General features: G+C 38.8%; 4 protein-coding genes across 10 annotated transcripts in view; 2 read left to right on the forward strand and 2 right to left on the reverse strand.

The window, feature by feature from the left end:
* Window positions 1-3229: 3229 nt before the first annotated feature.
* On the reverse strand, window positions 3230-45703 carry plekhm3 (pleckstrin homology domain containing, family M, member 3). Of its 6 annotated transcripts, XR_010915131.1 has the most exons (9): window positions 45650-45703; window positions 42187-43223; window positions 33840-34940; window positions 25069-25214; window positions 24218-24411; window positions 19715-19778; window positions 10058-10215; window positions 7299-7592; window positions 3230-6258 (listed from the first exon to the last, which is right to left on the reverse strand). XR_010915131.1 is itself a non-coding variant. In XM_067515025.1 (8 exons), the coding sequence occupies exons 2-8, from the start codon at window positions 42707-42709 to the stop codon at window positions 7430-7432; spliced, it is 2349 nt and encodes a 782-aa protein (XP_067371126.1). In that variant the 5' UTR covers window positions 42710-43217; window positions 45650-45703; the 3' UTR covers window positions 3230-7429. The 6 variants fall into 6 exon arrangements, 5 of the variants coding, with proteins under 5 accessions (XP_067371126.1, XP_067371121.1, XP_067371124.1 ...); XM_067515025.1 differs by having other exon boundaries at window positions 3230-7592; window positions 42187-43217; XM_067515020.1 differs by having other exon boundaries at window positions 3230-7592.
* An 8008-nt stretch (window positions 45704-53711) lies between these two features.
* LOC137133616 (ubiquitin carboxyl-terminal hydrolase 37-like) lies at window positions 53712-59905 on the forward strand. 2 transcript variants are annotated; one of them, XM_067517410.1, is made up of 13 exons: window positions 53712-53939; window positions 55826-55922; window positions 55997-56073; window positions 56500-56556; window positions 56701-56832; window positions 56958-57081; window positions 57184-57335; window positions 57731-57830; window positions 57928-58004; window positions 58178-58286; window positions 58388-58448; window positions 58598-58755; window positions 58875-59905. In XM_067517410.1, the coding sequence occupies exons 4-13, from the start codon at window positions 56507-56509 to the stop codon at window positions 58878-58880; spliced, it is 969 nt and encodes a 322-aa protein (XP_067373511.1). In that variant the 5' UTR covers window positions 53712-53939; window positions 55826-55922; window positions 55997-56073; window positions 56500-56506; the 3' UTR covers window positions 58881-59905. The 2 variants fall into 2 exon arrangements, with proteins under 2 accessions (XP_067373511.1, XP_067373512.1); XM_067517411.1 differs by having other exon boundaries at window positions 56000-56073.
* Window positions 59906-60096: 191 nt separating this feature from the next.
* Window positions 60097-63429, forward strand: dnajc15 (DnaJ (Hsp40) homolog, subfamily C, member 15). Its single transcript, XM_067516103.1, has 6 exons — window positions 60097-60253; window positions 61398-61449; window positions 61558-61631; window positions 62543-62619; window positions 62700-62770; window positions 62953-63429. The coding sequence occupies exons 1-6, from the start codon at window positions 60149-60151 to the stop codon at window positions 63021-63023; spliced, it is 450 nt and encodes a 149-aa protein (XP_067372204.1). The 5' UTR covers window positions 60097-60148; the 3' UTR covers window positions 63024-63429.
* A 364-nt stretch (window positions 63430-63793) lies between these two features.
* The window catches only part of sestd1 (SEC14 and spectrin domains 1), a 15632-nt gene continuing 8015 nt past the window's right edge, over window positions 63794-71410 (reverse strand). Inside the window, exons 9-19 of the mRNA XM_067516102.1 lie at window positions 71163-71237; window positions 70520-70677; window positions 68306-68428; window positions 67641-67835; window positions 67255-67369; window positions 66979-67144; window positions 66706-66787; window positions 66503-66625; window positions 66142-66333; window positions 65772-65875; window positions 63794-65335 (exon numbers count right to left, since the gene is read on the reverse strand). Of these exons, the coding sequence (XP_067372203.1) occupies window positions 65056-65335; window positions 65772-65875; window positions 66142-66333; window positions 66503-66625; window positions 66706-66787; window positions 66979-67144; window positions 67255-67369; window positions 67641-67835; window positions 68306-68428; window positions 70520-70677; window positions 71163-71237 (1613 nt within the window). The 3' untranslated portion in view covers window positions 63794-65055. The remainder of the gene's footprint in view (window positions 65336-65771; window positions 65876-66141; window positions 66334-66502; window positions 66626-66705; window positions 66788-66978; window positions 67145-67254; window positions 67370-67640; window positions 67836-68305; window positions 68429-70519; window positions 70678-71162; window positions 71238-71410) is intronic.

Consider the following 71410-nt stretch of genomic DNA (forward strand, 5'->3'; position numbering starts at 1 on the left):
TAGCATCTTTTTAAAGTTAGAATCTAAATAAAATAATTTCTTTTAAATTTCTGAATCCTTCATCGTCAACAATTGTGATTAGCAATTGTTCTTTGTTTCAGTGTTTACTCGTTTTAATCTCAGGGAGAACCACTGCTACACAAAACACTTTGGAATTAAAGGAGTTCTAAACTCTGCCATGACCCCCTCATATTGGACGCAGAAATAAAGAAAACTTATTTTAACCGTGCGGAAGAAATTGCACCTGTTGCTGTTGTCATCAGTTGTAGTCACAACTTGTCATCTGATATATTAACAATATAAAATGAGTGATTAGTTTATCGTTTGAGGACTTGATGTACATGTGGCTGCTGCTCATTGCATTAATCCATCACTTTGGCAACAAGTGCAACTTCTGAGCTATGTAAGTACAGTATTTAATAACCTATGAACTTTCAGGCTAATGATCAACAAAAGGCAGTAACGGAGGTTTCTGTGAAGTTTCTATTCATGTCTTGATGTTTTTTATACAGAAACTTTGTCAAGAACGTGACCTTACAGCTGCCGTCCTTCATGAGGACGCAAGATCCAAAGCTTCCTATACCTCACTTCAAACCTGCAAAAGGTCAGTGTTAAATTTGGCGTCTCACTTGTATTTGTTTGTTTTGTTTTTGTTTTTTTTGGATGGAAACGTACGGTATTAATTTCAATCAAATTTTATTAGATTTTTTTAATTACACGTAATTTTCTTTTTGATTCCTATGTTTTGTGATGAAATAAACACTCAGGCTTTGATGTAAGTGTGAGATCGGCAGTAGTGTGTTTCCCAACTCCAGACGCTATTGGTAACTATACCCCAACCCGAAATGTAATGATTTACCTAATGGACACGTTCCTTTGTCTCCCAGTGGAAGTGGAGACCCCCACAGTGATGCTGTGTAAACATGTTTATGCTCCTACAACATGAGTAATTTAAGCCCACACACACGTCTCTGTCTGTTGATAACACAATGACACGTTTAATTGTGACAGGTTTAATCTCTCACTAATCATTTGCTGTTATCAATTATATTTTAGTTCATTGTTTTGAGCTTTATTTTAAAAATAAAGGTGGAGCTTTATTAACACCAGTGATAAGTAAAACTAAGTGCTATTTAAATACAGTCAGTTTTTCCATGAGAATAAATTGGCACCATTATGTCTATTGATTTTAAAAGCCCGTTAGTCATTTTTATGTTCCCATATACTGTGAAAATGTACAGGGGGAAAGAAAATAATATTTTGATTTTTTTGAAATATTTCTGCTACAGTGTTGATATAATATGTTGTAGCTCATTTGAATACTCCAAACTGTAAATGGTAGTAATGTGTATGTACAGAGTTTACATTGGCAGCGAGTCGTGGGTCATTGTGTTTCTACTTTTAACTACAAAAACATTTTAGCCTGTTTTTCTGCGGGTGTCCCTGTTTGGACTGTGCTGAAGCCGCGTGACAAAGTCGTTTAAACCTTAATTGACAGAAAAACACATTTTTAAAAAGGATTTGAGGACAAAAACGGTGGATCGACCCTTTAATGCTGACAAAGGCACACGGACTATTTGCTCGACTGAAACCTGGTGAAAGCTTCAACGTGGCCAAAAGAGCCTGAACAACCAGGTCACTGGGAACACAGGGGCCCTGCCAGCTTTTGTGTAGGCTGTGTGTGTGAGTGTGTGTGTGTGTGAAAGCCATACACTCTCCTCTCATGTTAGTGGCCCGCTCCTTCCCTACTCTGTGACCGTTGTCCACCTCCCCCACCTCCTCCCCTCTTTTTCGTCCCTCCATCCTCTTTTAGTCTTTAAACTGTCATTTGTTTTCATTTTCATTGGCATTTCTGTTCTTTCGTTGTTCGGGCTCTAAATGAGTCTTGACTGTCCCGCGGGCCACTGGAGAAGCACAAAGGGCTTCGTTCTACTCGCTACAGTTGATCCATTGTGGGCGTCCCACAATGCACTAATTGGGGATGACAATTAAGCGCGGTCGACACTCAGCTTCAATTTGCCTGCTGCTCGACATACATCACAGGCAAATGGTTCAGCCTTGGAGTCCCCTGCTCTCTCAGACAATATGCATATTCACTCAGGCAGGTTAACACGCATCTTTACTCCCATGAAGCTATGTCTCTTTTTTTGAGGCTGAGCCCACAACCAGCTGCAAACTGACACCTTATCATGTGTCATCTCAGCAAACTGTGAGCTCATTTGGAAGGACATTCTTGACCTCAGAACCAGTAGCTGACACAACAATCTCATCTAAGGGTCCATTAAGTGGAGCATTTGAGTGTAGCACACGATCTTTCTCAGCAGATTGAGTTTATGCAGTTGTCATGAAGCTCTGAGTGTTTCTAAGTGTCTGTGTTGGTTGAACAACACTATCTGAATGTTGTCCAAAAAATACAAGGTCTAAAATTCCATTGTAATTGGCGAAACCTAATCTCCTGAGAGAGTTTATGTGATATGGTCACTCAGATTCCTGTAAGTGAAATTACCAGGACGAATATTCGTTCTGAAGCACCGAAGCCACTGTGACTGTTATATATTATTAGAACTGGGTTAACGGTGGTAGGATTAAACCAAAACTGTGAAATTTGAACCCAGTGATTCTGTTTGATCAACAGTCGGATGATCACCGAAGTGAAACATGAAGGTTTCACTCTTTAAAATGTAGTTTCCTAAAATTAAGGACATAATGTTACAAATTCATAGGATGTTTTCTAACGTCCTGTTTTTCTGCTGTCACAGGACAAAGAATGGATTTGACCAGAACTGCTGTGGTGTTGATCGTTGGCACGGATGTCTGTGTGAAACAAGACGTGTTCAGCAAGGAGTTAACATCGAGCAAGTTTTAAGACTTCTGAGGTAACGGATTTGTCTTCTGTTTGCACAGCAATGGTGGATAGAGTTTGCATTGTTATATACGCACTCACGTTTCAGTTTTTATGAACATCTTTGACCACGTTATGGCTTGAAATTAAAAGGTCATGACTAGGGAAACTCAATCTGCTGACAAAGGTAATGTTGTCTTTTTTTTTGTCACAGAGAATGGAAATAAATGAATAACATAGAAGATTCAAATGACTATAAAAACCTTTCGGGTTTGTCCTGTAGCATAATCGCTTTGTCTAGCATCAGTCAATCTGCTCAATACATAATGATAAAATCAAACCCCAGAGTAATATTAAACAATATAAACATTTCAGACAAGATTCAGGTGTGTTCACTATTAACAAGTTTGTCTTTATTGGCATCAGTAGCTAGCAGACAATTTGAAACGATACCAGACAAGAGGAAGGGCTGGTTCAATCAAAAAACAAAAAGAAAATCAGCTCCCTGTACTTGCATAACAGTTTGGCTGTGATGAAAAGAAACGGTGATCAAAAATATTTTAAAAAGTGCAAAAGAGAAAGTTTCAGTCCAGTTACTTAGCTTAAATAATGTACAACATAGGTTTCTTCAAATACATGAATTAAAACATACTGCAATGGTCATAATGTGCCTGCAACATAAAGGACATGTGTGAACACAGTTCAGTCATTCTGACAACACTGACATAAATCTTCAGTCACTAAATGGCTATAAGATTTCAACTTATAGGGTAAGAGTTTCTCAAAAGTGGGTGTTGTTACTGCAGTTACATAAAACAAAAACATTAATGATAAAAGTTTAAAGTTATTAGATGCAAACATCTACAAGTCGGCTACATGGAGCCAAACTGCTTAATTTTTGTTTTGTTGTTTTCCTTTGTGCACAAACTAATACTTCCAAGTTCTCAGAAAAGAATTTCTACACTTTTACAACAGGTACTGCTGTTCCTACACTGTTTGGAGTAGACGGGTCAGTTTGGTGTGTGACTTCCTTTGATTCTAATAAAGAAGCCTGATAAAATAAAGAAGCCAATAGGTTGTAAAGATTATCGCTACTGATGAAACAAACATCCCTTTAAACACGATGGCAGCACTGCTCCCTCAGCCAGACACTAACAGTAATCATTTGGAGCATTGTATTACCAGATGCAGTCTAATCCATCAGTATTATACAGAGATATTTCCATCATTTATCCTGACCTCACTGATCTAAACACAAACGGATAACAGATACACGTGTCATTATACTGCAATACAACTCAACAACAGCACAAACTACAGCTTTAAAAAATGATCAAATGAGGAATTCAACACCTCTAAAAATGAAAATGGGGCCTTAACGCAGGAAGATTTATTAGTTTAGCGTGGCATACCTAATACAGTGTGTTTCCACGTGGTATCTGTTTTAGGAAAGTCTTATCGGCGTGTACAAGTACAGATTCCTGACACTTACTGGGCTCCTCAGTACACAAATAAACAGCAGGGAGAACGTTCAAAATGCGTTATAAATACTTTTAACCAACGGCTTTACATCCTCTATTTATGTAGCAGGCACAATCAGTCAACAATAAATTCAGTGCTTTGAAGCCGTCATGGCTCCAGGTTTGTCCTTCAAAATAAAATAAAATACAAAATAATTTTAATGTTGAATCAGTACAAACTTCCATTCATATTTAACTACAAAGGGTTATTTAGTTTCAGTCTACAGTATCCTATACATCATAAACACGAAAACTGTCAGTCTGATCTCTACTTTTCACAAAAATACATATTCCCGAATAAACCCGTGATCAGGATTTGTCAGTCAGCAGCTTAATCACACATAAATTCCCTTTAAATTAGTTTTTATGCTCAAAAACAAAATGAGGCTCAGAGTCGACAAAACAATGATTTAACACTGAAGCTAAAATGAGATCAGTATGTCAGGGGAAAAAAACACGTCAGAGGAAGAAGTAGCAGGTACATTTCCATCCAAAATATTACAAATGATATGGTATTGAACTTTAGAGCTTCAATCTGTTACTTTCACATGATGACCAACAATACCAACAAGAAGTTTGTTGTTGATGTTTCGTACACAAGCAGCTCCTGTTTTCTCTGTGGAAATTTGAGAATTTAAGGACATTAATAAAATCAAGAAGTGGAGCTTTCCAATATAATTGCTCACCATTTACTTTGTTTTCTGAAAGTCTTGCATTTTTACCTGTTAAAAACTATACATGTGCTTATCGACGCTACGTGACAACAAAGTCAACATTTGTCTCGTATTAGTAATTACAAAGTTGAATATTTAGCCTCAGGCAGAATATGCAAATATAAATACTGATAAAAATTTAAACCATTAGCTTTTACAGTCTAAATATCCCTTTAAAGCAACTGTACCAATCATTAGTTTTGGAAACCATGTTCCATTTTGAAGCTATATAACAGCTGCACCTGCCGCAGCATTTTTCCACTGTAACTTTTTTCAGACTTACTGTAAAATTGTTACTAAAACTGGATGGAAATGCAACTGTTGCAACAGCAAAAAAAAAAAAGAGTTTCCAAATAAATACACATGAACGCCGGTGGGTTATAAAGGCCATCTAGATTGCATAGAGATACTAAAAGCTAAAGCTGCTATCATGTTTGATAGATCCCATATGGATAAAGCATTGCAAGTAGAAGAACCACAGAGGAAGAGAGGCAGGAAAAGGCAACGATGAAAGAACAGGTAACAGTATATTATTGCTCATTATTTTACAGTTAGACTGATAAGATAATGTGCTCAGACTGATGGTCTGTTTTAAAGTCTCTTTACATTCCCATAAATTAAGAAAGTGAGTGAAATTACTAAGTAAAAACATGTTCATATCTGCACATTACTCGAATAACAAATGAGATTATGCGATGTTGTTGTTGTTGTTTTTTTACTTGAATCACAGCTGTGATTTAGACTTTTTTATTATTTGGTAAAATATCCCATTCAATCACATACTCCCACTTGAAGAATATGGCTGTAAAATATTTGTATTTTGCTTCTTCACACATACAAAGAAACTGGAAGTGGTCAGTCAGATTTCAGTGCCACAGTTAGGAAGAAAAAGGTTTAAATGCTATTAGACTTAAAACTATGACATAATACACAGCTGTTGGATTCCTGTCGAGTCCGATATGGTTATGAATAAATTCAGAGACTAATCACAGACTATAGGGGGCTGCTGTAGCTCAGTCGGTAAGGCATTCGTTCGATCTCCGGTCTCGGCTATATGTTGAAGTGTCCCTGTGCAAGACACTGAACCCCCAACAGCCCAATCCCATCCCCAGCTGTGCAGTGCCGGTCCAAGCCCCGTAGAAATATGGGAGGGTTGCGTCAGGAAGGGCATCCAGTGTAAAAACTGCCAAATCAAAATGCAGAAAATAATCCGCTGTGGTCACCCTGAACTCACGAGATAAGCAGACTAAAAATTTAAAATAAAAATAAATCCCAGACTATAAACTGTCTGGGACAATGATCCTGCAGTTTTTTTGTTTTAGGGTAAAGTTGTACTAAGGAAATTAATAATTTATAACTTATTTGTAACTTCTCTATAAACTTTACAGTTACAATTTAAGACTTCTAATTATTTTTGTCTTACCAAAAACCCAGAATCCGTAGGTAATAAATTTATGATGCTGTAAGAAAAAAGCTGATTCCCACAGTTTAACACCGGATTTCCTACAGCATACTAATATCTATGAATCTCTTCTCAGCCGCACAACAGCAAATTTATGTTTGAATCGTAGCAGACATACAGAAGGAGCATGAACTAGTCGATCCTGCTGCAGAAGTGGTTTGATAAATTGTACTGATTATTTTTCCCATTTAGGAAACTGGTTAATATTGGATTATTGAATATTTGAGGTTGTGAAATGCTAAACTGCAAATCTTTTTAGAGCCATCTTCAAGTGTTTGAACGTGACAGTTTTGCATGTAGAACTGCAACTAATAAGTATATTATAATATCATTAAAATCTGTTTACAGACCCAAAAGATAAATAAATAAATCTCACATTTTCGTGAGCCGGGGTGACATTTTCAACGTGCAAAAAAAGTATCAAGTGTTTAAATTTGAATTGGATATTTTTTTTTCAATAAATTGTTCTTTCATTTTATGTCCACAATTGGATCCTTTCCTCCATAAACTCGAGCCTGACCGTTGGAGAAGGTGGAAGACATTGGTCGGAACAAACAATTCTCCAATTCTCAGATTACATTTTTGCAGTTCACATGTTAAATCCTGAAATAAAACATAGGGTGATGGACGGGGTGTTGGGGTGAAGTAGCTCAGTTTATAAAGCCTGGTGCGCCAGTTGGTTTTCTCCCTGCTTTTTACAGTGACACAAAGAGGGCTCAGCACGGGTGTGTGTGTTAACAGGTAAACACACAAACACAAACCTGAAGGAGCATCAGACACCTAGAGCTCGTTCTCTGGTCAGCTGTGACACACAAATCAGAAAAGCAGACACTTTTGTCCAGCATCATGGCCTGGCAGCACCTCATTGTTACTGTGTGTGTGTGTCTGTATCTCAGGTGTCCTGAAAGGGCACATGAAAGCACCCGGGGCTGTCGTCATCAGGTGACCAGAAGGAGGACGGCCTCTTGTGGTGGAGTTCTCGGCGAACACAGCGAGGACACGGCTGGGCTTTCTGTCGACACTCGGCGTGGAAAACGGCACCACAGCCATCACACCTGCAAACACACAACGTGACAAAGTGGGTCAGTGACTAAATTCCTCTCCGAGAAGTAAGGCTGCAACACCCGATTGAAAAACTGATTGTTAAAGTAGTTGCGACTAATTTAAGACGACATGAAAACATTTAATAATGGCAGTGGCGGAGGAAAAACAGGGAAACAGGACGTCTGATCTCTAGTAGTAGAGTGTCACACTCTGAGTAGAGAAGATTTAGAGTTGGTTTTGGCATCTGTGTGGTGATTGTGGATAATGTGATCAATTTGCTTTAAAATAATTTCACACTTGAACTTAAAATTGAAACTGAAGGTCAACAGTAGAGCTGTGAACTGTTTTCTAGTTGTGTGTACACTTTTTCTGCTTTAAGAGGGATTATTACTGTCAGTCTCATGTGTTCAATTTCAGTTCTGCCTCCAAATAAAGTTTTTTTTTTTTTTTAAAAGCATGTCTGATTCCCTGCATGTCTTAATCTCATCTTTGCTACATAGCAGTCTTCCAAACAATTTACCTGGTGAGAACATTGCCATTATTACTGATAAAGTGCAAATATATTACAGCACATTACAGAATTGATGGCCACATAGTTTGTAGTAGGCTATTTTCATTAATCCAGTTATTGCTCATTTCCTGTAGCATCAGTGTCCGAGTAACTAAGTCAACAATATTCAGCTCAGCACCATCAAGTACAGTAGATACCAGCTGTTAACGGTTAACACCGAAGTCTTCCTTCACACATCATAAAAACAACAGGGAAGGTGTGTACGTGTGGGAGCGATAGTACAGACCATAAGTCAGTCTTTTAGGAATCAGTCCCGATCAGCTGTTATCTCGCTGCAGTATGTCAGTCTGAGTTTCAGTCTGAGGGGAGGCTCTGGACTGTGTCAACTGTCCATGTTGTGAAAAACCCTTAGCACAACACACACGCAGTTGTTCCTGCCAACCCGTCTTACTAACGAGCAGCGGGGAGGACGTATACATTTGGACTTCTATATTTGTGAAGCCACTGTATTCCCCACAGTTCAGTGTAAAGTATCAGTATACACAGTATTATAAATACCGGCAGATACTATCATTCTCATATATATGATCATTCTCAAAGTTTTCCCTACACTTCAATGAAAATTGAGATGAATGGAATTCAAATAAGCTCGTTTTGCAAATTTAGGCTGCTGTTTATGTAAAGAGAATTCATTTCGGGAAGGATATTTTCCTAGGCTAGAAGCCAGAAGACAGAACTGAGGCAGATGTATCTCAAAACCCGAATCAAACATAACAGAACTATCTGCACAGTTACAATAGAGGGGAGTGAAACAGAATGCATGTTTTTATAGATTTATAGATCGTTCACTGTGTCTTAAATTAAAATGGGTCCTTATAAATGTAAAGGAGCAGAAATTCAAGTCCCCTGTACAAAAGCAAACTTCATCTGAGGCCCTGGAGTGAAGATAAATCACATTAGTAGCTCCGACTTTGACATTAGACAACATTTCTGATGTAGCATAATTTTATGTCCTCACCCATGTGAGTTTCCCTCCGACTCTGTATTGCTGAGTTATTACTGAGGGGAAAGTGGACATTCAGAAAAAATGTCTCTCAGGAGAAATGCAAAAAGTCCATAATGTAGCTTTTATGCAGTTTCTTTGCTGTTAACCAGACTCTCAAAAAACAAGTACAGAGTTCTTGACACAACTCACTGACTTCTGAAGAAACTCTCCACAAGCTTCTGGGCAAAGCAGGTTTTCACAAGGTAGACCAAACGTGAAGCGCACGTTCAAGTTTCATGAAGCAGCTCAAAGTGAATTAAAGAAAAGGGAATTCCATTCCAAACACATTCCAGGTTGAGCAACGATATTCACATGTATCTTAAAAAGTTGTCGACTCTACTTCATTAACACATAGACATGTGAGGAAAGTATAAGTTTTGAGATCGTCTAGTTTTAAGATTTCATGGCTTCAACATCCCATGTTTGCATCTACAATGTCACTCAGAAGAATACATATTGCTATTAAAAAAACAAAAAAAAAAAACAAAACCAATCCTGTGGAGATGTGTGAACGTCTGCAATGACAAATGTTTCTACATTGGCAACTTAAAGTCATATGTTTTATGTTAATGGTTTACTATAGTGAAGATAAGTCTAGAAATATTTCCACTCTCATGTAGCTCTAATGTTGAAAGAAAAATGTATTAAGGACAATTACAAGCATCCATAAAGTCGTACACTTGTGATATACTGTATATAACCTGCTACAATTCAACATGAATCTTCTCTGCATATTTAGCTTGAATTCAGATTCATTTAGTTTCCAACTGTTGCAACTTTGTCCTGTATACCTATGTTGTTAGTCAAATCATATTTGAATTTTCGTTTAAAAAAACTGAATACAGAGATTAGCACGAAGGAGATGTGCATGTATTAAAGACCTCACAACAATTTAAAGGCGTTTTAAACGATTCACGTACCTCTTGGTGGCATTCTCCTGGAAGGGGTAGATGACCTGTCCGTTGTGGCAGAGCTCACAGATGAAGCCTTTCTCTCGACACAAACTGCAGCTAAAAACATGGGAGCTGGCAAACTTGATCACTTTGGACAGGAAGGGAGCCAGTTTTCCATCAATCACCTGGAGGTTGAGGAAAGGAGGCCACAGTCAAAAACAACCCAAGTTCACAATACAGGTGTTTGATGTATGTTTCTAGCTGTCAGCAGCCTCATCAGACTGATGCAAATGGGAGGCTTTGATAACACCTGTGTGGAAACTCTCAGTGGTGAGTTTATTGGGTACACTTAGTTGTACTGCTTTGCATTCATAGCAATATTAGCTCTGTGATAAAACTGAGTGGGATGAAATATGAGCAAATGAAATGCCACTGAAGGAATTTAGTTTTAAGGCTTTAAAATATACAAATACTCTTAAATACTAGTTCAAAATTAATCTGGTAAAGTCTACAAAGTAAAAACTGTAAAAAAAAAAAAAAAAAAAAAAAAAAAACAATTGGTGGCCATGTGAACACAGAATTCACACTGGGCTTTAAAATATTGAGACTGAATGTGCATTCAATGAAAGTAAAGGAAAACAAAATCTACACTTCCTGTTTTGTGCAAAAAGGGTTCAAATGTTTAACAGTTCATAGATGCTTCAGCAGAGTTTAACAAATCAAATCATTCACATACTTTTTAGTCAGTATCACTCACAGCCTGTTTTAATTTTGCATTGTTTGAAAAGTCTAATTTGTTGTGAACACATGCAAATGTGACACAGAAAAGTCAAAGAAAACCTGAATGTTTAAATGTGAGCAACAAATCTACATTTACACTGAAACAGAGAAAAAAATGGCATTTTTGCCAAGTTAACATGATTTGGTAAAATATCTAAGCACAACGCTAAGTCCATTTTAGGGGCCTTTGCCATTGGACCAGGGTCGGTGTGGGTGCACTTACTGGCCTGCGGCCACACAGCCTCATACACAACAAACTGCAATGCGGTATGTTTTGACACCTTTCTATCAGAACCAGCATAAACTTTTTCAGAAATTTGAGCTATAGTAGATCTTCTAATGGTTCAGACTAGACAGGCCAGCCTTCACTCCCTATGTGCATTAATAAGTTCACCAGTTTTTCAGGGAAAAAATATTTACTTGCTTCCATAATATGTATCATGTATGTATGTCAATGGTATTCACTTCATCTTCACTTACATCTTTCAGTGGTCATAATGATCAGTGTATAGCTGAGTGTATATTCATGATTATATATCTATTATTATTAATATCCATTATTCCAAAATAATCTTTCTTTCAATGGCACAGTTCATACACCAGGTGCAACCCAAAGTGCTGTACGTCAATTCAACAAGTGCAAAAAAAAAAATTACGTTTATACGCTGTAATAATAATAAACTATAATCTATCATTTTGCAGTATTTTTACTTACTTCTACTAATTTAGGTATATTTTGATACCCTTCGGCTTATCCCATGAGTTCAGGGTCGCCACAGCGGATCAGTGTCCGCATGTTGATTTGGCACAGTTTTTACACCGATGCCCTTCCTGACACAACCCTCTCCAATTTCTACCGGGCTTGGATCAGCACTGGGGATGGGCTGATAGGGGTTCAGTGTCTTGCCCAGGGACACTTTGACATATAGCCGGGACCGAATATGGAACCACTAACACTGTGGTCCCTGGACAACTGCCTTACCAACTGAGCTACAGCCGCCCGCAAGTATGTTTTGATACCAATGGTTTTATTTTATACATTTATGAATGCAAAACCTCTAGTTGTTACACTGTACAGCAAGTTCAGTAACAGATCTGAGTGCTTCTTCCACCTCCGGCTACATGATAGATGTCGAGGAGCGATGGGAGGAAACAGAAGGAAGGAAGGATGGAGACAGTTAATGAGGTAAACGCCTTTTAATAGCAAAGCCTGACAAGTTCCTTAAGAACGGGGGGCGGGGGGGAGGCTGGAGTTAACACTAGAGTGAGCAGACGGGAGGCGGGGTTACTGAAAAGAATAAACTAATGAAAAACTGCTAATTTTTTTCAGAAATGAAAATTTAATCTGTTTGTAAAGCATTCTTGTGTCATATTAATAATGCAGTCAGAGCTATAAGGGTAATGAGAGAGTGCGTGTGAGGCAGCCAGAGGGAGAATGCAGCAGAGAAAAACAGAGTCTAAAGTAAGAGAAGCAGTGGGAGAAATACAATATACAAGAGAGATCTTGAGAGAGAGCAGGAGCCTGTATTCAGATACAAGTGGTTCCACCTGGCAGAGGTCTGGAGCTCCCAATTATAACCTCCTCCATGCTGTTTGTTAGACGGCAAGGACAAGGGGACAACTGGAGGACAGGAGATGGAGAGAAGAGGAAGAAACCACACACACTCACACACAGGTATACTGCTCCTGTTTAAAAACCTGACACCAAGGCCAAGAACTGCTACACTTAACACCATATAATATATATAATATTACATTATCAGTCTAAGAATAACATGGGACTTAAAGTTGGAATAATATTAACTTTTCCTAAAACAATGTTTATTCTCAAGAACCATTAGACTGAACATGAAGCAACCGTCGAAATGTGTCAAATGCAAAGGAAAGACACAAACTCACTGTGACTTAATCTAGTAATTCAAAATGTGAGGAAAGAAACCCACTTGAGTAGACAAACATTAAACTGCAGTACTGTGGCTGACAACTTGCAATGACAGCAACAGTACACAATGCAAACAGCTGGGCTTGGGATGGATCTCCCTCAATATAACGATGTCAAGAGAAAACCTATGTGTGCAGTATTGTCAGAAGAACAATTCCGTGGAAACAAATCACAAGGGAAACTACGAAGCTGGACAGGAACTGAGGTAACCCAGTTTTATAAAGTGAGATAGTTAAAATGTATACAAGTTGTATGTTAGACTACCTGCTTAAACCAAATACTAAATACAATGAAGAAATGAGTATCTCACACAAACAGCAGGACAGGGCTGCACTGTTTGAAGGTTTAGTCTACTTTAAAAGTCAGTAGTGCGTGCAGCACTTTGGCCAGCGGTATAAGACTATACTGTATAAGAACTACCTTTTTTTTTCTTTTTTAAAAACACATTGGTCCCACAGCAATAATGTGCAGAGCATCTCTGGTCTGGTTGTCTGGAAACCTCTACTTGACAAAGTAAATGATTTACAGGCACAATAAATTCAACTTTGGTTTGGCAACATATGAAGATTTTGCTCATGAGTCAGAAACTTTACCCAATGCAGGAGTACAGTTTACCCATCCATAACTACACCCATGACAGGTCGCCAGTCTATCACAGGGCCACACATGAAGACAGTCAATCATTCAGACTCAGATTCACACCTACGTGTAATTGAAAGTAACCAATTAACCTGCATTTGGTTGGACTGTGGGGGGAAACCGGCAAACTCCACAGAGAAAAACTACATTATGCATGTAATCGGTGTTTTTGAGTTTAGTAAATTAATTAAAGCAAAAATAATTGCAGGCCCAAATTGAGCCATTTCATCATTCATTGTTAGCAGGTGCATGTTTGATTAATGTTTGAAGTTTTATGTTCTGTTGTAGGGGAAAAAAAGCTTAGTCCCAGTATAGACTTAAATGATTTCAGGGAGAAAAACAGGCAGGTACTGAAAGTAAGACAGATGTACTTGTCCCCCCTCCACCCAGGACAGCCCACACCGCACCCACACCGCCTGGTTAAGTCTGGTCAAGCCCAGTCCACATGACAAATGGCTCCCGTGATGAAGGCCGACAGGCTCAGTGATTAAGGCGGTCTATAATTGGACTGGGCAGAATCAAACCACTGGCAGCACAGCTCTGGTGTCTGATTGGAGGGACACAGGAGGGACACAGGAGGGACACTGGGAAAGATGGAGGGAGCCACAAAAAGATCAATGGATAGTGAGCAAGAGAAATATTGGATAGGCAAAAAGAATTAAAAGGGGAGTAAATCAAACCTGAATTTTCTTCTTATGAAATAATAAAAATAACAATTATAACATTTATTGCTTACAACTCACAAATATTACCCTGCATTTAGCTAAAATGCCCATATGCCTGCTGTTACTGTTTGTTTCCGGTGACCATTTTATGGGCTCTAACATACAAGTAGAGTCACACTGGGACAGTATTTCAGACCAGAACTTTCAACTTCAACCTTTTTTAATTTGCACACTTACCCACATCCAACAAGGACAATAATGAAGCTCAATATTGATGGTTGTCCTGAGAGTCTGTGTCAAACGAACTTACTCCTGTCTCCAGAATTTGCTGACAAACTGGAGGAGTCTCACATGATTAATGAGAAAGGAAACAAAATATAAAAAATGTCTGTTTTGTTACACTGCATATATCATCAGACATTTTTTTTTCTCCTTCAAGGTTCTCCCTTTGCTTTGCTTTGGTGACATTGGCTCCTTTTACAGAATCGCATGCTAAACAGGAAGAATGACCTTTTGGAGATCACACAGATTCAACTAAGAATAAACAATGTTACTACTGAACTGCACATTTAAAGCAGCAATGGGAGAAAAACATGAGCAAAATATATAGAATATTAGCTTCCAAACACTCAGCAGATGGTCCAAAGTAAATACTTACGGCAACATCACGTATATGTGTTGAGACTGACGAAAGTATAAGTCGAGTGCACCCCTTTCCTTTACAGCAGTGCTCTTTTACCCCTCACTATAAGCTTAAACTCTCACCTAGTCAGGCCGCAGCATGTTAAGTTCAGCCGAAGATCCTACACAAGATACAGTAGTTCAGCCGCTAGCTAAGCCTGTTAGCTTCCTGTCACACGGTCAGGAAGTTAAACTACTACAGAAAAAGAGCTGAAAGCGCAAATTGACAAGAATTACAAAATTGATTCAGTGATCGATGGCAGAGTCCGGTCTGGGTTCTGACCCAAAGAGGCTCGTATCTGGACCAGATCGTGTTTCACATCAAGTCTTATTTTGACAGGTTTATTAAAGAGGCCATCTTGGCAGAAATCTCTAGATACTTCTCTTGCTGCATTTCATCCTGTCTGTCAGGTGAGTGAGAGGGAATCAGAAAAATGTTACAGTTAACCCTGGATCCCAAAGCTTGGGAGTAGTCAGAGGTAGATGATACAGTATGTGTACACACACACACACACACACACACACACACACTACTGGGAATGAATACTGGGTTTAAATAACCATGATTACAGTATTAAACATAAATCATTTTGACTATGATTGTGGCCTTAATCAAGGAGCCCTACCTTACTTCAAATGTGCTTTTAACTTGTCCAGATGACATCTAGGAGAGTTTTTGAGCTTGAAGGAGAGAGATATTTTACAACCCCAATTGAAAAAAAGTTGAGAGGATGTGTGAAAGGTAAATGAAAACACAGTGAAATGATTTGCAAATCTCATCAACCCATATTTTATTCACCATAGAACATAAACAATATATCAGATGTTGAAAGTGATACATTTTACCATTTCGTGGAAAATATTAGCTCATTTTGAATTTGATGGCAGCAACACATCTCTATCTATAAGGTCTGTCTAAAAACATCTGGGAAGGGAGGAGACCAGTTGCTGGAGTTTTAAGAGATGTTGTCTCATTCTTGTCTGATGCAGGATTCTGGCTGCTTAACAGTCCTGGGCCTTTGTTGCTGGATTTTTCATTTTATGATGCGCTAAATGTTTTCTAGTGGTGAAAGCTATGGACTGCAACCAGGCCAGTTCAGCGCCTGAACTCTTCGCCTGTGCAGCCATGCTGTTGTGATGGATGCAGTATGTGGTTTAGCATTGCTGAAATATGAAAGACCTTCTCTGAAAGAGACATTGTCTGAATGGGAGCATATGTTGCCCTAAAATCTCTATGTACTTTTCAGCATTGATGGTGTCTTCCCAGATGTGTAAGCTGCCCACGCCATAGGCACTAATGGACCCCCATACCATCAGAGATGCAGCCTTTTAAACTGTCCGCTGATAATAAGCTGGATGGTCCCTCTTTTCGAGTCCCAAGGACAAGGTGTCCATGGTTTCCCAAAAAAAAAAAAAAGGCAAAAATTTTATTCAACTGACCACAAAACAGTTTTCCATTTTGCCTCAGAGCATTTTAAATGAGCTTCGGCCCAGAGAACATGGCGGCGTTTTCGGATTGTGTAATAATTTGGCTTCTTCTTCGCATGATACAGCTTTAACTTACATTTGATGCCCATGCAGTGATGTCCAGTAGAGAATCATACCTGCAGTGCTGCCTAAGGACCTAAAAATCACAAGCATCCAGTTTTGACCTTCAGCCTTGTCCCTTGCGCACAGTGAATCCTCCAAATATTTAGACAGTTCGTCTCAGATTGGTGAACATCTGCCCATCTTTACATTTGAGAGGCTCTGCCTCTCTGAAAAGCTCCTTTTACACCCAGTCATGTTACTGACCCGTTGCCAATTAACCTAATTACTAGTGAAATGCTTCTCCATTTGTTTTTGTAATTACTTTTCCAGGTTTGTTGCCCATGTTCTAACTTTGTTTGAGATGTGTTGCTTCCATGAAATTCAACATGAGCTAATATTTTCCATGAAAAGGTAAAATGTCTCAGTTCCAACATCTGATATGTTGTTTATGTTCTATTGTGAATAAAATATGGGTTGATGAGATTTGCAAATCATTGCATTCTGTTTCAATTCAGACAGAATGTGTTTTCTGATCTATCAGCTTCATCTCGGTATAAAATGTTGCACAAGCCTTGTAAATGTCCCGTCATGTATAAATAAAGATGCAAGGAAGATTCAAAAGCAATCACCCTACCAGCTTAATGACCTCTTCATATTTCATGTCTGAAGGGAATTTAAGTCTGAGCTTTAATAATGCTGCACTTTGTAGAACAAATAACATAACACAATCTGTTATGATTAAAAAATGTGCAAGTCAAAAAAAAAAAAAAAACAGCAGCAGAATTAGTCCCAGCATTGTGGAATTGTATTCACTATCTTTCCCTTCAAACACTGACCAACACACACACATAGACACCCTTCATCCATCCTCCTAAACTCCTCCCTCTCCAGTTCAACCTTTTTCTCTGTTTCATGCAGAGTCTTTGTGCTTCAAAACATCCTAATCCCCTAAAACTGCTGTTTAACAGCCATTCGGCCATCCGCCTGCCCTCCTCCCTCTCCCCCCCTCTCTCTCTCTCTTTCTGTCACACACACTCTCTCTCTCTCTCTCTCTTTCTCTCTCTCCCACAGCTCCATTCACAAACTAGAAAGCCAGCTGGGATTATATGGCTGTAAAGACAGGGGTGAGTTCTGTTTGGAGAACACCCGTTCTCACACACACTCGTAAGAGTCTTTTGGTTGTTTGCGTGGAGGAGGATTCTCTCTGATTGGGGGATTTTAGTAACCCACCAGATGATGGACATGTTTTTACGTTTATGTATTCTTTACAAAATAATAAAGTGTAAGACTCAATAATAGCATTCAAATATTAGAACCACCCTTTGCCTTTAAAACAGCATCACTCTGCCATCGTAGCATTCCTACAGTGCCACAGTTCGGCTTTTCTGGTTCCCCTTGGCTATAATAAATTCACTAATTACTGGGTGCTGACACTTGCACCTATAAAGTAAAAAATGCGTAAAAAGTGACGTGGTTTGGCTTGAGTAAAACCTGATAAAATGTTTTCATTGCATTTTATGCATTTCCACCTGTTCTATTATATAGTTCTGATGCTGTTTTCTTTATGCCTAAACATTTTAGTCACTTTTAATCTGTCATCAACATGTTTTGATTTAGTCATTATCACCATTTGTTGCCCCGTTTCCTTACGTAAGTGTCGTGAATATGACGGTAAACCATTCTGCCTGCAATCAAGGCCAAGAGCAGAAACTAGAAATCTTTCTGAGAACATTTAACATTCACTTAAGAGGCCTCTCTCTGTCTGGATGAATGTGAGTGGAGAGGCATGCCTGGCATGGAGGGAATGCCAGGTTGTCAGTGTGGGAAGCCAGCATGCGCACAAACACACAAACCTGCTTTCTTACTACGTTAGTCATAGAAACAGACCCTTTACACAATCCCTAAAACCAGTGGAGGAAAGGGCAGAGTGTCCTTAAACAAACACATATGGCTTCTCTAAAATAATCTGGTTCCTAATGGGGGATATGGGTGGAGGCTATTTGTTGGGAAGTGAATAGACTAGTGTGGTCCAGAGGCTTAGCCAGGGGAGTTTAGCCTTCACTGACCTCTGAGCTTGAACAAAAAAAGCCATGTTGATTAAGAGCGTCATTTTATTCACGAGGTGAATCAAAAGAAACAAGCTTGTTAATATGGAAAACCAATTAAGAGGCAGAGTGCTTGAAAATCTCTAAAAGGGGGAGGTTAGAGGGTGAGCAGAAGAGAAGAAGGAGCTGCACAGACTCTACAAAAGATACCTATTTTTAAGATTTGTACAAAATCAGCAAGTTGGGGCTTATGAGTTAAAACATAGTGTTGAGCAGAGAAAGAGAGAGTGAAGAACACACACACACGGTTTCAGAGCGTGTGTGAGGCCAAGGGGATGTTGGAAGAATGGAGGGATGTCACGCTTTGTTTTTCTGCCTGTTGATTCTGAATGTGACCAATTAGTGAAGCAGAGAAACACTGAGTGTGGGAGTGGAGGAGGAGGAGGAAGGAAGGAGGAGGAGGAGGGGAGCCCAACTCTTTCACTGTGAGAGTCTGTGGCTGAGCACTGAGTCAGAGAGGGATGAAATAAAAAAATGGGGCAGGACACAATACAATGAACATAATGACAAACAAAAGAACTTTTCAGTCATTTCTGGTCACTTTCCTCTGACCCCCCCAACTAAGCTCAATGACTAGATACCAAACCACTTAAAGGAGAAAGATTGCTACTTTTAGAAAAATGCTACGCTGATATGAAACAGATTGCAGGTAATAAGAAAATTTGCTAATTAAACAAACAACACACAATGCGCTCTCTTGCTAATAAAGAGGACCAGACAAGGTAGATATTAGAGCTAACACTGTTTTAAAGAGGACTTTCAGAGGGGTTCACCCTCTCTTATCACTGGTATGACATCAACAACTGCCAGAGGCAAAGAAGAGTTTGTGTTTACTTAAAGGATAAGACAAGGTTTATTCTTTTTTTTTTAGTCTGCTAATGACATGAAATGTTTTTTTAAAAACATTCAGTAAGATCCAGACACTTTTCAACAAACATTACGCCAACCACATTTTACCACCTTAGCTTCGCTGAAATCATTAGAGCTGGATATTAGAGCTGCAATTCCAGCTACATTTTATATTATTTGAATTCTTTCAAATACAGATTATCACTTTCGACCTGTTATTAACATGCAACCTGCAGAAGAGAGTGTGAAAAAATGGATGAAAAAAAGTGAAGTAACAAATAAGGTGATAAATACGATGAGCGTTTGTGACCATCATATGAGCAGGGGCAGAGTTAATGTCACTTGCAATATTGCTCAAAAATGAAAATACCGTTATTTTTTAGTTTTAGCTCATATCTGACATATCTGATGCCATGGTATTACATATACATGTACAGCACATGCAGTATGTATACTTAGGTGTGTATGTGTGTGTGTGTGTGTGTGTGTGTACCTGCTGCAGGTCAGCCACAGAGTACAGGTGAATATGCTGTAGCAGGTATTCCCTGGGGAAGATCCTTTGAAAAGACAAGAAACATAATTCATCATTTCCTGTGAAGAATGTCAGTGAAACACTGATGAAATACTCCAATGATCCAATTTTTTCTGAAAGGTATAAGTAAGGCCATTCGATACTTGAGCTTGGTAACTGACTGCCTTAATAAAACTGGTTCCATTCAAACAAAAATTCAACTATCTCATTTACAGAAAAAAAATCCAGATGAGACACTGTCATTCACATGTGACACTTTGTGTTCATGTGTCTAATCAATTCAAAATATACCAAAAAACATCAGAGGCAAAAACCTGTGCAGACAGATTATATGTTTAGTGTTGGCTAATAACACAAATACATAAAGAATAAAATTTTTGGGAGTCAAATTCATGCTTTCCATATATGTGCGACTTAATTTCTGCAAAGGTCTGGGTGGACTCTGCAAATGTCTGCATGCAACCCAAACATTTTTGTCCACAAGGACAATACTCAAGTATTAGGAGTGCAAGTCAAGGGCATAATCAAACACAATACCCAGTACTGGTATCAGGACATCCCCAACTATAAGATCAAACTAAATGAATCTTAGATTTGTGTTTAATATAAATGAAACCGCCTCCTAATCCACAATGAGGCTTTAAAAACCGGCCTTGAAGTAGATATAATTTCTTATGCATGTACAGTATAGTACTGTGGGTGTGTGTAAATACTGTAAAAAGACAAGTGTGTGTGTGTGTGTGTGTGTGTGTGTGTGTGTGTGTGTGTTTATGGGGCCTCTTCTCAGACCACTAAGATGGATGGCACCATGTTAAATCCAGTCTAAGCTGTGATGAGTGTCATCAAAACATTGGTATGTGTGTGCAGTCATACTATGTGTGTAGGTCCAGACACCTCATGGTGATAGTGACCACAGATAAATCACTGCATTTGGCAAGTTACCAATGGTTATCACATAAGCATTTACAAGACAACACACAAACACACATACGGGTTTTTCAATCAAACACACATACACGGCTTTCCAGGGGTCGTAGTCAGTGCCCAGATGAACACACCGTTTACTGTGTCTGCTGATCTTGAAAGAAGTACTTGACATATTTTAGGATTAGATTACACACAGAAGATACTGTACACATCTGTGTATTCAAATGCACATACACCAACTGACAATATCTTTACTGTTCTGTTAGTATGTAATGCCATATTTTTTCACTTTCCTCAGGGCTCTTTTAAACAGACACACCTTTGATTAAAATTCTGTTATCACTCTGTGATAATGATCATGTACTGAAGGAGGGTTGACCTGATTAAGTGTGTGTGAGTCTGTGTGAACCAACAGATGTAGGAAGTCCTGCAAATATACAGGTGTTTGTATAGTATGTGTGTGCATGCAGGCGACAGACAAACTATCACATTACAATCTAACGCAAACCGAAAAATAAATCGTATCTCTGTCAGGCTTATAACAATCACTTTGGGTTGACACAAAACAGTGTCGATAACATTTTTGAAAGCTGTGGGTTTGTAGTATTACCGTTTTATGATCTGTCAACTCTAATTTACATACTGTACATGAGGTGGACAAGGATCGGGGTTTCAAAACATATAGCTCTTCTCAATGCAACAAACTACTATATTTAAAACTCCTACAGTTGAATGCAAAACTTAGCGTTTCCCTACTTTGAAATGGCTAAAAAGAATCATGTGTTTTAGTCTACATATTTAATGCAAATTCAGCTAGTACAAATGTTCCAACACATGATCAGAAGAAACAAAAATGGTCGAGGAGTATTAAAAAAAAGTATCAAAAGAAAGTTAGAGTAAAAAAATAAAGCATTTGTATAATTTCAGGTGTAATTCATTATTTATGGCATTGTTGCTCCTAGTCCACCAGATAGCTTGGTTTTCTGCTAGCCTTCTTCAAAAGTATCCACAGGTTTCAGGCTATGGCAAAACATTTACCTTATTCTTTTTAAACTATTCCAGAGTTGACTTTGTTACTTTGTGCTTTTGATCGTTGTCTTGTTAAAGGATCCTCTGCCTGATCATGTTTAGCTTTTTGACTAATTGTAGGAGGCTTTGCTTTATAATCTTCTATTATTTGATGCACCGCCAAAACATCAGCATGCCTCCATCATGTCGACAAAATGGTTTACCTGTGCAAACTATGACCAAATAGTTCAACTTTGGTCTCATCAGATCACATAATCTTGTTTAAAACCTCAATTGGTTTGTTCGCATGCCACTTTAGCATACTCCAGGTGTGCTGCCTAATGTCAAGGAGTAAGCTAAGACTTTCTGGGTGCTTTTTCTGTGGAGATGTGGACTATTATTCCAGGTGCTTCTAAGAACTTTGTCAGGGACCCCAGCTGCTTGTTTTGTATTCTATAACATAGCTCCTGAGCAAGTTTCCTCGTGTCTTTTTACAGTTATTTTTCTTGGTCTTCTACTTCTTGGAACCGTCGGCATTTCCACATTTCTTCTATTTTATGATGATGGTCTTCCCAGTTGGTACTGGTATCACTGAATGGCTTGAAATGCTTTTTAATTCTCTCTCCAGCTTTATAAAAGGTTTACCAATTTAATTTTGAGGTTCTTTTGAAACTTAGGTACTTCTGAAAAGTATTTGTCTAATCCTATTGTTTCGTTGCTTTTAGCAAACTGCTTGATTCTGCCCCTCCATATCTACTCACTTGCAAAGTGCAAGCCCTATTTAACACATCCGGTGCCACTATTCAAGCATTACGTGTAGAGATCAGACACCTGATTTTACATATTAAAGTTAATTGCCTAGAGGGTTTCTCAAACGGGAATACAAACTTTTGGACTGTTTTCATATAATTGTCATTATTTTACTATAACTGTCTTTTTAAAAACTCCTTGACCATTTTTGTTACTTTTGACGATGAATAATCATTTGCATTAGCTGAATGTACATTAATTATTATGTTAATGAAAAAAAACATTGTTTTACTGTCTTAATGTACTATAGGAGGATGCAAAGCTTTTCAATAAATATTACTACAAGTATCTCGTAGTATCTCTGGGGTTGATTTCCAAAGATCAGGTAAGACGTTCACAGAACTTTGAAAGTAAAATGAAAACAGCTTTTTTTTCTCCGTGCATCATGTCAAAGATCTCTGCCATCCAAGATGTTAGTGTTTAAAACAGTATAGCCTTTCCTGCCTCGTGTGGTGGTGTGTGTCCCTGTGTGTCCATGGCCTTCTGCCTGTCTGCAACAGATATCTCTTTTCAGATTCTCCCTGAAGTAGACTGATGACTAGGGGAAGGTTTTAGACCCATGGCCCTCATTAATCTGGCAGTGTTTGGAAGTAGTGGGGCACTATCCCGCACTAGCTAATGGGACAGAAGTAAACACAGAATGCAATGATGCTGCTCTAGTTTTACAGCAGAAGACTACGAATATAGCTTTTGTGGGCTGATAAAAATAACAATAACTTTTGTTTGAAAACTGTGAACAAGCCTGAAAAAAAAAACTAATTAGTTTCTTTTCATAAACAAGATCCCTTTTAATCTAGATAATCGACAGACACTTTTCTTTGAAAGTACCTTCAACTAAAGAATATGTCGTGGAAAAACTAAATATTGTATGTGTTCACATACTGATGCTGGTAATAAAAATATGTTTTTAACATTAAAGAATATTAATTAAAATCCAGCCTGTCTTATAAAGTTAATGTTTCTTCAGACCTGAATGTATTAGTGACCTCGACCAGGGCAAGAAGCATCTATCAGCTCACAGACAAGGCTTTCAGTGTGGGACCCCACATTAAGATAAACACCCATCCCTCTCCGACCATCACACACATGAACATACAGTATACACAGACGCACACCTTGTATGTGTATGTATACCCAGGAATGCACGCAGATATTTATGACAATATACACATGTGCACTCCGACACACATGTAAACACCACACTAACCCCAACCCCCACATACACACAGATCACATGAGGAGATGTCAACTGTCTGTGTAATTAAGTGTCTGGTCACCAACAGAGAAGCTCAACACATTAGTCAGCATGACTCTGATGAAAAAGGATGTTTATGAAAAATATGAAAATTGATGCATAGAAACAAACTTTTCATACATAAATACCCTTCATATACCCTCCATATTCATTATTGGTAAAGCTCAAAAACCAATTGCAATACATAATAAAACACCTGTGACAGCCATGGTCAGAGGCATTATGATTTCCATCTATAAGTATGGCCATCCATTCACCAAGAAATTAATTACTAGAAGTCTGACCTCTAAAATTATGAATTCAATCTAAAACATACTGATGCAAGTCACTGTTTAATAATTCTGTAGTTTGGCAAGAAAATAAAAAATGCTGTTAAACAGAATTAGAAAGAAACGTGCAACTTTTTTTGAAAGGTGCTACAGTTAGTAGCAACCCCAACACAGCTAACATTAACCCCAACGTACCTTCGCCTGAGGTCCTCAGCAACAGTTGCTCTGCAGCTAAACAGGTAGGCCCGCAGTGACTGTAGCTGCTGACGTAAACGTAACACAGTACTGAGAGGCTCACAGTGCTCGTACAGACAAGGGTTGAGCTGCTGGATGTCCAGCAGAGGTTCCTCATACACAAACTCCAGGAACTCCTTAGCCTGTTTAGACACCTGGGGGAGCACAACAGAATCTACATCAAGATCACTGCATAACAGGTAAAAGACATACAAGTACCCAACAAGATATACATTTCATTTATTTATTGTAATTAAAAAAGCCAAATCTGAAACATAAAGTGTTAATTAAAGAGATCCGGAGGTGTTGTATGCTAATTTTATTAACATCTGGTCATCCAGAAAAGACCAGCTTGAGTTGCAGATCAGTGAGTTTAAGGGTCTATCTGTGATTTAGGATCACTGAATAACTCTGAAAAAATACGTATTGGTGCCAGTTACTTTAGCTTTTACTGATAAAATGTACAAATAAAAAATTCGCAATACAGAAATGATTTGACTTTTTGATGCAGGCATTTGCAAAAAATGGTAACTAGAAAAACACTTTTAACCTTTATTTACCATTTTTATAGAGATTTTGAAGACTTGTAGACTGCTGAGTCGTTATCTAGATGGTCTACAAGTTGTGCCTAATTTACAGATAAATCAGGATCTGTATATTACAGAAAAATATCACTTGCAGGAAACCAGCGTCATCACATGCTAATATGCATCATTAGGCAGCTACTTTTAAACTGGTTTTTACACCTTAAAAATCACACTATACTGATACGATGGCTATTTCCGAGTAATTTTTTTTGCGCGCTTTCCCACCTTGTGCTTGCTGGTGTCCCAGTTGTGCAGCAACCGCGCTGGAATGAGGAAAGAGTTGTCCTGATGGCAGTTATGACAGTAGTACCAGCCACTGTAATAACACACTTTGGCTTTCCCTCTGGACAGACCAACAGGACGTTGACAACCTGAAGAGAAAGTCATTATTTAACCTTGTGGTTACAGTATAGTAGTAAAAATTACTACTGTTTATGATTTTCCGGGGAGTCTTCTCTCTGTAGTCACAAATAAGTTAAAGAGTGGGAAATCCAAAATGACCCAACGACAGTCATAGTCTGACATATAATTTCTGACTTAGTGGAAAACCTTCATGTCATCAAATTTTTTCAAGAAAGATCCATGAAGGTCTACATGTTATTTTAGGTTTTCTGATTATCCCTCAGAGGTTGCACAAGTCACCTTTTAGAGTCAACCATCTGCTGGAGGGCAGGAAGAAACGAGATTAGGAAAAACCGAAGGATGTCAAGAAAATAACTTTGTGTTAATATGTGTCAGTTTATTGCCCCTCAGTAAATTCCACAGTGATCCAGCCAATAAACCTGTAGATAATAAATAAGATAAGTGTAAGTTCAAAAGGAACTTTGACCATAATAAGGGCATATGTTTTATCATAGAGACCAGACCAAAAAACTACAACAACTGGATTTACTGAAAGTTTGTACATAGGAATTCTTACACTGAGGTTTATTCTGATCAAGGTATAACTTCCTACCTAGTTTTAAGTTTAAGATAAGAAAACTGCATATAAATGGCTAATGACCAATTTCAATGACCAATAAAAAAGGTTTTAAAACATTTCTTTTTCTCCATTCATTTTACTTCATATTTAGTGCATCATCAGGAACGGATATTCAAGTCTAACAGAAACTACCTACCAAATTCTTCTGAAAAAAGCCCTTAGACAAGAGACCTTTGGTTTTACCAGCAGTCACAACAGAGCAGACTTCAATAAGAAAGTGTTTTGTAGGCTCAAAGCACAAACATATCTTCCATTCTTTTGAGGCTGATAACTGCCTCACTGTCTGCTTTGTCTTCTAAAGTCTTTAAAGTCCCTTCTTCACCCAAACACCTGGTCCTGAACCTGGTCCATGATCCTGTGCGCATGGGCGTGCGCACACACACACGCGCACACACACAGTATAGTTCCACAGCACTGTGACAGGTGTCCCTTATCCACACAATCTCAGAGAGCCTGGAGGAAAACAGCAAGTGAAGAGAGGTGAGAAGAAAAGAAACGTGGGATTGTTATCTGGGTTTGGGAAAACAGAAGCATGGAAAGCAACAGAAAAAAGAGAGGAAGAAGAACTGAGGAAGAAGGACATGTTTCAGCTTGTTTGTGCAGCAGTGCTTCAACACATGAAACAACACAGACTAAAAAAGGAGGAAATTGGGAAAAAAGAATGAATAAGACGCTATCGAGTGATCAGAGGAGAGAAGGAACTGAATGAAAAGGAAGAAGAGTAAGATCAAACAGGGTAGGGTAGAGGCAAACAATAAAGAGAAGTTAGGCCAGCTACTTTACTATCGCAGGCAAGAATCTGCTGTCTGGAAATGACAGACAATGGCTAATCAGCAGCTTTATGTGACAAAAAGAAAAGCAAGGAACACTGGAGCATCAGTCAGACACATGGAGACTGAACAAAGAACCGCACGTCATATACCTGATCAATTAATGTGTTGATTGACTTTTAGATTAATACATTATTATTTGGGGAATAAACTAAGTAATAACATCTTCGTTGTCTAAGAACACAATTATATAATTAATGTTGATTACCCCTTGGGTGAAAGTTAACTGTCTTGGCTATGGACATTACTAGTTCTCATGATATTGCTGAAAACACTGACTAATATAGCAACTGGGTCCATATAGCAGCTGTACACACACAGTATATCAGTAACAGGTTTTTTTATGTCAGTTTTTTTGTTTCTTCTTCAATGCCAGTCAACGTTTCTTTGAAAAGTTTAGATTTTAATATTTTATTTTATTGTAAGCCAAAAATGAATTGATGAAAAAAAAAAAAAAAAACAGATCTGTGAGCATAATTGACACAGACCTACATATGGAGTTGATGTCTTTGTACGATGTCTACATAGGGTTTGATTGTGTGGTGGTCAGAACTAGCAGTAGTAAAACCGTTTCTACTGTGACATTACTGAGTATGTATAGTATAGCTATTATTCGAGCTATAGATGGAAATTAGCTAAATCTGGTAAAAATCTGTCTTTTCTCACTTAGATTTGTACATGTTTTGATATTTATTTAATATTAAGTGTATTTAAGCCCATTTGTAAACATGTTGATATGGCATCATGGGGATTTACATTTACTACTTACTAGTTACTACTTACTAAGAAGTAGCAACTTTGTAGAATATTTCTACAAAAAAAAGAATAAAATTAAATGGCCTACAACCTGAAACTTTAACAATACTTAAAGGAAAAAATGTTTAATATGTATTATCAATATCAAAACGCACTTTACTGAAATACACAGTATTAAACAAGATTTATTTATATCCCCTCATAGCACCATGAATTGTTGCTAGATTGAGGTGTCGCATTACATCTTATTACTGGGCTAAGTGGGGTCATGAGTTCTTCTGCTTCCACTTGACCAAACAAATAACAATGCTGAAGATGCTGAACTACATTAGTTATCTGACAACTCAGTGTTTGAATTTTCACACCAAAATCTGGTGGCCTCTCTGTGAACTCAGACAGACATTAACAACATTTGGACATTTCAAAACACTTATGAGGCTGGAGTCTGCATCTGTTAAACTGCAGATCGTTTTTTGTTTTTTTTACCGAAGAAAGAGTCTTGGAGAGTTTCTGTTTTGACAGATGCTGCCTGTTTAGTAATTTGAACGGTAGTAACCGAAGTCTGATATGTAAAAGAAATGTAACATAAATGTTTTTCCTGAAAATTCAGATAAACTCTACTGCCTGCATTTACGCCAGTGAGACATCTGATCACAATGTGACCACCTCCAGATGTGCTCTGATAATTTGAACTGCAAAGCTATCTGCTATTTTCACTTTATCCCTAAAGAACTTTATTCTAGGGGCAAAATGCCTGCATCCATTTTTAACATTTTCCTAATGTCAAACAGCGGATTTAAATATATTTGTTGACATGAAATAACATGGGGAAAAACAACAAAGTCTTATCTTTTCAAAGGTCTCCTGATCAAATTCATATATGTGACTCAGATCTAGGTAGGCTAATTAGAGCAGTGAGCTCATGCTGCTCTTGGGGTGTATGCTCTTTCAACAAACCACAGTCCACTGGTTGTGAGCCAGCAGTCAGAGGAGATGGTCAACAGTCACAAAAACACTGTGTCACTTCGAGGAAACAGCTGACCACTCGGCCGGTGTGTACTGGCCAACTGTGACCTCAAATTTGGTCTCTGTTACGGCTGGGTCCAGAGGAACAAAGACGCATGTAGCCTGAGACCATGTGCAAACTAAATAACAACCTTTAACTTTAACCTCAAATTCTATATAATGACAACAAGATCCCATTCATACACACACACAGTGGTAAATATACTTTTACCATGGCTGAGGCAATCTATAATGTGCTCAGCACAGTTCAACAAGCTTCATCAGATAATTTAAGACTAAAGAAGAACTCAAAAGGAAAAAATAACAATGAGCCTTCAAAAGTGATGTTGACCTGATCCTGACCAAAACCTCAACGAGCAGCAAACCAACTGCAAAACAGTGGGAGCACTCTGCAGGAATCCACAACAACGAGCAGAAAAGGGATTTTAGTAAACTGAACTAACAAGGACAGTGATCTTTTTGTTGTATAAATAAAAACAAATAACGTGCACTTGTTTTTCTCCTACAGATAACTAACGCATCACAGACACTGTGCAACCTTGATTTATCAGGCACAATGTGTTGACTTACACTACATGTGTTAATCAGCATTTGCCAGATCCTCGACTTCTCTTATAAACTTATATTTCAGGAGAAGAGTGTTGGTCGTGCAGGTGTTTAGTGGATGCTCGGGGACCAAACAACATGGTGATATGTCCTATTTAAAACCTCACAGATTCAAAATGGCTCACTATTCTCCCATTGACAGCTCTGTGGTTTAATGCAACAGATACAGTCCTAACAGATAAAAATCAATAGTCGTCTTTTTGAGCTATATATTTTCAAATTCTATCTGCTAAGACACACCTGTCTGTCACATGTTACAGTATTTTTGTTTGCATGTAATTTGGGCCATCTGTTATAAGAGAGTCATCTTCTATGCTTCCCACATTTAGGTGTATATACATTCAAATAAATGCGGACATTCTGAACTTTCACCTCATATCCACCTCTTTGTTTTAAACCTGAATGTCTTCAGTGTACAGCAAAAACAAATGAACTGGTCCTTACATTACAATACTTTTGGAGGGGGTCTGCATAACAGTAACAAGTCATGTTACTGTACGTAATAATTGTTGAATTCAAATCTACAATATACAAGTTAATGTAGCACTAGTATAAGATTTAAAAATCCATCAATCACTCTGCCCAGTCATCGCTCCACCTGCTCCGCTCTGCTCTGCTAGCAGCTGCTACACGCTGCCATGATCAGCACAACCCTTCAGGTACTGGTCAATACCAAAGAAAGGTGAGCCTCACTCAAAGACTTTTAGAAGTGAATATCGCTACTGGCAGTGCGACTCTGAGAGTCCGACTTCACAAGAGGCTTCAACAGCACTTCCCAAGAAAATAGATACATTTTGAAATGTATTTCCACAAAAAAAATATACACATAATATATAAAGGTTAGATTTAATTAGCATCAGGTAAAATACTACAACCCTAAGTTACCAACTAAAATGTACATTAATATGCTCTGCTCTTCTCTTTAAGTATTTACTACCAATTCATTTCCACACTATTACAACCGTCATTAAGGCAGCTGCTTCTTAATTCTTAGAGCAAGTATTAATACGTTCTGCTGCTAACTACTTCCTCCGTCATCAGAACAGAGTAACAACTGCTTTCTCTACTCGTCTCTGATCTTTTGTGGGTTTTTTAGGGATAAAGAGAGAGGGGGACACAGGGAAAGATGAATGGGAATTCAAGCATAGCTCAAAAGGTCTACCGATTGTACCGGCTCTCTCTGTAGTGAGAGAGGGTCACTTTGACCTGCCCAGGGTGAGTGCACGGTGAAGGGAGAGGGAAAGAGAGACGCATAGGGAAACAGAAAGAGAGAGAGAGATGACATCAGGGCAAAAAAGGGCTCGCGCTTTCATCTGTTCACCACTGGTTCAAACCACCACACCTCTAAGGGGACACTGGTTGGTGTGTGTGTGTGTGTGTGTGTGTGTGTGTGTGTGTGTGTGTGTGTGTGTGTGTGTGTGTGTGTGTGATATGTGCACATGTGTGAATTAAAACTGAAAAGATGAGAGAAGCTTGAGCTTTGATGTGTCTCATTCAGAAGACCCACAACACTCAAATGAAAATGTGCACAAATGGAGAGTACTAGGAGTAAGATAGTGAGTGTGGGCGGATGTGTACATGTCTTTATGTGGTTGTGGGGATAAATTTTAACTAGATACTATCATTATGAGCACATTTTGACTGGCCCTCACAACTTCAAAGAGCAGTTTTAGGCCTAAGACTTGGTTTTAGGGTTATGGTTTAGATTAGGATTAAGGTAAGGGTTGGGGTTAAACATTCTGTTGTGATGGTGAAGGTTAGTGATGAGGCTAGAGAATACATTATGTCATTGAGTGGCCTCACAACTTTAGAAATGTGTGTGTGTGTTTATGTTAGGTGGAGAAAAACTCTCTCTTTTGATGTGAGACCACCTCTTACATCCTTGATTCCCTCATATCTTCTGATTCGTACTTCACCCAAAGCCCCTCATCCAACGGATTCACATGGTCTGTTGGGGGCCTGAGAATCTGCTCCAGTGTTAAAACAGGGGTTACCAAACCCGAGGACACACTCAGCACTGCACTGTGTGTGTGTTTATGAGAGGTGTTCCAACAAACACAAACCATTTTCTTTAAAAAGGAATCAAAAACAAAGCAATTCCCACGTCTAATTATTTAACATATTTTACATTTTGATGTTAAATGATCAAAATCTTGACATATGGATGAAAAACGAGCAAGTTCAAAAGGAAATCAGAGGAAATGAAAGTAGCATATTAAGCAGACACTATAAAGAAATCTCACTGTGATTCGATTCCACGCATCCATTAAGGTTAACACAAAAGATCAAGGTTTTTGATGAATTAACCTATTAGCTTTTGATGGTCCATATAAAGTCAGGATGTGCTTAAATGTTGACATTCCTTGTCTTTCTGCCAACTTTTACCCAACTATGCAAAGCCAAATTCTGCTATTGATTTATAAAAAACAACAATAAATTAATACTTCATATGCTCAACAAATCTTGTTAACAGGACCAACTATAAACTAAAGGTTTTAGCACTCAACTGCGGGATACACATAAAGTTAACCTACAATCTTGATAGAAAAGTTCCTCAAGTCCTCATTTTATAACAGGAGGATGGCAGACACTGTTCCAATTATTACCTGAAACCATTCTCAAGTTTGCAGGGCTCATTCCTTGCCCATCTATAAAACCTCAAAGATGGAACCAGTAAGCAAACTAATGTATTTGGCTTCTTCAGGCACAGTGTATCACTTTCATATATGTTATATATTCTTATGGAAGTCTTTTCTTTTATGCATTTAGTTTCTGTATTGTTTGTTTGAGATTTGTCCCTTGTACATTTTTGTATTATGTCATTAGTATATAGTTTAAATTATTAGCAAAGCCAAAAGCCAGAGCAATAAACTCTATACTATAAATAATTGCATTACCAACTTTTCGTACAAAATATGGATATGACCTAATAGTACTAATAATTCTTTCAGTAATATTTGTGAGGAGTGCTATAAAGTTCAAATGCTGCGTGACAGATACTAATGAGCAAGCTGACCAAACAGCTCATTGAGAAAAGGTTCCATTGATTTTAAGCTTAAGTTGCATACTATGGTCTACGCCTAGCTGCTTTTACATTTCACTAAAATGTATCAGAGACCCAATTTATCAATTTAACTCTTCTTACAATCCTCTCTTTCCCTTCCTATTTTTTCTGATGGCGTGCTCGATGCCATGTCGGTCTGCCCATCTGTTTGGAACTGAATTACTGAAGTATAATACAAAAGAACAGGAGGGAACAATAAAGAGAGAGAGGTTGTCTATGGTTAAAATAAAGATTTTTATTGTAAAGCTGAAGAGTTTCAAACCAAACCATTTCCAAACCAAAAATCTTAACTGAACTATAAACTATTCAAATAATGAAGTGCATTTATAATACAAATTTAAAATCTTGATTTTAAAAAGGTGTATAAGACTTTTTTAGGACCTGCTAAGTAACACAGCAGGAGACTAAGAAGGGATACAGTGGAAAAAATAAGGGGGCACATGGAGACAAAAAGAAGCAAAGGCTGCAAGTCTGAATGAAAAGCAAAGACAAAAATGGATTGAGTGAGTAGGTGTGCGCTCTGTACAGAAAATGGACGTATCCAGCTGTCCCCCACCTCCAGCTCTACCCAGAAACCCTTCAATCAAATCCACGATCAGGCCTGACCACTGTAGCATCCCCCAGGTTGCTTTCATTCGTTCTCATTCATTCATTCATTCATTCATTCATCCATTTTTCCTCTTCTCCAGCGCTTTAAGCCGACCAATTATCATCAGTTGGCCCCAGACGGCCTCTGTCCTTGTTCCTGTTTCAGCTGGCCTTTCAAACAGCCCTGCATTAATAAGCCAGTTGTTACAAATAAAAAGGGAGGTGAGCGGTGATTATTCAAAGCCCTCCTAATAGAGAGAGAGGAAGCCCATGTTTCACACCCAGGGAGAGTAAAAGCACCGCCTGCGATTTATGGGGCTGTCTGGTGGGCTGGTATGGGGACTAAGAGGAATAATAATAAAAGTGGAGAGAGGTTCTTATGGTTCTGATATGAATAAAGGTAAAGATTTTGTTCCACATTAAAACATGGATGAAACTCGCTGTCCACTTCATTACGTAAACCTGTACAGTCTAATGCAATCAAATGTTTTGCCTCCCTCGTTCATTTTTAATTGAGTGGTCAAAACATTAGAACCACCTCTTCATATAAGACAACACAGTATGACTCCACCACCCATTATGCCTTCAATAATAAACAGATAGTAGAATTATGACCTTTCTGACAGATTCAACGGTAAAACTAAGAAATTATAACCTTGTAAAATTATAATACCTGAGGTGACCAGTAAGTGTATGTTTTAGGGACTAAATCCAGTTCCTTTAAGAGAACTGCATACCTGTCTATATGTTTCAACATAGTGTCCCCAACAGCCCATTCCCAATCCCCAGCTGTGCTGGGGAGGGTTGCATCAGGAGTGGCATCCGGCTTAAAAACTGTGCCAAATCAACAAGCGGACTAATGATCCGCTGTGGGAACCCTGAATGTACGGGATAGGAAGGACCAATAAATAAATAAGAACAAGAGCAGAGGATGAGGGTGAAATGTTTCAAATTTGTATAAATCCTATTAATCCGGAAATGTGTGTCTACCTGGAGACACGTCTTGTGATTGTGAATGCCATGCAGAAATCTCAAACACTACTGACAGCAACTACTGTACCAGTCTTTGTAGATAAGTTTCTTAAGGGATTGTGAAAACACATTCAACCTAACGTTAGTGTGCGCGTGTGCGTGTGTCACTCACCTGCACACCTAAAGCTCTGAGCAGTGAGTCCCTTCTCCACAGCCAGGCAGGTGAGAATACTCAGGAAACTGGTTGTGACCGACTGCCGCTTGGCTCGCTGGGCTTCCCGGTGCCTCCTCTCCCTGGTTGGCTTTGACCTCAACAGCACTCCCTGGAGGCTTTCTCCCAATTCTCCCCCTTTCCCTTGTGGAGGCCTCTGTGCTCCCACAGTCTCCTGTAAGGCCTGCACCCATTCCTGGGCCTTGAGCTGAGTGCCTGCTCGAAGTCGGAGTACCTCTTTGGGGAAAGATATCTGGAAGCATTCCCCTCTAATTATCCATGCTTCTCCATTCTCTGGTTCCAGATTGTGCTGCACAGCCAGACAGGAGGCAAGAGAGTAATGAAGGACAGGCTGGGAAACTGACCCACGGCCTTCAGTACAGAATGCCTGGAGGGCAGATCTGGTCAATACGAAGGTAAAGGTGCGCCAGTTGTTCTGATCCAGGAGCTGGTGGAGCAAACCAGCTTTGAGGACTTCATGATAGCGCTGGGTGAACAGAGGCAGGGTGGTGGGTCTGCACAGGATGCCGGAATTGGCATGGAAAGAGCGTGATGCTTCTGCTGTAGTGGGGTTGTCGCTGCCACCATCAGGTCTGGTGTCAAGTCCTGAGGGAGAGGGCGATGAGGAGGGTGACATGGGTGCAGGAAACTTGGTAACCTGTTGGGTATCTACTCCAGGTTTATTCTGGTGGTTCTCCTGCCTTACTGGTCTGACTGCCTGAACCTTCTGCCACATCAGTCGTCTCCACTCCGTGGCTTCCCATTGGTTGGCCGCTCTCAGCTGGAGACACGTGCTGTTGAAGAACAAAGCCTGAAACGTGCGTTGATCAGCGGGTTGGGTAATCTGGCCGGGCTGGCTGCTGGGTGCTGGTGCGATGACGCTCTGGCAGTGCGACAGAGAGTAAGCGGTGGCCAGTTGACGGTTGGCGCTGCTGTCCAGAGTATACAGCCGGAGCTCGCAAGGTGTCAGCTCAACATGGCAGGGTGTCCAGCGGCCTCGGGGCCCTTCGCGCTGCTCCATCTCACCCTGCTTCACCACACTGCTACTGCTGTTTTTATCAGCTGAATATAAAAAGGAGGGAGAAATAAATCACAGCCATCAGGCATTAGTTTTCAGATTCAACAAATTACAGAATTATTCATAAGCCTTAAAGGAACACTCCACCAACTCTCATGTATCACATAACCATTAATCACCCAAGCAGCAGTTTTTCAATCTCTAATGTGTTAATAATCACATTTTTTTAAACAGTCATTAGAACAGTATAATGCACCTTCTACAGTAATTTTTTACTGTTTCCTTGGCACACAAAAATGTTTGGGATTCAGAATATTCTTATTCTGGTCTTTATTCACACAAATGGAACTGGTTTAACAAGCTAGATAAAAAAAAAATAATAATTTAAACAGCATAGGAAAGACATTTCAGTATAATGTGAGATGTGGTCACATGGTTTTCCTCATATTTCTGTCTGAGGAGAATTAATACTGACAGTTCTAGGCCTCATGTCCCACATGGTGCCTTAGGGGTAAGATTATTGTAAAGTTGATCAATCCATCTTAAGCCTTTGTCGCTGGTGTTTAGAAGCCCTTAACAGTACAAATATGCACTTGCTCTTAAAGACTGCTTGGGGAAGATGTAAAATTTAGGAGCTCATAGAAATTATCCTAGAAAACATACTTAACATCTATGATTGACCATTATTTGGAAACGGCCCTGATGTGTTATGTTAAATAGTGATTTGTTTCTTCTTATGAAAAAAAAAGGTGTTCAAGGTCATAAACATTATTTTACCGTAATTAATTTCTTCAGCATTAAACGATACGTTCATCATATAGCAGAAATCACTGATTACCCATTCATTTGTTAAATATGCTAGTTCATGCAAGTGCAGCATGCAATAGCATTAAAAAGAAATAGTGTAATTATAACTGTTGTTGTTTAACTATAAACACAGATCAATGTTCATAGAAGCGATTTGAAGAATTTCTATGAACATTTTAACGATTCTGTAACTTCATTGAATTCATGATAGTGTAAAAACTATAAATCTAAGCTGACTACAGCCGACATGAAGAGGTTTGTCTGAATGTTCTCACACTCTTACTGATCCCAGGAGCCATAATCTAGGCCAGTTTCCTACACAAGGTATCTTATCAGAGGCTTGTGACTCAGACCTGAGCGTTGATATTTTGGTAAGAGATAGTCGTCCGTGTGTTTTCCTCTAAACACACATAGACGTTGTCACCAAGGTAGGAAAAAACAATATTGTTAAAGAGGCTGCCGGGCAAAAACTTTTCCAATCTGAAGGCCGGAAACACACCCTACCTTTATTTTGGCCTTACAATTACAATCGTCTGCTCAGGTTTGTTCTACCATCATTTACTGTATGTCTTTCATCTCCGGGTCACGCTCTTCCTGTGATTATGGTGTGTTTTCCCCTTGATTAAGCAAGGTTCAGACTCAGGTAGACAACAAGTGTGACCTCTGCTAGGGCACAAAACTGGGCGAGTCTTTATAGGAGCACTGCTGCACTCACTGCCCCAGAAAAATAAACATGCTTCTAAACAAAATGTTAAACACAACATATATTATATTACAGGGATTGCTATAAGAGTATTTAATGAATGAAAAGTGCTGCAGATGCACAAAATATAGTGTTGTGCACACGGACACACTTCTTTTGACACAATAACACAGCCACTTCATGATATACTATAAAGATCTTCCACATCTAAACAATTACCATTACAGTCAAAGTAACCATAAATAACAGATAATGGTTAATAACAGGAACTTGAAAATCAGTAAAATGCATTATATAATGTAACCCATAAAATCTGCAGTCTGCAGTTTACTATACTTTTACTACTCCTTAGACCTTTGAATGCACTTTTTGGAGGGCAGACAAAGGTCAAAGTTGAGATTTAGCAAGGTCTCAGCTTGGCGAGTATCCAAATCATTGTGAAAAACAAACTTTACCACATGCCAGTGACCAGAGGATGAATATTTGGAAGCTTTAGACATACTTCAGTGATTTAATCAGCCTTCCACATTGCCCAACCAAACCAAATATTGAAGTACGGTTTCATTAGTTTCAAATCAAGTTTCAATCTCAAATCTCCTCTAAAAACAGGAAGAGAAAGAAGCACCTGCAAGACAGAGCAGCCCAGCAGGCACCACAACCCAACTGAGGCATGTAACTACTAAGATGTGTCAAAAAAGACTTTTGTGAGTTGATAGAAGTATACTCTACTTTAATATAATCTTTAATTGGTATATGTGGCTTATTCTTACTGACATTGATGGATTTGAGAGCATGAGCAGTGCACAAAAGACAACTGCTAACTTATATCACGACCTAAACACTAATCGTTGCACAGAATATGAAGAATATGAAAAGCTGTGAGAGTCAACCATCCCTGACAGACCAAATCTAGCCAAGGTACCAGAACAAAAACACACTTACAAAATCTTTCTTTAAAGCGTGCAAACGGTGCAAGACAAACAGACAGCAGGACAGCAAATGCTGTCACAAATATATTTCAAAAAACACAGTGCCAATTCAGGCAACTGGGAGAGATGGTTTTAAAAATATTTAAATACTTTAGACCCGAGACACATACTGCCTGATTGCCTGCCTGGTTTAACAGCTCTGCATAGATTGTAGGCTTCATGTCACCAGACTGTCACATAAACTGCAGAAGGTTTAACATTTTTTGTACAGATATACAGTAGATTTTAAAGATACCTATTTTGTCAACACCACTGGTATAATGCCAAAAGACATTTTTTTAGACAGTATTTATATATATATATATATATATATATATATATATATATATATATGTTTCAATATGTAATCAGGATCTGCTGCATACTACAATAATTATTGAAATACTGCCATTAAAAAACTACAGGCAACTCTCTAATTCTTTCCTTACTTAGCAGACAGTTCTACTTAATGCAACAGTTACTCATTCCCTCAACCTTTCTAGCCAATTGATGACATTGTAAACCCAACCAGAAGCCGTCTAACTGACACATACTGCATTTTGTTTTGTGTTAAACCACTCCAGGGGAAGAGAAAAAGCTAAATCCTTCACAGCTCCTGTTAACTAAAAGGTGGCGAGTCAACTGCCTCATCAATCTTATCAAAACAGCAGTAGACATGGTGCCATTCTAGATCTCAGACTTTGCATGTTAATAAATCTTTTGCTAAAGGAACAAATGAGTATGCAAATACGTTTAGCAAGAATCAAGTCCAGCCGATTGGCAGTCTTCACGCTTGGGAGACTCGAGATTAGAATTAGGCATTGTGGTGGGCAAAATGTTCTGTTCAATTAGCCTTCATCTTTAGCTGGTAGGTTTTGACATCACACTCAAGTCTTAGTCCAATAAAAACAAACAAACCTTCAACCAGAATTAACACTTTTCTCAAAGTGGCAAAAACCCACTTTGCTGTATTGCTGGCCTCAAGCCAATGAAGATGCAAACTTCAACTTAAAAAGAACTTACAACAAGCCCAACCACACTGTCTGATTAAAGTGTTGGTTTTTAATATTATTGCTGTTTTACAATCCAACAGTCTCCCACAGTTAGACAAAGAAACTCCACAAAGGCAGAAAAATGAACATGATGACGCACATTAGTACACAAACTTTTCCAAAGGTTACAGCAATCATCCAAGTTTTCTTGACGCACAGCGTTACCATGTAATTCTCTGAGGTTGTGGTGATCAAGTTTATTGTTAACAAGAACAAAAGTATAGCCACCCCCTCGAGACAATACTCTTGACTCGTCAAAATTGTTCAAAATTGTTAATTTACAAGACCATTTGGTGTTACTAACAGTAACATTGACTCTTTGTGGACAAATCACAAAGAAACACCAATAGTCAAGCTTGCTTTAATAAACTAAAAGTTATTGGTAGTATCAAAATTCATCATTCAAAAGAATTGTGATTAATGTCTCCGGGTTTACTAAGAAAAATCCTATTCTGTCCTATGTGTTTCATTTAATTCATGTCATCAAGAGAGGCAATTTCTCACACATGCTCACACATGGGAAAATTCTTTAACTAGCTTTTGCTGAGCAAATGCAATTAAAGCTCCCAGATGAACCTGTTGTCTTGAATAAGCCTTTTAATTTTAGGATTATTAATTATTAAGGCTTGTTAAAAATGTGCACTGTAGTAATTTAAATATTTCTAACATGCGAAAAGCAAGATGTGGTTCAATAGCCAATGTTTTAAGAGATAAAAGAGCTATACCTGAGCAGTTGGGTTCTATATATACACATATGTACATTGTGAATATAATTATGATCATCCTTTCCATTTACCATATAAACATCCCCCAGCTGTCTAATGGAAAAGAAAACAAGCCTGTTTTTTTCTACCCAATGTCGATTAAGAGACATAGGGAGGCTGAGCTAAATCGCTCTGCCTTCTGCTTATTATGATCCTTTTCCTACTTCTCGCTTTTCAGTGAGCATCGAGCCCAACTAAATAGCCTGATGCCTTTTCACACATATGCTAATACTAAATAATCCTGCCAGTGTCAGGAGCTGGGTAATTGGGTTGCCTCTTCTCTCGCCTCATTTGAGTCCATTTGCTGACAGGATTACAGGCTATTATCCCTCAGGATCCTTTAGGATCTCCTTAGGCCTTCAGATGGCCAAAACATACAAACAAATGGTGTGTGTGTGTGTGTGTGTGTGTGTGTGTGTGTGTGTGTGTGTGTGTGTGTGTGTGTGTGTGTGTGTGTGTGTGTGTGTGTGTGTGTGTGTGTGTGCGTGTGTGTGTGTTTGTGCGCGCTCTCTGCCTGAATACTCACTGTCATAGCACAGCTGTGTCATTTCAACTTATCATCATCTTCTATCATTATTGCTTTCTCTGAGGATGCTTCAACATAAGTACAGCATATGCCCTGATCCGCAGCACAAATAGTCCCAGACTTCAGTCCTCAGAAAGCCTCTCAAAGGCTGAGAAACCACTGCATTGAACACAAAGTCAATCAGAGCAGAGGAGGTGGAAGTGTACATGTATCTGATAGGAAGAGGTTGCTCTCCTGGCCAGAATTAAAAATATTTCTGGTTAGTCACCAAAGGAAAGGATATTTAAAGAGTCCAATAAACAATTAAGAGATCAGTTCAACCAAATTAAACCACATATTTTTTGCATTATAACTTAAGTATTTTCATTGATAGAGGTGATAATATTTACCAATTTTTATTATTAAAATAAACTTTTTCATCTGTAACAATGAATTAGTTATCTCCCTAAGCCACTGGCCAGTGTGTAGAGCATCAGGTTGGGATGCAGAAGTCTCTTTGAGCAAGAGACTGCGTTAGCTCCCTGGGCACCACATGTTGCTGCCAACTGCTCCCCCCCAGACGCAAGGGTCAAATACATAGGACAAGTTTAATTGTCACATGTAAATGTGCTCAATGATTACAGTAAATCTTTAATATCCTCTAATATTCTATTAACACTCAAAAATCCAAAGATATTCAGTTTACTATAAAGTTAAAAAAAAAAAACAGAAAATCCTCACAAATGAACAATTAATATTTAGTAATGTTTGACATTTTCACTTAAAAAAAGACTTGAATGACTGATTTTCTATTAATCAACTAACGTACTCTAAATCCCTAGACCAATGTAATATATCATATTAATGTCAACATAATTAACAATAAACAACCACACATAGGTGAGCATACCCTTGAAAGGCCAGTTTTCATGCTGAATGAAATTTTGACTCTTCCCTGGGGTATCAGGCCATGCTGTCACAAGCACCAGCAAGGCACCTTGACATTTGACATGACTTAACATACTTTACATTTTTATCCTCAAAGATTAAAAGCCCTAAATATTGAGCCAGGCTTATATCTACATTGCCTTGCACTGAATCTGCCTAGGATGCTCTTGCTCGTCCTAATGGATTGGTAGGCAGTTCTATTAAAGAGCCAAGCCCACACAATTGTCCAATCACAGTTACTGTCCAATTCCACATGTCCAACAAAATACCCTGTCTCACAAACTATCATTACACGATGCCAAATTAAGTGTGTGGGTGTCAAGAGTGCAGTTTAGTCTAGTCTAGTCTAGTTAGTCTACAGGGTTGTCGGTTTAATAGGTTATGCCACAAAAACAAGTTACTTCCATCTTCGTAACATTGCTCGCATTCGTCCGGCTCTGACCCTGCATAACATTTCTGTCCGTATCCACTCTCTGGTCAATTCCTGTCTTGACTACTGTAATGCTCTATTATCTGGTATTTCACACAAGCTTCTCCATAAACTTCAGCTCGTTCAGATTTCTGCTGCTCATATTATAACCCAGACTCCCACCATACAACATGTCACACCCACTCTTCAAATGCTTCACTGGCTTCCCATCAAATATCGTATTGACTTTAAAATCCTCTTCCTTACTTTTAAAGCCTTTCACAACCTTGCACCACCTTACCTTTCAGAGCTCCTACAGTCATATACCCCTTCCTGTAGTCTTTGTTCTTCCACTATGGGTCTTCTTTCCCCACCAAGTGCACGTTTGACATGGGCTCTAGAGCATTTAGTCGCACTGACCCCGGTCTTTGGAACTCTCTCCCTGACAGCATTCGCAGCACTGATTCTTTATCCCTATTCAAATCACGACCCATCTGTTTAAAAAGGCTTATTCTTTGTGATTTCCCACTGTAACTTTTACCTAATTAGCCTATTAGGCAATTTTATCCTTAGGTAGTTTGTTCCTCTGCTGTTTTCATACTTTGTTTTGATGGTTGCTTCCTTGCACAGTGACCTGAAAGGCACTTTTTAATAAATTGTTTTATTATTATTATTATTAAAACCCTCCTTATGTTGAAATCCATTATCACCAACCAGGAGCATGCTAACCAACCACAACGAGCCATCTACCCTGTTAAGCTAAACTGCAAATTCCTCAAGCCGCTATCAACCAAGCTAACAGCATATACTGTCACATACTACACAAAACAATAAAATGATAAGAATGGAAAAGTCGCCATAAAGGGTAGTACAAAAAAGTTAGTTCCATTATTCTTTCAAAATAATTAATCTATTGCACAAATTCAGGAGTCTGGGAAATATAAAACAAATGACAGAAATTAACGAAATGTCCCCATGTTTGAATTAAAATTCCTTGTTTTTTCTAAACTGTTCAAAGCCAAAAGATAATATTTAAAGTCTAGTTTTAGCTATTGGGTTTATCTTAGACCTGAATGATTTGGACTAAATTTATAACTTTCTATACAAAATCTCACACTCTGTATGTGAACTCACCCTCTTGCTGGTGGTTGAGGATCATGTTCTTCAGTGTGTTGCAATCCACCGTGAGCAGTCCGTTGTCTGTGTATCCAGATGGACGATAGTTGACGTCAGATCTGGACCGATTGTGTCCCTTCTTGAAGGCTGAATTGGATGAGGAGTTGGCGGTGTTGTTGGTGCACTCCTTGGTGTGGGCTGCCAGATCGTTGGTAGAGCGAGCCCGGCTTCTCTTGCCATGTCTCAGGCCCATCCCCAGCCCCAGTACGGTGAAATTGTCAGCCCAGGCCAAGCCTAAGGGCCCCACCTCTGGCTGCTCTCCAGCCAGTAAGCTCCAAACGCCGCTGGAGCTCAGTTTGCCTAATGCAGCACTGGATACCTCCTGCAGCTGCTTAGGCTGCCTGGGGGGTTGGAGGTTCCCTGTCTGAACTTGGCTTGGACCCTGACCTTGAATCCCATCCATGCAGTGAATAAAGTCCTCTGTGGCCTCAAGGGCCGGGCTGATATCACCCACCATGTCAAGTTGTTCAAGACCCTCCATGGCTGGATCTTTCCCCTAAGAGGCAAGTCTCAGAACAAAATGGAAAATGGGCCCCAAAAACCTGTTGGCTTCATACACATGTCCAAAGAGGCTACTTTTGTTTGTGTAAGTGGACAAACTAAGAAGATGATCCAGGCATCCTGCAGGCGTCGCAAACTGCTTACTGAAGCCAATCTTGATCACTGCCTCAAGATAGGGCCTTCATCCAGGAGTACAGTCTTCCTTTCAATTGTGTGTCACTATTTCTTGAGGGAAAGCTACTGTGACTTCATGCCAAAGCTAAACAAGTCTGGCAGAAGTCTCGGACTTTACCAATCAAGCCAATTTAGGTTGTAAATGTTCCATCAGAGACACATTATGGCGTAAAACAAAATGCTCTACTCAGTCTGAATTGTTCAGGGTCTGAAGGAAACTTCTGAATGGAGTGAAGCCAAAATCAACATCCAGCTTCATTATTTCTGCTCTTTTGGCCAGTCAAGTGGCTGTGAGGTCTTTAGATGGAGGCTGACTGTGGCTTGACCGCAACAAAGGGAAGAGAGAAAGGGGAAATAGTAAAGCGGAAGCATGTCAAACAAACCCAAGGAATGGAAACACAACCGACAACAAGAATAGTGAGAATAACTGGCACATAAAAAAACGTACGTTAAAATTCTGACTTTAGTACGAGAAAAGTCAGATTCTAAAGCCTTAAGTTTTACTTTAAGTATTAAACTACCTACCCACCCCAGTCTTCATCACACTGACACCAGATCTTCACAGATTCTTCCTTGACAAATACAAATGATCATCTTCCCTCACATGTCTTGATGAAAGAATACTTGGCTTCCTTCTCAGCTGCTTATCACAGAACTGAGAAGGCAAAGAGGAAGCAGGCCTGGGTGGGGTTCCAATCCATCTGCCTGAGAGCCTGTCTCTTCTAATTCTCTGCACTGTCTCACCCACTCTCTTTCTCTCTCTCTCTCTCTCTCTCTCTCTCACTTATGCTCTCTCTCATTGATTTTCTTCTCCTCCAAGCTTTCACTTTTCTCCCCATATGAATTATTTATAAACTATTACATCACTGCAATTACATGTTGTTGGGTGATGCATTTACTAATTTATGATAATTTGTTAAAAGGCACAAAAGAGGATATTATTTTAGATATTAACAGTGATTATTATACCGCCTATCAGTTTTATTTGGGAATTTACTGATGTATATGCATTATGCTTTTGCAAATAAACCCATAAAACTGGCTACTAAATAGGACCAAGACATTGTGTGCTTATAAAGGTGTGTGGATTATACATGGCCCAAAAAGTTGTATATTTTACATTTAATCTATTTAAGTTCACTGTCATTTTGCTGGATTGCAAAGCTGCAAAAACATAAGGTTAGCATGTTGCTGAGACCCCTGTAGTACTCATCAGCCCTGAGTAATTTGTTTTTTTATTATTAATCTAACACTCCGTCCTGTTAAATACTGATACATTTGCCATGACATCATTCAGCTGCAGATACAGTTCTGACCTTAATGAGAATTGTCAGCGTGGTTTGTTAATCATCAAGTGAAGTATATACAAGTCTAAGTGTCTGTCACTGATCTAGTAAATGAAAGAGCAAAGAGCATTTTCGTATTTCATTTATGATTTTTGAAAATACAAGTAAAATATGACCTGGATGCCGTGGTTATTATAAGCAACAGCAGAATAACGGTTACAAATTTTAACATCAAGTACTGATTGGATTGATTCTAGTTAGTAAATTCTTATCTGTTTTTGAATCATACTACTACTGTGTATTTTACATTGGTTACATCTAGTTTATTATGACAATTCAACTGAACTGCAATGCATTATTTTAAAATACCATATTTTACTTCATTGACCAAACCTGAGTTGTGGACAACAATTCAGCTATTAAAATGTTGCACAGATTTAGAATATGTACTGAGTGGAACATGTACTTTGCATAAAGGGAAACTGCGGTCACATTCTGTTAATAAGTATTTAATCAATTTGACTTTAATGCTAATTGGATCTCGTATCCAAGTTGAAGCTAGAGCTTTTCAACCTCATTTAAAAAGTCTAAGTCTAGTAAGTTTGAAATTGAAATGATAGAAGTTTATAACTTTGAGATTCAAACACAAAAAACAAAAAGAATGTAAAATATGATGATGGTGGTTCCACAAACACACTGTTTACTGAACTTAGAAAAATAGCCACAAATATTTACAATTTATCAAAGTAATTAAAACTGTTGCAAAGTTCTGCAGATAGAAATATATTAAATGACATGAATTCATTGTTCCAGGCAAACAGAAATAACTACTAACTATAACATAAGTACGTTATCTGTTTATCACATTTGACTAGATTTGTTTCAATGGATAACGTCATTGCAAAGCAAATATCTGCAGATAATGGGATCTGACACGAAGACTCGGCTCTAACCTCACAACTTGTCTTGCCCTTCCTAACCAGCTTTGCACAATGATAATATTAAACCTTTACAAGAATATAACCGATATGAAAACACGCAGGTTCAAGCTCTACTATATAGGTGCTTATTAGCCTCTGCTCCGTTTATCCGTAAACACACTGACAGAGGTGAAGCCACGGTCAGTCTCTCGGATAGCAACATTTACTTGAAACACAAGTTTATTGCGACAACCATACTTTATAAATTAAATATATTCATAAAATCTTTTTCCATACTGACGTACAGCTGAGTGAATAAGGCCGGTAATAAATCCCGGCTGCTGTGATGTGAACCGGGGTCAGGAAGCTAGCAGCTAACACTAGCTTCTTTCTATCCTTGGAACAATGTCATTTTAATACAAGATAAAATTGTTCACTCACTCAAATATTAACTAACGTATACCTCAGCATCTCTACTGATATTGTCCGTTGGTGAAACTGGAGAGGCAGACAAGCTCTGAAACACAAATCGAGACTCACCTTACTGTGTTTACCATTATTTGATTTGACAGTCCGTTACCGATACAGTTCGAATGCAACCGAGGCTACAAAATAAAGGTTCCGCGCCCCATTTGGTCATTGTGAATATTTATCTATTACATTTAATCGTAGTGAAAGAAGCGTTTGAATTTTTTACTCAATTCAAAGAGGCAATACTAAGGTTAACAACAACCTCTCATAAGTAAAAGTATCAGGTCACATTTGCATACTGTATATGTATATCAAGTTCTATTTCATTTAGCTATTTGAATGCTTTTTACTAAAAATGAAATATTTGGATCAAAAAGATTTAATAGACTAATGAAAAAAATGCTTGAAAACATATAATGAAAATAATATATAAAAGGCACACTTGACAAACAAAACAACCTAATACAACAATACAATAACAATACAAAAACTACTGTCACAAAAAAATCACAACTATTGTCATATTCAATCCCATGAATACCATTTTACTTTCTAAGTTTTTAACAATTTTACTTTAAAACACTTTTGACATCTGTTTGTATTTAATAGTGACATTTGTTCAATTCAAAATTTAAAACATGTTTATTATATGCTAAACCAGACTTTAGTAACCTTTTCTGTACTTCATTTAAGGAATCAAAAATATTAGTATAATAGTGTTAAGCCAATTCTTCCTCTACATTCATGGCCTCTCCATTGTTGTGGTTATCGTGTAATGGAGTAAAAATCCATAAATGCCATGATCAATACCAAGAAATGATGCATTTATTTAGTCTCACAAAGAAAAGGTTATGACAGATGTTTACAGATGCATCTGAGCAACAGACCAGAGAGTAAAGAATTGGTTCCTCCTAATGGGCTCCTTGAAGCTGCCCCAGGATCTAAACGCCTCTGTCTAACTAGGAAACATAATTCAAGAATTCATAATTCCAACCTGTTTTCCAACAGCTGCTTTGTATTCAATGAAAACACATTTGTGAATCAATGTCCACGTCTAATTTAATAGGCATGCATTTTCATTTATGAAATCTTTTTACAGGTATAATTTAAACCAATGTGGTCTTAAGAAAAGGAAAATGGATGGGTTTACACTAGTCTATGTTGAACGGGATTTCCTCTATACATGGTTGTTTTGGCTGTCCGACACAGTTTCTATCTACCAATTGAACAGCGTGCCGTTACCACAGACTTATTAAATTATATTAGGTAGCATATTGTTTTCTCTTGACAGACAAAACCAGGGTTGTGTAGAAAGCAATCTGAGCAATTGCCAATCGTGGACGGAAGATGCAAACTACAGTAAACCAAATGTTCAGGTTATAATCTATAGTTGAACGACTCTTTGTAAGAAATAATTTCACATGTGTTTAATTTTATGCACACAACATAAACAAAATGTTTTGAGAAATATCTTGGGATCTTTTATCAAACTTTACTATTGTTTGAGGCTGTGGCTCAGGATGCAGAACAGGATGTCCACTAATCCAAGCAAAATGCCCCAGAATCCGGACATTATTCATTATGGCTACTTTTTATTCTGACCCATTTATATTTAAAACAAGGTTGGATACTCTCCAAATACTACAATATCACACAGTACATCTGGGGCATATATTATGTCTGGATTGTGACCACTTACCTTTTAAATCTGGGGTCAAGGATTCCCTTGACATGTCATATTTTAAACCCCCCACATGTGGTATTTTTGGTGTCTACTGTAAATATTTTACAATGACATCTCTTGATTTGTATCTGTGGGACACAATCTGAGGAGGGATGGTTCAAATTTACCTTTTAGACATTTCCCCAGATATGACCCATAGCCACTTCATTTTACTGTAGCTCCCTTCCCCAGACCATAGAACAAACACATTTTTGTCATCAACACGTTTAATTAAACTATCTATTAACATGTTATTGCCACTTATGACAGTGGGAGGAGACCTTCAGATAAAATTAATATTGGTGGTGAATGGTGAAAGCATTAGGTTTTAAACTCATGTCATGTTATTTTATTAAGTCAAAGCAAGCACTATTAAAAACACAGAGAATTTGGGGATGAATTAAATCACTGTCACGACAGCATCAACATTGATTAGAAAAAGTAAAAAACATTAGCACATTTTTAATTTGAAAATAATCAACAGATTAAATAATATTATTACCAATAAAATGTTCTTTAACCCCAGTGATCTTTTCATTTGTCCCAATACTTTCACCAACAATTATCTGAGTTTTATTTCTGTATATTGCCCTAAAGTGATGCTAAGGTACCAGAGAAGACAAGGATCCACTCCCATGTTTTTGACATATCAACACTTCATTTTACTGTAGCTCCCTTCCCCAGTCCTTATCTTCTGCCATCCCTATTTGAAGTGCTGCAATAAGAAAAACAAAAGAAATTGGACAAGTTGGAATAAACTAAACTTGTGTTATTTATTAGCTGAATAAAAGACACTGATGGCACAGGTGATCTGAAACATGACATAAGGTAACAATGTTTTGATATGTTTTATGGACAGACAATTCAGAAAACAACAAAGAGATTGATCATTTGAAGCAAGTGTATGTCTCACACAACAACAATTGTAGCCTCAACTCGATGGAGAAACGACAATTTCAAATTCAATGAAAAGCATAATGAATTGTTCAGAATTATTCACGACACACTAAAAATTTTATTTTTTAATGTTTTGTCAGGTGAAAATGACACAATGTTGTTTACCCATTAAGGACAAAAATTTTTTCATTGACACAGAATTTTCTGCTTTCAGTGTGCATTAATTATTAGAGAAAAATGTATTACATTTCTTTTTCTTTGCATTAACTTTGCAGTTTTAATTTGATTTGTCATAATCGACATGAATGGAAGTCCAGTTTTGCTGGTTATGACTAAGTCAATGTCTTTGCAATATCTGACCTTTAGAAAGCCATTTAAGGATAAGTTCCTGGAATTGGATATGGGGACTGATGCATCAAATAAGCATCAGCTTTAGGAATGAAACCATCTCTGTCCAGGAGGCTTCATCACTTTCCATCTAACAGCAATCTCACAGTCCCCTTCCCTTGACTCATGCACTCAGGTTTCCCTCTGTCTTGTCAGTCTTTCACATTTTTTTCTTTATTTTGATCATACCATCTTCTAGTGATGACTAAATTATGATTAGATTTAAGGATGTGCAATGCTTTCATCTATCTAGTGTGTTGTTTAATACTGCTCCCCTATAACCCCTCTCGAACCACCGCCCCAAACCCCTCCACCACCAAACACACACAACACAATAGCCATCTACCCCGACTCACTCACCCACTACTGAAGAGCAGAGTGGCTGTTTGGTCCCCATGGAAACGTTGTGTGTGTATGTGTATTCAGTTAATGTTCCGGCCTCGCTGAGATTAACTTGAACAAGCAAACCCATACAAAAACACAGGTGATTTTTTTATATGCAAATACTCTGCTGTCGTTTATTGCAGCAGGCATACAGACACATTCTAAACCTTTAAATGATCTGAGAGCTTTAATAGGGGCAATTACAACACTTTGACATCTGTAAGTGGTTTACAATAAATGTATTTGTTCACGGGATAGAGAGCTGCTAAAGGAAAGCATCACTGTGAGGCTTAATGCTCAATATGCACCTGTTGGTTGGAAAAAATTGCCAACTTTTCTATTCTTGCATCCTTATAAACTCAGGTTGCCATCTAAATCAAAATCCTTTGTACAGTGATGGTATTATGGGGGTTCAGCTACTGTATGTGTTGTTGGAAAAGGAGAAAAGAGCCATCAAATCAGTAAATGTTAGTGCAGTTTAGTTTTTTGTTAAGACTTTATTTCTCATTTGCAGACTATATATCACATGGGTTTTGCCAGTTTCTCATTACTTTTCCCACAAATGGGACATTCTGAGCTGCCCTCATAACCAGAGGACCTACTGTCACAACAAAAATGTTTAATTTAGAAAAGAAAAAAACAGGAAATGTGTAAAACAAAAGCAATTTACAATTCCAAGATGTACAGAAACTCTTTAAATTAAACAGCGCACACAGGAGCATAGCTGTGTTGTAGCTGTGTAGATACTATCTGAATGATGCAGTTTTAGAATTAGCATGTTAGCATGTGAACGGATTAGATGGACCAATCACCACTGATGAACTACATAAAGCACTAATTAAAATGCCAAATAATTAATGGTCCTGATAGATTTCCAGCAGAATGCTACTAACACTTCTGGCAAATATCGTCACCACTATTTTACAGAGTAACCACGGAAATAAAATCTATGTCAACAATACCTATACATATGAATACAGCCGTCATGACCCTTCTACTAAAACCAAACAAAGACAAAACGCATCTTTCCAGTTACCAGCCTCTCTCACTCATCAACACAGATCTAAAGATCCTTACCAAAGCACTAGCTACTAGAATACAGACAGTCACACCTATGATAGTCAACCCATCAGACAATGTCCGGAGACTATCCAACTTAATAACCCTGTCACAACAAGAACAAACTAAAACCATAATTGTATCATTTAATTCAGAAAAAACATTAACTGGACACTTCTTTTCAGTATCCTTCACAAATTTGGTTTCAGAGAGTCTTTTATCCACTGGGTAAAAACACTATACACTGCACCTAGGGCCACTGTAATCACAAATGGGGTCCCCTCAGAGAGATTTACACTTTACCAGGGAACCAGACAGGGATGCCCACTCTCTCTGTCTCTATTTGCCATCTTTATAGAACCCCTCACAGCCGCAGCCATACGACAAAGTGTCAGAATTAAAGGAATCCAGGACACAAATACACATCACAAAATAAATCTTTATGCCGATGACATATTAATACACTTATAGGACCAGCTCACTAAAGAAAACATTTAATATTATTAATGAATTTTCCTAATCTCAAATTATACAATAAATGGGAACAAATCAACAATACTTCTCTCTGAAGATGCCTGGGATTCTGCACAGTATTCTATTTCATATTGGCCAACATTAAATATTTAGGCATTGACATATCCCCCAGGTTCTCAGAGCTTTTAAATCTCAACTATACATCTTAATTTAAAAAAATAGATGACGATCTCAGACGCTGGACAAACCTTCCACCTTCACTCATTGGATGAATCGCTACAGTAAAAATGAAAATCGTACCACAAATCAACTATTTGTTCTCAATGCTCGCCACTGTTCCAACAGACAATTGGTTCAAATCACTTAACTCACTAACATCTCACTTTGACTGAAAAATCAAGAAACCTATAATCTCACTGCTGTTGTGTTTTGTATTTTGTGATGTGTACTGTTTTTTGTTTTGTTAGTTTTTTTGTAGTGAGTAAAAAAATGAAATAACCATAACCAGAGAACCTACTGTCACAACAAAAATGTCAAATTTAGAACAGAAAAAAACAGAAAATGTGTAAAACACAAGCAATTTAAAATTCCAAGATGTACAGAAACTCTTTAAATTAAACAGGGCACACAGGAGCATAGCTGCGTTGTAGCTGTGTAGATACTATCTGAATGATGCAGTTTTAGAATTAACATGTTTTTCTGATTGCTTGTATTTTGAAAGAAACACTTTCTGTGGGATAGTTACACATTTACAGAATGAAAAAACTAGAAACACTCACTAATGGCCATTTCCAAATCGACTTACAAAAACTGTGCTCTTTGTTTCCCTTAGGACTGTTAATGTTCAACTCTACTTACTGTAGAGTCATGTCATCACAGTTATGGAGATGCCGGAGGATTTGGCTGGACTAAAATTCTTAATCCTGTGTGACAGGATGTCATTACATATACTGTGCAAAAAGTAATATTTTAGGTTCAATGTCCCATTAAAGTAACTGCATTATAAACAATATGTGGATGGACAATACGTGGCTGCCATCAAATTCAAAATGATTTAATATTTTCCATAAAATGATAAAATGTTTATGTTTCAACATCTGATATGTTGTTTATGTTCTACTGTGAATAAAATATGGGTTGATGAGATTTTCAAATCATTCCTTTCTGTTTTTATGTAGTTTTACACATCCTCCCAACTTTTCTGAAATTTGGGACAGATTATCAAAAATGGGGCCCTGGGCACAGTCCGGGAAAAGGGCCCCCACTCTATATTTTTGGTTGTATTGAGTTTTTGGATATTTTCTGTCTTTTTTGTCATTTAGTTTTTCCTCGTCCGCCATCTCTTCTGGAAAGTTACAGGCTGATTTTCATATTTTTTATGTTTTTGTGTTTTAGAGGGGTTGTAATGAGTCAGTCTGTCATTTTCTGACATTTATTTTCTCATGTTTTTTAAAAACAAAAACTATCATCAGCAACCTTAGAGGATCTTGTCAACGGGAAATGAATTGCAGCGCATTGAAACACAGAACAATGAAAACAATGAGCTACCTGAAATTTCACACAGGTGTATGACAAACTCATCAAGAGTTGTAAAGAGTTCTGCTCTTGCTGCAGTCTGACAAAAGACACAGTATTGTATAAAACAAAGGCAACTTTTAGACTGATACATTTTTAAACTAAGTGTAAGGTTGAGTCCTGACAACTAACTGTACCATGGCTATTTAGCTCAGACTAAACCAGCTTCAGGTAAAAAGTACAGAAAGCTTGATATTTAGCTGTTTCTGGTTTGATTTAATAATAGTGAGGAGGACAGTTTTCACATGTATGTAAAATACAATTTGACACAAAAACAGCCATTTCAGATGGATCTGGATAGACGTGGACACGTGTGTGTGCGTGTGTTTGTGTGTGTGGGGGTAGATCTCCTGCCCATTGAACAGCACAATACCAATCTCTGTGTGTTCACCCCTGGCACCACACATCTCATTCACACCTAATGATCGCAGCCTCTCACTGGCAGCGATCTCTCCTCCCAGACCAAATCCAATTACTGGGGACAATAGAAACCAGCTCCAGGCTCAGGACTCCATCAGCTCCACTGTGCTGCTGCTCCCTGCTCCGAGACTCCTGGTGGAACCTTAATGATATGAAGGGTCCACAAGAGCCACAAAGTACACCTGTACACATACACGAATCCAAAGGGAAGCAGCGACAAACACATATCAATCACAAATAAATAAAACACACAAACAGTTACAATAGTAAACAAAAAGAGTCACACAATTATAAATGGACATTTAGAACCACGCACAGGTACAATGAACGAGAAATAAAACACAATAAAATAAGTAACACAAATATAGAAAAGTAAAGGACCCCTTTGCTTTTTAGAAAATACAAATACAAAAAAATAAGACAACACAAGCACAAATGTGAATATAGAACACATTAAATTCAATACTTATCTTTCCCACAACGTGCAGAACATATTTCACTCTCTCTTTTCAATAGCTCCATCTACTGGCTTCAATATGAAACAGCAACAATTTATTGTGGACGGACAAGAAGACATCGAGGAGACAGACTGTATATCATATCATATCATATAACAAAAGTCATACAGGTGAATGTCAGACAACAAAACAACTCTGTTGCTCCTCCTGGGGTTTTTGGGGGAGTTTTTTTTCTTATATGATTTAAAGTCATTCATTATTGTGCAGATTGCACAGCCCCATGAAACAAATTCGGGATTTATGAAACTGGGCTATAGAAATAAAACTTGATGAGGAGGAGGAGACACTGAGTTGTTTCAGTCTTGTTTCAATAAAGGCCACATACTTCTTTCAAATGAAAATGTTTCTGTGAAAAGACTGCGGCAGTCTACAATACACGTTATTATGCAGATAATTAATGCTGTTATGCAAGTGCCTGGCAAAAAATAAATAAAAGTTGCTTAGTCTTTAGCTTTGATTACCGGACACTTTTGCCTGGCATTGCTTCGATGAGCTTATACAGTGTCACAACATTATTTTCTGGACTCTGTGGTAGTTGATGAGTAAATAGATGTCTCATGCCCCAGTTTGAGCTGATGAATCCTGGCATTGTCATATTGAAATATTCCTGTGCCATCAGAGAAGAAACAATCAATTGATGGAAAAACCTGGTCATTAAGTATATTCAGGTAGTGAGCCAACCGCATTTGCTGAAACAGAGATCGATGTTTTATACAGCATTATTACTGTCAACTGAACAAGCGCTTACTTATCTGCAATGCATCATGGTCAGAATGTGTTGGCCAGTGAATTATACAGTAAATATAATTTTACTGTGAATGACAATGAAGAAATTGTGAGCGGGATTTTTATTTCAGCAGTAGGAACAATCTGTCCACCACACAAAGATTCTACGCTTTCGTCAGCCTTCTTCTTCAGAAAGGTAACGTAACCTAAAATCTTGCAGCTGTGATTCTAATTTGCACTGTTTTCTCTTTTCCTGTGTGTAATTCCGAGACGACGCGGGGAGAAACAAGTGGAAAGACTAGTGCTCAGGAAATGAGGAAAATATTGCTATATGGCGCCATTTTATTTAGTGAAAACCACAGTTTGGTGCAAGAGTAAGATAATTAGAGAAACGCTTATAGCCGCTGGTGACATTATTTTTGTGTACTGCTGCACAATTTGTTTCTCTTGTTTAATGATCGTCATCCAGGAGCAGACTGCAGCAAAGTTGGGTAAGTTTGCCAAACATTAGCCTTTAGCATACAGGTACCGAAGCCCGGTGCAGACACGACACCGGCGCCAACACGGGCGGCAGCTACAGAACCGGTTTGAGATCGCAGATCGTTGCTCATTAAAACCGACGCTATCGTTACAGGAAACAGAACCATCGCTGCACGTGATTAGCACGTAGCCCTACGATTAAGCTCACGTGTGTGTGACGACATCAACTGCTACCTCCAAACTTTCAGCCTGCTTATCTGTGACACAAATTATAGACAGAATTTATTATGGGAGCTATACTTTAAACCTATGGGGTTTAAATTGAGGCATAAAAGTACAAATCTAGTCCAGAAACTTTCAATGGTGAATATTATGACAAAGAAACTCTTTAGTAATTCATAAAAAAATAATAATGCCAAAGATCTGTTTTAACTAGAAATTTAATGTCAGGCAGTTAAAACACAATAATACACAATCATTTATTAGATATGATTAGATATTATATTTATGTTGTATATAAACTTCATGGCAGGTGCTGAAGCCCAGATCCTGCCTAGAGCTTCTAGGCTCTTCATTCTAGGTTAAATCCCAACTAACTCATTGATCATTGGTGGCTAATTGATCATCTGGACCTTTTAATAAATATCACACACTTTGGCCAATTTCATGCTTTAAACTGGATTCATAGATCAAACTTATCGCTATACCCTAGTGTTGCTACGGTACCAGTAATATGAAAGGTTCTGTTCCATAGAACCACAGAATCACAGGTCCCCTTGACAACCACTGCCATGTCATTACTGATCCTCGTCAAGCAGGACTTTAGTTAGCAACACACACATTACAGACAGACGTCAACTGAACTTCACTTTCTCAAGTCGTGGATGAAAAACAACCTGCAGCCATGTTGAAACTGCTGTGTTGTGGACAAAAGGAAATGAAACCAGGCTCCATCTCTAGCATGAGGTAAAGAAAGTTTTCTCACAACAGTAAACTGAAAAAAAAAACAAAAACAAAACTATTGTACAATATGAAGCAGTTTTTATTCTGTTATAGTAGAATAGTACATAATAAAAGTTTATATTTAGATATTTTGTTAGAACAAAAACCTTAGAAACACCTTACAATGTGACATAAGTCAGTACAGCAACACTACGAGATCAGGTTTAGCTCAACTTTCGCACACAACAGACTTACTGCACAACTATTAGGTTAGATTCCATTTTACAGGGATTTGTGTTGTGTTTTGTTGAGTCTGTTTTGATGTGACGTTGTTAAGACCTGGAAATCATGAGTTCTTACTTCATAAATGATCAAAATCCTTTTTGAAATTTTTAATTGTTTGATGCTTGCCTTGACTTTAATTCACTTCACTTCAGTGCTGTCTAACATGCAGTATTTACTAAGCAGAGAGGGGTCAATCATTTCAAACCCTCCTTTTGAACCATTTTTTCTTGTTATAAAAAAAAAATATTAAACTCTTTCCTAAACTGCTAACCAGAGAGAGAATCATTTAAAAAAAAAAATAATTTTAGGAGCTTTATCGGGAGTTTAAACTAAGTGAACAGTAGAGTAACCAGTTGTGTTTGTGTCTGTCAGCAGCGTCGGCCCCTCAGAGACTCCAGCTGCCACAACATCAGCTGAAAATTCAAAAGCTAAGAAGAGTCACTGGAGGTGCAAACTGTTTGACCTCTGCAGAGTAAGTTTCACTGCTGCAAGTTTACTTGATTATTTTCTGTAGATGTAATACTGAACCGTTTCTGTTTCCTTCAGCAGAGGAAAAATAAAGTTGCTCCGTCCCAAAAAGACGAAAGAGACGAGAGGACACAACTGAAAACAGAAAAAGAGGGGTGACAGGACTTTTTTGACGTTACTGTGTGCTTGTCAGGAAGACAACTTTGTGTTTAAAACCTCAAAAAACTACAGTACTGTTACTATTGTCAGTATTATTCTATATTTAAGTTGAAGCACATGATCTAAAATGTAGGCTACTCAAGGTACAAGTACCTTATTAGTTTTTTATACTTTGTGCATGTCACTACAGCAGTAATCAAGTGACTCAGCACCTCTGACCACAAAAAAATAACAAGAGTAACAGTTTGCACTCAACCTCATTACTCTTGGTACAGAGTGACGTGTGGCCACTGCAGTATGACCGGCTGGCAATATATTATACCTTCACACGTGTACAGGCAAACATTTATGAGTTTTTAAAAAGTGGTAAAAAACAAACGCATATTCCTATGTTTGCTCACCGTGTCTCTCTCTTACTGTAGCAATGAGATGCAAGTTGACGACTCTCAGGAGCCTGGACATCGGGAGATGTGGCTTGGGTAATTAAATCTGCATTAAAATCAACCAAAGACAAGAAACCAACATGATGATTTGTTTGTACACGTTTGGGGAAAAAAGGTATCCACTGATTCAAACATAATATAACTGGTTGTGAATGATATCTTTGTGTATTTGTGCATCAGGTTTCCAAATCTGGCGCAGTTCTGTTATATGAACTCCAGCCTCCAGAGCCTGCTCACACTGAGAGACTTCGTCACAGATGTCAGCCGTCAAGAGACGGTATGGAGCTCAGTACCTGAGGCTGAACTGATCAGGTACAGCAGCTAAAAGTACACACACACACACACACAGAGAGAGAGAGAAACTGTCAAGATCAAACAAATGTCAGATTTAACAGAAATTGTTCTCTTCACTGATTTTCTTTCTTTGTCTTCTGCAGGAGTTTCATGGACATTGTGAGGTGTCACTACTCTAATGACTTCTTCCACAAACTCTATGTCCTTCTATTGTTTAAGATTCTGATATCTGTGCAGACTCATGAGTTCCAGGACTTCAGCCAGAAAGTATGTCAGCTAATTTAATGGGTTTTTTGTTTTTTTGTTTTTACTGCTGCTTGTAGTTTTTCCTCTTTGCCTCAAATCCTCTGTGTTTCTGTGTGTTTTCAGGACGCTCATGAGTTCTTGACGTCTGTCCTGAATCAGATGGGGAATTTGGCCCCGCTACTGTCAGAAACTGCTGCCATCCTGGGAACAACTTATATCTGTCCCGTTAGGGAGCATCTGGTTTTTAAGATGCAGAACACCAGGACCTGCAAAAGGTGAAGCCACAGAGAAAAGACACATCACACACAGTGGGACATGATTGGAGGAAAGTGACATACCTGCAACAGTAGATGTGTGTCACAAACATGGATGGATTACCAAGGGGCCCTGTATGAAGTGATATTTCTTCTTTAGACAAAAACAAACATCCTTAGAAACAGACAGGAAGTGATCCCAAATAAAGCGTAATTATGAAAAAACAGAAGCATTTAAAAAAAAAAAAGAAAAGCCAAAAAAATTGAGAAAAAACAAACAAAATGACTACAAACTTTGCGGTGACCATTTTCTCAGTATCCATCCATAGTCACAAGACATGAAATTCATCTAATTCACTTGTCATGACTGCGTGGCTGCAATTTTATGTTCACTGTGTCGTTACTGTAATTTGCAGCTGTGGATTCTCTTCAGTAATATTTGAGGAATTCAGCAACCTCTCTCTGAACCTGCTGCCTGGAGCATCAGTCCAAGAGATGCTCCAGGACATCCTGACAGTAAGACACACCTGTCCCTACCTCCAGTGACACACACAGTCTGACTTCACACTATATATTGTTGTAATTTACTGATATCATGTTGTCTGTTGTTCAGGAGACAGAGTTGGAGTACAGATGTGACTGTGGGGCCAACACATCGAGGCAGCAACACAATTTTGTGACCCTCCCCAGGTGAGTGACATGACATCCATCCGTAGTCACAGCCATCCACTGACCTTAAAGGACTAAACACGAAAATATTAATTCTTCAACCGCAAATGATTAATGTAAAAAATATCTTCTCTCTAAAGAAACATTTTTTTGTGTGTCCATCTCAGTAAAAACTGTTTTCTTGTCCACTACAGAGTACTGATACTGCATGTAAAGCGTTTTTGCTTCACTCAGTTCTTTAAACTGAAGAAACTCAGCCACCCAATCAACTTGCACGGAGAGCTGATGGTGTCTTCCAGCCAGGTAAGTACCAACTCACCTGAACCCAACATACACATTTGGTCTGTGGGTGTTTTTAATACTTGAGAGTCTAGTTCACCTTTGTTACCTGTGTTCCTTTAAAGGCTAATGGTTGGTACACTCTGGTTAGTGTCATCAGTCATCTGGGCCACGGGGGGAACGCAGGTAAGAAAACCACACACTGAATATCAGACTGTCGGCTGGTCCTCTGCCAGGTTCTCCAGTAGTTTAGAGATGCCTGAAATATCTTACATTTATTGGCTTAGTTGTAACTGGAATTGATTGGCACTGTATTACGTTTTCCCTCCTGTTAGGACACTACATTAGTGACGGGTTACATCCAAAAGCAGACGTGTATGATTCCGCTGACCGGTGGCTCAGATATGATGATTTAGAAGTGACAGAGACGACCAGGGCCGCTGTGTGTGATCAGTGCAAGAAAACTGCCTACATCCTGTTCTATCAAAAACGAGTAAGAGAACAGTGCAGTCAAACTGTCTGATGTTTCATATTTTATATTACTGGTTTCACTCAGTCCACAGACATTTCGTCTGTACAGAGGAAATACTGACTTGTGCTGCTTTGTTTCAGGAGTAGAACAATCTAAAGAAGGGGGACTTCAGGCTTAATGATGTCGTCCAGTGGTGTCAGATAACATGCCACAGGACTTTCATAGGTGAGTCTGTTCGTTCCCTTCTCTATTGTCTTGTTACAGGTGCTGGAGGCAGAGAATCTAGCTCATCTTATCACCTGAAGCAGCAGGAAGCCCCCCAGATCAAAGGCTTTCGGCTTCTCCCTTCAGGGGTCACCACAGCAGAACGTGATCTGCACGTTGATTTTGCATGGGGTTTTTTTTACACTGGATGCGCTTCCTGCCACAACCCTCCCTTTTTTTCCGGGCTTGTAACTGGCACCAAAGTGGCCCTTGGAGGTTGGGTGGGGTCACACCTGGTGGCGAGGGATTCAGTCTTCCTGCCTTCTACATTGCAACGTGATGCTCTACCTATTTAACCAACAGAAGAAGAACCAAGAAGCATTTTTATTTATACTGTGATTTCATTCATCCAATTATTCATTATCTTCTGCTTATCCTGAGTCGGGTCGCAGTGGCAGCAGGTTTAGCATGGCTTTCCAGACATCCTTCTGCACAGCAACGTTTTCCAGCTCCTCTGGTGGGATTATGAGTCGTTCCCAGGGGCCAGATGGGATATATAATCCCTCCAACGTGTTCTGGGTCTACCACAGGGTCTCGTACGAGTTGGGCACGCCTGGAAGACCTCCAGCGGGAGGCGCCCAGGAGGCATTCTTATTAAATGACTGAACCACCTCCACTGACTCCTTTTAACGCGAAGGAGCAGCAACTCTACTTCAAGCTACCTTGTGATACTGGGATTTTTGTTTTATTTTTTTATATGTGAATAAATATATTTTAATGTATACATGACATTTTCTAAGAGTTATGTTAATTTATCTTACGATGAATCAATAAAAAACTAAAACCAAAAGAGGGAAAATATGTTTGATGTGGCCCCACACAAATTATTTCATCAAACTGTTTGTTTATCAGCCGACGGGGTTAATGGTGGAAATAAAAGTTTGGCCTGTCTACTGAGATTCACTGCGAGCGCATACAGCTACGGCAAAAAAAAAAAAAAGAAACTTGACTAATGATCTATTTTCTGGAATAGAGCAACTGAATTCATTACAGTTTTTGAGTACTTCATCCACCACTATGCATGATAAAAGAGTTTACACGAAAAATACGAACCTAGCTCTTTCCTAACCTGTGGAGGGCAGTGATGCGGCTGGAAGTGTCTACGCTGCCAAAATAGCTGAAGAAGACGACGAAGAAGAGTTTAGGTAACATGGCGAATAGCAGAGTTACCGTGGATGGAGGAGATGTGATGCGATATGCTGAATATTCTCCAAAAACAAATGTCAGAAGCGATGCAGAGATAGACAGACGGCTGGTGAGTATCACTTTCCAGAACTAAGATTTTTGTAGATTCTGTAAAACGAATCTAAATGGTTCTTACCTGCTTAGAATAGTGTTCGGTAACCTCGATGACCGCTGCCTTGAACGCACGGTGTCAGTGCCGTTGCATCAGGGACATTAGGTAGATACTCAGGTTAAGGTTAAAGCTAAAGTAAATAATGAATAGTGTTTTTAACCATGTTAGCATTTGTAATCAAATCGGGTTCTAAACGTGTTTATTCTGCGTTGAAATCAATCGGGTGTCCGTAAGCTAAGCAGAGATGTCAAGTAGCTAACGTAAAGTAAATGTGTTCAGTAACGTTACTGCCCTTTAGAGAATTTTTGAGGTACTTGTACCTCCCTCACTTCCCAGCAATTATTGTCACTGCACTATAATTCAGAAGGAAATATTTTAACGTTAACGTTGTATTTATGTGGAAGTTTGTTGTATCCGCTGCTGTTGTTGCTTTGTGCAGATTTGTAATACAAAATATATTTGTATATTTTTACTGATTTAACCCCCTAAGAGAAGATGGTGTTTTAAGTTTAAGCTACAGCTTCAGTACCAGCAACAATGTATAACGTGAAATGTTTCAATATTTATCATCCATAATCCTATATGAAACGGGGCGTTTTCAGTAGTGAGAACCTTTTAAATTTGCTCTTCAAATGTACACGAAAGTGATGTTTGACAGCCAGGCCTTGCAGATGTAACAGTGCCGACCTTATAATTTTTTATTTCAACAGAAACATGATTTATGAAGCACATTTCAAACAAATCTGTACTATACTTTTATGCATTTTATACATTATCATTATCAGCATCATTAGTTAACATTTGTAATTGAAGTTAATTGCAAAAAATGTACCTAATACCTAAACTTGAATAAAGAAACTAAAGTGGATTACTTGAAAGTCTACTTGCAATTGAGTAATTTCATAGGCAAGTACTCACCATTTTAGTTCTTTTCAGTTTCGATGCTCAATCTGAAGTAAATAAATAAAGTGCTTAAGACATTAACCTGTAGAAATTTAGACTCAATGAAAGTATATGTCAAACATTCAGGTGTGTTATGTAACCTATGTATAACCTAATCTAATCCAGTGCAGTAACTGCTGGTTTTTTGTTTTGGTGACAGGGTGGGACTCTGATTGCAGTCGGTCTGGGTGTGGCTGCTGCAGCTTTTGCAGGTGAAAATAGCCTAATTTAAGATGCTATTATCTGGATGGCCGTGTGCGAAAATTGTTAAAAAAATGTTTTTACTTTACTCACCTTCTGAATGTTGTATTGACCTATAGGTCGCTATGCATTCCAGTTGTGGAAGCCTCTTGGAGAAGCTTTCTCTGAAACCGTTAGGAAGATGCCCTCATCTGTAAGCAATTAATTAACCTCCATATCTTTGTGTCTGCCATTATGTTCCCATTCACTGCTGGTCTGCTAAATGTTATACTTCACTTTCCAGTATTTTCATATGTTGATCATTTGGAGATTTGGCTGCACAAATTTATTACTAATCCTTACAGTGAATCCAGATAAGCTTTTTAAACTTTGTATATCACTTCAGAGCATTGAATATGTAAAGGTTAACTGGGATGAACTTAACTCTATTGGTAAAGGTTCTCAGTCACCCAGGTGTAGTTATCTGGAAGCTTACTCATGTCAAGTATGTCCTTTTAGTTGGAATCGTTTCACTACTCATCCAACTAGCTTCTTTACTATTAGGAAAGGCTACAGAACCTTATATTACCCTGGACGCTGTAACTGAGTGATGTGAGTCTGAACCACTATAGCAGAGCTAAACCCATCTTCTATAGCCACATGCAATTATTGTGTATTTGTTATGCAAAGGATTTCATGCTTTAACATTTTTGTGTTGTGTGATTGTCTTCAGGTTCAGAACTAAAAGTCTGTCTAAACTTGTTTCTGTGGTTACTATCAGTACATTACCCTGTTTGTAAACTTTTGTAAGTAAATATTGTAGGACAATTGGAGATACCTCAGATTTGATTATATTTAAAAAAAAAAACTGCCATTGTTTTACATTTTATGATTTCTACAGGGAAAAATGACAAATTTACAAAAGCTAGCCTATGGGCAGCCATGGCTCCTACGCTGCTGCCCTACTTGTTTTCCACACCCGATCCTGGTAAAAAGCAGTAGGTTATGCAGGGATAGTAGCTCTCACAGACCAGGGTTGGCTACCCTTGGTCTAGTCTGTCTCAAAGTTTTTGAGATTGTTCCAAATATTGATAATTGAAGCTGTAATACTCTTCTGTCCATCAGGCTTTCTCCTCATATTACAAAGGAGGTTTTGAGCAGAAGATGTCCAAACGAGAGGCCAGCCTAATCCTTGGCATCAGGTAACTGAATCTATTGGAGTAAATATTTCTTGACATTAACTTATAACATAAGTCCCATTATTCTGTTGTTTTATACCCAGCCCAGGCAACACTAAGGCCAAGGTTCGTGATGCTCATCGGAGAATCATGGTCCTGAACCATCCAGATAAAGGTGAGCTTCAGTCCTATGTTGGATTTATCCACTGTGCGGCTGATTCTGCTTAAGAGCTAAAGGTGTCTTTAACCAGGAGCAGATTTTCTTTTACATCTGTTTACTCTTTCTGTTGAACTCTCAGAATTACAAAGTCGGATGTCTAAAACCCTGCAGTTAGACTCATGTCTGTGTGTGTACAGGTGGGTCCCCATACCTGGCTGCAAAGATCAACGAGGCCAAAGACCTTTTGGAGAAGGAGATGCGGCGATGACCTGCATTTGTTAATGAACAGTTTAAAAACCTTCATCCTTCCTATTAATTAGCTTAGCATTGTGGTATAGCTCCTGACATCAGTGCCACACCGGGACCTCTGCTCTGGCTCCTGAAAGAAAATATACTGTCATCGGTGTCCTTGTTAAGTTGGTTGCATAACTTATTTTCAGCTGTGCGTGTGTCATGGTAGAGTTAAGGGCACAACCTAAAAAAATTACTCCCAATAATTTAAAATACTAGTTTTGTGGGTAATGTACAGTTGCTCTCTAGTGGCATCACAGCACTCCTACTGGGTTCATGATGTGCTGTTATTTTGGTATGACTACATTTGTCAGCATGTGAGATATTATGTAATGCAATCTATATAAGTAGAATAATAAATTCTTAATAGTTTTGATAACGGCTGTGGTCACACCAAATCAGTTCTCTTCATTTACATCGTTTGTTTTTTTTGTTGTTGTTGTTGTTTGTTTTTAGTTTTTACTTTTAAGCACTCAATTCTGTAGGGTGCATTACCCTGCAGCATGTCTTGCTGATTAGAGTCCTATAGACTGAATCAAACTTCAGTCAGACTGAGGAGCTAACTTCAGGCATGTCAGTCCTTTACTCTGCCTGGCCAGTTACTTTAGGATGTTTTATAGATATAGCCCCATGTTTCTCTTAAACTGTTAATTTAACTGATGATGCTATGTCAGGCCTGCACAGCAGCCATTTTTTCTTTTGTTTCTTAATTGGTCGATTGATGTAAGCACTGTTTTAAACTCATAATTCAAAAAGCTTCTTTATTCAGAGGATGATGTCTTACTGCTTTCACCGTGTGTGTCAGTGGATGGAGAGGACAAAAAAGCGAGACGCAACATTTAGTAGTTAAATATACAGCAACAGGTATTGGTCAAAAATGGCAATCAGTTACATCAAGGATTGCTTAAAAATAAAAGAATAATAGAAATTTGTCCTTTTCCTGTTTACGCCATGTTTATATTCAACAACCCCATCTGTTTGTACACTTGAGTGTCGTCAGAGGTCACAGATTTCTTTTATAAAAGGCAGAGGGTTTCTTTAGCACAGCAAAGTGGTCGGAGCCTTTGGGCCCTTACAACATGTTAGCATTGTCTGACTACAAGTCCCAGAGAGCATTGCGACAAGAGCAGACGTGCGACTGCTTATGACATGAAGAGAATTTGAATGCCACTTTCACATTAAAAGATGATTTAAATTTTGTGGGAATTAACTAGTTTATACAACCAGTAAGGGATTGATGTAAATGTTTTGCTTGAATCTGATTGGACTCTTTGTTTTTGCTTTGAAATGTTCTCTGGATGTTGTAGTTGACATCTTTACTCAAACTGCTACAGAAACAGTAAAAGCTGAAGTTTTTAGCTTGTTTGCACTGGTGATTCAGTCATGTCCCTCCTAGTGTTCAAATGCTCTGACAATCTGTTGATAGCGTTTAACGGATAAATGTCCTTCAAGTTTCTGTTGGCACAGACAGAGGCCTTGGTAGTCTGTTACCACCATGGAAGATCCAGCACCTCTCAGGTGAACACATGGCATGCTGGGAAGAAGGAGGTGGTCTATGTTAGGAGTATTCTTTTCTAGGTTATTTTACAGTCAATTATCATCAATAGAGCATCCAGAGAGTATTAATTGTAGTAAATAATTGCACTATTTTACATCTGTGGTCCAGCACATGTCACTTGGACAAAAAACTGCTGGATTGCTTATCGCCAGAGAAACAGTTTAAAGGGCGGTTCTTCCAGGGGAAACGGTGATAAAGCTTTCAAAATTTCGGCTCGAAGGAGTCAAAGCACGATGGAGAAATCACATTCGACATGTTCATCGTCTTGAAGGTGAAATAAGCTGTGAGGCTGATGGAAAATATAGTAGAGCAGCAGCGGGAGAAATTCCCCCAAGCAACAACAGGTTGAGGGCTGCACGGGCTGGGGGAGAACCAATCAGAGGTCTTGGTGGAAATTAATCAGCAGCCCTTTGTTAAGCTTCATTAAGGCTCCTCAGTTTAACGTCATCCATTAGCAGTCCTGGGTAGCCCTCTCGAACTCTTTATCCTGTTGCCCCACCTCCTCCTCTTCCTCCTCATCTTGCTCTTCTTTCTCGCTCAGTTCCTCTCCGATCACGTCTAGCCGCGCCTCCTGCCCCTTTAGCACCACATCCTCCTTCTCCTCCTCATAATTTGAAAGCCTCGCAGCATCCTGCAGCTGAAGCCGCCGCTCCTCTACCAGCAGGAGGCGCTCTCTGACACCCTCTGCAGCTGCCGCCATGTCGCTGGGACTTCCAAAGTACTGCTCAGTACTAAAATGACAGGAGAATGAGTTTAGAGTGTTTACTATATGGAGTTTTTACTTTTTAAACCAGAATTTTAAACCAAAAATGCTAAAAGACTTTCAGGTTTTAGCCATCACTATGTCAATTTTAGGCTCGGTTTTAGGCTAAGGTTAGGATGTGGGTTAGACATGTGCTGGTTAACTTTAAAACAGTTCTAATGTAATCTGAAGTGATTTATCAGCCGACTCTGAAGCTCTCAAGCATCTTTCAGTTGATTCTTCTGGGTTTCTCTCTGAATTTATGCTCTCTATGCTGATAGCTTTTATTTATTACAGCAAGGCAACCTTTTTTAACAATAAAGCTCTAAGTTAAACAGTGTCAGGCATAAGACAGACAGACAGAGTTAATAACTAGCTGGTGATAAGTGGGGTTAAGCTAACATGTCCTGTGAAGAAATATGTACCCATCAGGGAAGACAACAGGCATGGTCAGTCTATCCAGCAGAGTTTTTCCCGAACAGTCAACTTCATTCAAAGAATCTGCATCCACACATTTCTGTTGAAACACCTGAAACACAGTGAGAAAACACATGCTGAAGGCAAATTTACACTTTCAAAGTTACATGGCGGCAACAGTGTGTGAGTCTGTGTGACATCAATTTTGTCAGCTACTAACTACACATGCACTAGAAACCCCTGGTTACATGCATTTGGTTTTCCATTCTACCCAAAGTCAGCTCATAAGAGAAGCCTGCTGATGCACAGGTCAAGCTCCAGTCTCCTCATCTGAAGAGAGCTGCTGTTACGCCTGTGCAGTTAAACAGCCTGACTCACCCTCTCAGCGGTGGTGTGGAAATTCAGAGCCAGCTCCAGCCTCTGCTGTCTCTCCTCTGTGCTGACGCTGAACTGTTTCCAGACTCGGTTGAGCCTCGGCAGTGTTTCCCCGGACGAGCGAGTTGTACAGCGCAGAGACTGACAAAGGACAACAGTCGCCTGCAGCAGCTGACGGCCATAATCGTAAGTACTCTAAAAGAAGACACAGGAAGATAAAGGCTAAGCTCCTAGTGGAGAGACACTTTTCAAGTAGGAGTCACTATAGTGCATTGTAGGAAGTTCCCACGGTGAAATGGTTGAGGACACTGTGGGTGTAATCTCGTAAGTAAAACTTCAACTATAGGGTTGAGCGTGGTCTTACCTGAGCAACATCCACAAACTTCCTGTGTTTGTCCAACATTGACCTGGTCTCCTGAGAGTCGTCACCGAGCCTGACGTGAGTCTTCAGGAGAGCATCCAGCAGCTCACCAAGCCAATCTACTGCCTGAGCACAGATACATACAAAGAGCGTTTATTGTGTGTGAGTGTGAGTGAGTGAGAGAGAGTTGGTGCCATGATTCCTACCTGTAAAGCATCCTCTTCACATTTGAATAGCTGAACCATCTGTAACATTTTCAGCCTCCTCACATCCACCATGTCCTCACACCTGCAACACACACACACACTCTTAATCTGTTGACATGAAATCTGCCACATAAAAAAACTAAATCAGTGTGAGGTTCTGCTTTTCTTACTGATAATTTCTCTATTGTTGGCCTGAGGGAGTTTAGAGGAAACAATAAAAAGGTATTAAAATGTAAAAAGCAGCTCCCTGCAGCACAAAAAGAAGGTATTTACCTCTGCTTACGGAGCTGCATCTCTTCCATCACACCCTGGATGTGCTGAACGTTGTCCTGCTGTTCCCCAGCTGGGCTCTCGGTTTCCTCCAGCGACCATGACGGCGGGCTGCACATCTGTTCTAGCAACAATGCCCCCTTTTGACGCAGAGAAGCAAGACCCGCCTCTGAACGGAGGGGAGATGGTTAATGTCATAGAAAACAATTTGTTTCAAAAAGATAACTATCAGGAACTTGGGAGGAAAATTGTAATTCATGCATCAATCAGAGCACGAACCGACAGTTTGCAGCTTCTCCTCCAACAGCTTGAGGTTTTGTTGAATTGAAGCACCGTCAGCTGGAGCAACGTCAGCACAAAGCATGCCCAGTAAACCATCTAATTGCTGGGACAACTGCAGACACAGATGCAAAGCTTTGATGGTTCAGTGAAGTTAAAACACAACCACGACTAATCTCTGTGCTGGATGCATGAAACTGAAAATAAGCTTGTATTACAACCTGTGAGGACAAATTTTACTTCTAAATCATCATTATGAGGACATTTCTGGAGGTCTTCATTGCTTTAAACAGCTGTTTTAACAGGTTTAACGTTGAAATGGGATAAGATCAGGGAATGCATTAGTTCAATGAGGATCCTCACAAGTACAAACATGTTTGTGTTACCTCCTGTGTGGTGCTATGAAAGGCCTGAGCCGCCTGCAGGACGTTCTGTCGGCTCTCCAGCTGAGCCGCCTGTCGGTAGCAGACGTCACTTAGCTGCTGCTGCAGTGTCTTTAGCTCCGCCACTTCCTCCTCCTCCCCAGCACTGAGCAAGGCAGCGATCTGCTGGTTCAACTCCACATAAACCGCAAACCATTCCTACACACACCCGCACACACACACACACACACACACACACACAAAATCATCTAAACTAAAACATTGAACTGACACAGAACAGGACAAAACTACATTGGGGTTTTTTTGGTACGCATAACCAAAACCATCTACAGAAATAAATGCTGCCTTCAGGTTTTATGGAAACATTGTTTGGTGAAAGCTGATTCACTTGGCTTTGGATGATTTTGTTACTCTTCCTAAATAAATTACAGACTAACTTTTTTAATCAACATGTGCAAACAATGATCTGTTTGTCTGTGGCCACCTATCTGTGAATCCTACAACCTAAAAATGTCTCATAAAGTCTGCAGAAGTTTTGATCCTGGCATCTTTTGAAGTTTTGCAAATGACAAACTCTGCTCAGATCTGCATTAAACCCCAGATCTAGTTCTTCAGTTAGTCCTTATCACATGATTGTGTGTATGTGTTTATTCAACGCGTTTAATTACACTGTGCTGACTCTCTATTTCCTCGTGTTTCTGCTGTAGGGACTGAGCCGCTCGCATTGAGTCTCCGATTGCCTGATGATTCTTCAGAAGCTCCGAACCTGGACCCTGCAACCAGGTGACCACCTAAGACAAGAAGAAAACGCAAAACATAAAAAGAGATGTGGCACAGAGGCAGAAGTGCGTGTGAGAATACAGTGCATGCAAAATACAATCCATTTAACAAATTAGTTTTTATCACTTGTGATTTTTGTGCTTTGACATGTAAGAATCTCAGTCTCAGTGAATTTCTGAGAGGAACCAGCAGGGGGTCTCTCGCTCCATCCATCTCTCTGTGATGAAGTTTACACGATCTGAACAAATCACATTAATATTTGGGTGATCACCATTTCTCTAATAAAAACTCAAGTCAAGTCAAGTGGCTTTTATTGTCATTTCTACTATACACAGTGGTACACAGTACACAGTAGAAACGAGATAACGTTCCTCCAAGAACCAAGGTACAAACAACACAAGCTATAATAAAGTGCATCGAGTGCAACCAAGTGCAAACAGTGCAGACGAAAAAACAGTACAGACGGACAGTGTAGACAGACAACACAAGTAACACAGGACAGGACACAAGACACAAGACCCAAGTCAGTGCCGACCAGTAAACCTACTGTATACTATTTTACAGTACAGTACAGTTCAGTTAAGTGTGCTAGGGGTGTTAAAAAAAAGAGCAGCATGTAAACGGTATGTAAACGGTATAGTGCAAAACTGTTTCCTTTACAAATCTATTTCCGTCCACTTTGGGTTTTTTGCTATGGCAACACAATCACATTTACATGTTACAGTAAATCTAAATGAAATCCAAAACTAATCCCACGACTGAAGAATGAGCTGTGAGTATTGAATTCCACAGAAGAAGATAAAGAGCTGAAGTAGTTATTATTAACTTAAGTAACAGTTTATTCTAGTACATGTGAAGAAAAAGTGAAAACTCTGTTAAAACTCCCCAGCACGTACATTGATGTCCAAAAGTTTGGTTTTACAGCCCAAGATTCATTCAGTTAGTAAATCATTAAATCCTCACAAATCCTCTAGACACCAAAAATGATGATGATGAATGTTAAAGCTTCTTTTTACCATTTGCTAATTTTATTGAATTATCGTAATCATTAAATACAATAGTTAAAAATACAAAAAAATTACACATACTACTATTAGCAACATACTACTACATACTACAGTAACATCTGGGACTGTCTCTCCAGATGTGTGTGTCAGTGTCATGGTTTAATTGTATTTATCAGGTCAGTGATGCCTTAAAGAGCTCACACAGTTTGGTCCAGAACTAGGCCAACCCCCCAACTCCAAATCCTCCAGGCTAGCGACAGATATGTAGCAGTTACCATGACAACCCCAGGCTCGTCTCCAAGACTATGGCTTTACCCCTTTACTCCCTGTGGCTGCAAGAACCCTAAACCACAGCGGAAATTTTAGGAGTGAAGCTGACACTGTTCTGAGGATCAAAGGTTGAAGGCATGATGAATAATAATAATAATAATGTTTGGAGAGGATGCATTTACACAGAATTTGTTCAGAATCATAAACTGCAGTTCGAAAAGGTTTATGAGACATTTGTAAACCATGACATTAGGACATTAGGAGACTAAAGCCTATATTAGGAGAAACAGTTCACATTAGGAGACTAAAGCCTGTGCAGTAAACATGAAGCTTAGCTTGGCATAAAGACTCGACACAAGCAGGAATTATGACACTGCCTCTGAATTCCAACTATTAGCACCACCAAAGCCCCAAAGTTAACAAGTTTCATTTTACACAATATGAAATCTCAGTCATGTTTTGTTTTTCTGCTTTTTTGCAGCCAAAAGTGAAATTGGCGGAAAACCTACTTCACCTCCTGAGACACAGCCGCCCTCGCAGTCGAGCCAAATGCACAACAGAAACTGTACGCAGACCCCAGCTACAACTACAACACTTTCATTATAAATTCATTTAGTTTAAAATCCAAAACTATTTAGTTTGTTATTGTGTGCATTAAATATTCACATTTGAGTAGCTAGAATCAGGCAAATTTCTATTATCAAATTGATTTCTAGTTAATTTTCTGTCAATCAATCCATCCTTCTTTGCCATACGACTCTTTACATTTTGGCCTTCCTGTTAAAATCCTTTCATTTTTACAGAGGTTTCACATCTGAGTGTTACCTGCATGACCTTGGCGTGGATCTCGTCTAGCTGTGTGCGCTTGTTTCGCTGCCTGCAGAGCTCCTGGTATTTGGTGTACTGCTCCCTTAGCGAATCCAGCAGCTTCATCACCTGAGGCTGAGCCAGCAGCTCCTCCTCCATGGGACACCAGGCTGGACCTGAAGGTCAGAGGTCAAAGAGAAGCCAGGTTGAAAACCTGTGGCGCTGCAGTCTAGTGCTGCTGACGTAACAGACACCAGGCAAACAGCACAGCATCCTCATCAGCCAATGAGCTGAATAATCAGAGTAATGAGAGTTTTTCTTGCTTTTCAGCACAGAGCCTGTTACGATTTAATTAGGAAAAATAGGAAGTGTTTTCACTTTTAGCATGATGACTAACCAGTGTGTTAGCAAAAGAAGCACTCTCTCTGACAATGTTTGCTTGAGTACATTTGCCCAAATCTAATAAAAAGCACGACAGAGCTGCTATCATTACTCTAAACTCTGATAATAACTTCCACACAGTGGGAAAATACTTTAGCGTGGGTGTGCCATGAGTTTTTTAATCAGCGAATTCAAGGCAAACAAGACACAGAAAAGCATATTCTGAATTACTGCATTCAAGCTTCAACAACAGTTGGAGGACTGACAGCTGTTTTCTCACCTCCCTGTCCTCCTCCTCCTCCCCCCTCTGAGCCGTTAAAGCGACGCTGTTGCAGCTCTGACAACAGCTCGTGACCTTTAGGCAGACAAACGCAGAGAGAGAAGATTAGATTTGAGATTTAAAAATCATGTTATAAAAGTATCTGAGACAATAGTGCATCAGTTACAATATGAAAGGAGCTGGTTGAGGGTGGAGGGTGGTACCACAAACAAAGACTCCTTTCACCTCCACGCAACACAGTGACACAG

The sequence above is a fragment of the Channa argus genome, chromosome 9 (genome assembly GCF_033026475.1).
Source record: "Channa argus isolate prfri chromosome 9, Channa argus male v1.0, whole genome shotgun sequence".
Lineage (NCBI taxonomy): Eukaryota > Metazoa > Chordata > Actinopteri > Anabantiformes > Channidae > Channa > Channa argus.

What these genes read in the sequence shown, in the direction of transcription:
- plekhm3 (XM_067515025.1), bottom strand. Translation starts at nt 42,709, where the DNA reads ATGGAGGGTCTTGAACAACTTGACATGGTGGGTGATATCAGCCCGGCC. An exon ending in TCAGAGCTTTAGGTGTGCAG is followed by an intron (nt 25,215 to 33,839) that starts GTGAGTGACACA and finishes CTTTCTCTTCAG; the next exon opens with GTTGTCAACGTCCTGTTGGT. An exon ending in CTGTGGCTGACCTGCAGCAG is followed by an intron (nt 10,216 to 19,714) that starts GTACACACACAC and finishes CTCAACCTCCAG; the next exon opens with GTGATTGATGGAAAACTGGC.
- LOC137133616 (XM_067517410.1), top strand. Translation starts at nt 56,507, where the DNA reads ATGCAAGTTGACGACTCTCAGGAGCCTGGACATCGGGAGATGTGGCTT. An exon ending in TGCTCCAGGACATCCTGACA is followed by an intron (nt 57,831 to 57,927) that starts GTAAGACACACC and finishes TCTGTTGTTCAG; the next exon opens with GAGACAGAGTTGGAGTACAG. An exon ending in TGATGGTGTCTTCCAGCCAG is followed by an intron (nt 58,287 to 58,387) that starts GTAAGTACCAAC and finishes GTTCCTTTAAAG; the next exon opens with GCTAATGGTTGGTACACTCT.
- dnajc15 (XM_067516103.1), top strand. Translation starts at nt 60,149, where the DNA reads ATGGCGAATAGCAGAGTTACCGTGGATGGAGGAGATGTGATGCGATAT. An exon ending in TTAGGAAGATGCCCTCATCT is followed by an intron (nt 61,632 to 62,542) that starts GTAAGCAATTAA and finishes TCTGTCCATCAG; the next exon opens with GCTTTCTCCTCATATTACAA. An exon ending in CCTGAACCATCCAGATAAAG is followed by an intron (nt 62,771 to 62,952) that starts GTGAGCTTCAGT and finishes GTGTGTGTACAG; the next exon opens with GTGGGTCCCCATACCTGGCT.